The sequence below is a fragment of the Salvia splendens genome, chromosome 22 (genome assembly GCF_004379255.2).
Source record: "Salvia splendens isolate huo1 chromosome 22, SspV2, whole genome shotgun sequence".
NCBI classification, from domain to species: domain Eukaryota; kingdom Viridiplantae; phylum Streptophyta; class Magnoliopsida; order Lamiales; family Lamiaceae; genus Salvia; species Salvia splendens.
Genome location: NC_056053.1, coordinates 1,421,644 through 1,492,356, shown reverse-complemented (window position 1 = coordinate 1,492,356; position 70,713 = coordinate 1,421,644). Strand labels below are relative to the sequence as shown.

The following is a 70,713-nucleotide window of genomic DNA, read 5'->3' as shown; positions in this document are numbered from 1 at the left end:
GCCACTTGGTTTTGCAGAAGGCCCTAAAAGGCTGTAAAGGGATCAAGTAAAACCAAGATCCTTTTCTCTTAAACTGGAAGAAATTAAGGATTGCCCTCAGAAACAGATCCTTATCTAACCTACGCAGTTCGGCAGCAAAGGCCGATAAGTGCCTCCAAGAGTTCGGAGTCACCTGACCTAAAGGGAGTTGAAAAAAATCAAGCAGCTCTACAAAGGCAGGGGGAAGAGGGAAACGAAGCCCGCATTCCAAGCCGGCTTCATAAACGGTGGCGTAACCCTCCGGCGGCGAGTCAGCCCTATGAAGGTCGTCGGGAATCGCAACCTTCCCCCCAGGAAAAAAATATTTTTCGTGTAGGGATATCACAGTATCCTTACTCAAGATGCTGTGAAAATACTCTACGGTCTTCTCCCCGGATTCTTTCCGGCTAGAAGACCCCTTATCCCCTTTCCTACCGCTACCTGACTCAGAAGAAGAAGAAGACATAGTTCTTACTCTTTGAAAGTCTGAAGAAATTCTGAAGAAATTCTTGAAAGCGGAAGGAAATTTTTACGCAAAAGAGAGAGAATGCAGAAGAAGCAATAGCAAAAGTGTTCAAATGATGAAGAAATGACGTATTTATCAGATTCGGAGAAGATTTCAAAATCATCGCACCGTTTCGAATCCCACCTTTTCAGGATTCAACGTCCGGATTTTACTGTCGCATTTAATGCAGTCACGCGCAAGGCACGTCCCCTGACGTCAGCCTTCCCCGTACCTTTATCCAGAATGCCGAAGTGACTCGCTTCGCCGAAGTGATTCACTTCGCTTTTCGGGGGGGGTAGTGATGGGGTACGTACTAAACAAGCCCAATAGCAGTGACGGCCCATCAGCCCAAAGCCCAAGGAAGAGTATCAGTTCGGCATTACCAAAGAGTTCGGCCTCAGCCTACAGCTCGGTAAAAGCCGACCAATCAAGCTCTACTCTCAGATTGGCAAAAGCTGCTCGGCAATAGTTCAGCAGTTCGGTCCCCAAGGAAGAGTATCAGTTCGGCATTACCAAAGAGTTCGGCCCCAGCCTACAGCTCGGTAAAAGCCGACCAATCAAGCTCTACTCTCAGATCGGCAAAAGCTGCTCGGCAATAGTTCAGCAGTTCGGTCTCAGTTTTCAACCGAACTGGGAGATAGTGGACTCATGCAGAACCTCCACGACCTCCACTACACGATCTATTTAGTGGTGGACCCATGCAGGATCTCATGACCTCCACGACATCCACGATCTAATTAGTGATGATGTAAGCCACGACCTAATTAGTGATGATGTAAGCCACGACCTAGTTAGTGGTGATGCAAGCCACGATCTTAGTTCAATGTATAAATAGAACTTAGATCAGATAGACAAAGGAGGAGGAGAAAAGAGAGCTCTCTAGACATCAAATATCATATAGCAAGTCTGTATTTGTAAGCTGTAAACCAGATCAAGCAATACAATCTTGCCCTCCTTTCTTCCCGTGGATGTAGATTTACCTCAGTAAATCGAACCACGTAATTCCTTGTGTCGTGATCTATATTTTCTTTTACCTGCATTTACTACCATCAAAAATTCGCCCAACCATCACTTGGTAAACAATAGGCATTGAATTTTATTCTCAATTTTTTCTTTTTAAAATCATATTTCGTTTAATTCAGCCTCTGCATCGAGAAATTTCAAATCTTTTGCTCCATACTATATTCAAATTCAGAAACTAAATGGAGCGATAATTTGAGCTATAGGTTTATAGTATAGTATCTATAATACCTTTTGTATTAGGTTTTGAATCGATTGAAACCGCTGTGATCTAATTCATTATAGTATCTATAATACCTTTTGTATCCGCTCCAATCAACATATGTGGTTTCTCCTCTCAAACTGATGTAGCCACAATGCCATTATAGAGCTTTTCCTTCCAAGTGCAAAGCTGAAACACGCACATCTAACCATCGAATCCTTCTCCATCAAATTTTGGAAACTCTAATCTCGTTAATTTTCTACGATATACACACAACATAGTAGTAATACTTACTAGCAATTTCTACAATTCGATGCTGTATTCATTCATTCTTGTTTTTTTGTTTCACTCAATTAAATTTATGTTATTTACACTATATTATATAAATTTAAGTAACAATACTAAAATCAATTAAATTTATGTTATTGATAATTAATTCTCAATTAATTGAATATTGAATGTTAATTGATTCATAGTTAAAGGAATTGATGATTTATGTAATCAATTAAAATTACAAATACTATATTTAATTTTCAACATTTTGAAAATAATAGTAACCGTCAAGACAATCTGTTATTTTGATTTTTCAAACATTACCAAAAAATAATGAATAACATAATAGGATTTGATATATTATGAATAAAATAATGAGACCAACTGAAATTTAAAATGCTTGGTTGGAGAATGGGTTATGCCAGGTTTTGGGGCGGTTTTTATGCTGTCTAAACTTCACAGCTTCAGCCTCTCCAACGACGGCTAATCGCCTCCAGCCACCGTCTTTCGCCTTCAGCCACCGTCGTTCTATCTACGCAATTTGTCAGTATAAGTTGAACACAATGCGGTGGCCGATTGGGAAGAGAGACGATGATCGTTCTACTAAAAAAGGTCGAATAATTCTATATATTCTTTTGATTTCGTTTTATTTTGAAATAGAAAAACTAAATTTTGAATATTTTAATGTTTCCCCAGATTGCTCTTGGTTTGTGGCAATTGAGAAACATGCTGTTTTAACTGAAGTGAGGGGTTTTGGTGATCCCCATTTGGATAAAACAAGATGTTTGCAGGTTAGTACTTTTTTCTAAATTTAATATAATTACAACAGTTTTTAGTTAAAATTGTATAATTATTTCGGTTTGTGTCTGCTTTAGATCATCAAAAAGCTTTTGTATCTTCTCAATCAGGGTGAAACATTCACAAAGGTCTCTCTCTTTCTCAACTTTAGTTTTCAATTTTCACATATTTGTGAGAAAGTAGTATGTGATCGGATTTTGGATAGTATATGACTTTTAGTGTAATATGTTTTGTAGAGTGAAGCTGTAGCTATACTGTCTTCTGCTGTTAATCTGTATCGTTTCCAAGATGTTCATTTGAGAAGAATGTTTCATCTAATTGCAAGGGATCTTTGCCCTATTGCAGATAAGGTTCACATTTCCTCTTCTTTTTTTTTTTGACATTTACATGTTTCTCTTCTATCTAGTTAGGGGCTAATTTTTTTTTTGTTGTTGTTGCTAATAAGGTTCCTCTGGTCACTAGTTCGTTACTTAAAGAAGTTAACACCGACAATGTTGCAGATCGGGCAAATGCTATCCGTTTGCTCTGTCATATTACAAATGAAACATCTTTAAGCCAAGTTGTGAAATTCCTCGATGAGGCTCTACGTGACGACAATCCTATTCTTCAAAGTGCTTCCCTTGTGTGTGCAATCAATCTGATTAGGGTATTATTACATCATATTTGAAGAATTACAAAAGTATTATCTAGCTAGTAGTTGAAATATTTATGGTTTTATAATTGTATATTCTTATAGAGAGATCCAAGGATGGCCATCACACTCGGTCAAGTATACCCTGAATCAACTGTTTCTGATAAAGGAAAACACGTTCAGTTCCATGCCATATATCTAGAATTTGTGGTAAGAAGATGTTTCCATGGGGTATAGATGGTGACACTATTCTTGATTTGTTGCTCATTTTTCGTGTCTATATACGCAAATATGTATGTATAGTTTGTATTATATCATGCATCATTATTGGGGGTGGGTCCGTTGGATTTACATGTTACGAGCATGCAGATGGGACAAGTACGTCGTGAACGGTGCATTAATATGAAAGCGACTGATATTTACAAGCGTTATATTAAACGCCATTATGTTTCCGGGCGTTATATTTCCGAGATTGATACTTTCGGGCATTCTTGTTGGTCTTCTTCGCCGTTGGGGCCTTGCATCCTGGCTCGCGGTATTACTAAGGTATTGCATCGTTGCTAGTCTATAAATAGTGTTGATGGCAGGGGTGGTTTTCTCAGGTGCTGATATATATAGATTGAGATATGTAGGATGCACGACCTTGGTTTTTCTTGTATTTTGATGGATACCCATACACACTGTCTTGTATCCATGATAAAGATGAAATGGTGGCAATAGAAGGATTTCGGTCACTGGCAAGGGTGGCAAGCATATGTATTCCTGGTCTTAACGATGTGACACCTCTTACTCTTACTGAGCTTAAAGCTGCCATAGATGTTATGCGAATTCTTTGTGTTTCTCACAGGCCTGTGGTGAGGTTTAGTGCTTTCAGGGCATTGCAGAAGGTTATTGCTATATTCTTAATGCATACTTTGAGGTTGGAAATCTTTGTTTATTATAATAATGAATAAGTTGTGATAATTGATGTAGCAGGTGGGGGTGGTGCATAATGAGGTATGGACAACTCCAGAGGATCATATAGCAATTGGTTTGGATGTGAATGTATATAACTTATATAACCATCGAGTAAGTCATCTCAAATCTGCATATTTACTAATAAGCCTAAGCCTTAGTTCAAATGTAGTATGTTTTTGTAACTTGCAGGACAATGAGCCAGAAGCTGAACAAGAATCTCAAGTCATTAAATCTCCATCATACTTTAGTTGTGAGCATGATCTCGATCTCATCGACAATCTTCAAGGACTCCATGAAGGAGAAACTATGATATGGGAGTGACTCAAAAAGGAACGATAGCTGATGGAACAGTCATAGTATTTTTTTACAACACTCAGTTTGATCCTCTGAGGCGGGGAAACAATTGGATCTGTGGCTAAGCCACCACCATCATGTACTCTCTATGTCCCACCTTACTTGCAATCCGATCCGACCCACACCAAGAGTTGGTTTTATCAAATTACGTGAATTTTAAGTGTTGATTTATCAAATTTGTTATAAAATTAAATTTCTATCATATGAAACGATATTTGGAAATTAAAAACAAACTTATAATGTCTCACTCATGGTAGTTAGTTCATCAAAATTGGATTGGAAAATAATTGTAGATTCGAAGCATCACGATTTAAACATTTTAAATTCTTCATAAAACAAAGTTCGCAAATTTAATACGATTTAAATCTTAAAATCACTTAATGTTTCAAATTCATTTCATTTGAATTCAAATATTAATTCAATTAAGTTAGATTTATTAGTATATTAAATTATAAAACAAATAAAATTGAATTCTAATCCGGTTCCCGATCGATTCCAATTAGATCCGGAACCAGTTTTTTAAAAGAACATGGAGCCGGAACCTACCGGTTAATCCATTTCCCAGTTCCTCAATTAATCGGTCGGTTCCGATTCCGGTTAACTGAGAACCGGAGAACCGTTTAAGCACCCCTACTTAGGAATTGTATTACTTTCTCTATTTTCTTATAATTAAACCAAACATCGAAATTTAAAAGTTAAGAATTAAATTACTAGTACTATTTGTTTAATTAGAATTAATCCAAACACTTAAAATTAATAATCAAAAAATCAGATTACTTGTCCAAGAGTACAATCTGTGCCAAACAAACATACCCATACTAGTTTATCTAAAATTGAGGTCCACCCCCATCATAATAGTTACTAGCATTTAAATACTTCTGGACAACCCCATCAATATAAAAAATATTTGGGGTCCATATTTATATTTGCAACATAGTAGGAATCCAATAATGCAAATTGTAATGCATATTCCCAATAAGATCCAAATGCAAAATAATCAAAACTGAAGTTGGCGCTTTTAACTTTTATTGAGAAGGCCGATTCATGTGCATGTTCTCTTCAATTTCTTAACATGAATTAATTGATCCACTATTGACTGATTAGCTTAACGACAAATGGGTCGAGGTAATTTGGTTATTTCGTGGAAGATAATTAGCTAATAAAAAGTCAAATATTGTCAAAGTTATTCAAATAATGAGGCTAGACTAGGTGGATGGTGGGTAGGGTTTTATAATGTTTTTTCCCCAAATTTTTGTGATCAAAATTATATATAAACTGATTCCATTAATTGTGTAGATATAGATTTTGAGTGCATATATATGGCAAACATAGATGATAAAACTCACTGTTCTGTCACTGTCTACATCCGATCTCCGCGCCACGTGTTGTACAGAGTCCCGGTGCAGGTGCGACGCGGGAAGAAGCACATTTATGAGCCAGAAGTGGTCCCCCTAGGCCCATACCACCACCGCCGCCATCCACAGCGACAATTGGTGGAGCCACTCAAGGACGAGCTACGGGATATGGTTTGTGCCAACAACAAAACCCTATTCCTGAGCAAGATCCTCAGGCATATAGATGAAATCCGCCACTTCTACAACGGAGCACATCACTACACCGGCGATGAATTGGCTGAAATGATGCGTGACGCCTGCTTCCTCATATGCTACATGCAAGTATGCTCTATGCAAGTCAACGAAACCCAAACCCTAATTTGCCAGCGTCTGGGGAGGTCTGGGATGTTGTTCATGTTCCGCGATATGTATATGCTTGAAAATCAAATTCCGTTATGGCTCATCTCCTTAATACACCCTCACCAGTCATTGTTGTGCAAGTACTTAAACTACAACGCGTTCGGGGATAACAGGATGACACACCTTCCATGGGGAAACGGAAGAGGCGAAGAGCCTCTTCACCTTCTATAAGCTTCACATCGCACCCATCTCAGCCTCGTTGAGACCCGAGAAAATTCAAGTAATTGTTTACAGCTTATCAAGACACATAATCAACTAAGGGAGCGAAAGAAAAGCTCAACAACTCTGTGGCAAGAGAGGAATAGCCATTTTATATCGGTGACGGATCTAAAAGCAAAAGGTATTCATTTTCGACAAAGTTCAAATTGCTTGACCAACGTTAAGTTCTTCTCCTTTGCCTTCTACGCGCAACTCCACCTTTCTTTCTTCTACATCTCCAACAATAGGAAAGTATTCTTGTCCAATCTTATTGCATTCGAGATGTCACCAGCGGCGGCCGACACAAAATTTGGCGTAACTTCTTATGTCTATTTCATGAAAACATTGATCAACAACGCGGAAGATGTGAAGGTGTTGCGGGAGAAAGGCATATAGATGTGGTTGAAATGTTTAAAAGCATTGATACTTATGGATTCTCGAACCGGGATCTTTTTCTTACCGTGACGATGAGGATTGAGGAGCACTGCAACAACAAAGGTAGGATATGGATGGCCGACCTCATCAACACCAAACTTCGGAGCCCATGGACTGTGATAGCTCTCGCCGCTGCCACTTTTTTGCTATGCCTCACTTTTCTTCAAACTTACTTCACAATCCATCGCGTTGATTTCACTTTATGTTTTTAGACCAATATTTCTAAGGTAAGTTACTACGTTGGAAGCCAAACTTAGTTACTTTAATGGACTTGATTTGGGTAAAATTTTTAATTTTTGTACACTATTTGACCCAAATTTACAACGAGATTAAAAATTGAAAGACTCTATTCAACTAACTTATTCTATACTTTCTTTCATACTTCAAAAAAATCCGCACTGAGTTCAAAATGACACTTTAAATCATGGGCCGAGTTAGTCATTATTTTTTGCATTGTTTAAAATGTGTCGAAACTTTAAATTTATTACCAATAATATTTAACATTATATAATTGCATCAATTCTATCCAATCTTTTAAAAGTTAAAAGTTTACAAAACTAATAAAACCATCGAGGTATTACACGATACTATTAGGCTACGTCTGAATATTCGACCTCGGTGTGAACTAGTAATATGTGTTGGAAAATATTAGAGATATGTTGGAGGAGTAATTTAGTTTGGAGGAAATATTTGAGAGGAGAATGGGTGGAATATATGAGAAATGGTTTAGGAGAGGTAATGTGACGTGGGAAATCTATGGACACTTTATTTCTCAAACTTTCTCAAGTTGTTCAAGTTATTCAAAATGGTTCATCTCTCATATTTATAGGCCTCCATTTCCTATTCTAGAATTCTCTATTTCATAATATTATATTCTAATATGTAGATCTTTCTCTATAAAAATCTAGATATTTTTTAGCTAATATCTTTATTCTAGAGAATTCTATCTCTAGTTAATTCTACCAAAATACCTAGATATTTTTATCCCCAATTCTAGATAATTCTACATAATATCTAGATATTTGTATAATATCTAGATATTTACAAAATCAAGTTTATATTTTAATTTCCAACACTCCCCCATAAACTTGATTTGTCATCCCAATTCTAGATAATTCTACATAATATCTAGATATTTACAAAATCAAGTTTATATTTTAATTTCCAACACTCCCCCTTAAACTTGATTTGTCATTCCAAGCAGTGTCCTGATCTTGATAAAGTCTTCGTACTTGAGGCGCTTTGTGAAAATATCGGCAACTTGATCTTGCGACTTCACATACTCGACTTGAATCTCCTGATTTGCAACGCATTCTCTGATGTAGTGGTAGCGGGTGTCGATGTGCTTGCTTCGGTTGTGGAACACTGGATTTTTGGATAGCGCAATGGCCGACTTGTTATCCACACAAATAGTTGTTGGCTCCTTTTGTGGCCACCCGAGCTCTGACAATAAACTCCTGAGCCAAATTGCATGACAAACACTAAAGGTTGCGGCCACATATTCGGCTTCACATGTTGATAATGTGACAATGGGCTGCTTCTTAGACATCCAAGTGAAGGTTGTGTCTCCCATGTAGAACACGTATCCACTTGTACTCTTTCGATCATCGTTGTCTCCAGCCCAATCACTATCATTGTAGCCAACAAGCCTATAATCATTAGCAGCTGAATATGATAGGCCATAGCCGATCGTACCTTTAAGATATTGAAGTATTCTCTTCACTGCCTTGAAGTGGGTAGTGGTTGGATTCTCCATGTAGCGACTTACGAGTCTTGTAGCGTACAATATATCCGGCCTTGTGCAAGTTAAGTACGGTAGACTTCCAACCAAGCTCTTGTATAGTGTTGGATCCACCTTTTCCTCTTCATCGTTCTTTGATAGCTTGACCCCGCATTCCACCGGTGTATTGATTGGTTTGCAATCTTCTATTTTGAATTTCTTCAAGATCTCCTTTGTGCAGTGTTCTTGAGTGAATATTCCATCTTCTCGATGTTTTACCTCCACTCCGAGGTAGTATGTCATCAGCCCGCTTCTTATACCCCTGCCCCTAGTCACGGTTCCCCGACTATGCTATCCTTAGCTAGTGCGGTCGTGACTATATCCATCTTCCAGGAAATCATGCCTCATATAACGCTCAAACATCTCAGGAATGGAGAAAACTGCAAACTATATCAAAAATTAAATCAAATCTATACAAAACGTAAACAATTAATTTTGAATTTTGATGGACATTAATGGTATTCCGTGAGAGATCCATTGTACAAGCCATGGAATGAACATAGCTGGCATTATATTGGACTTATCCATTACTCAACTTAGTACGGATATGGTACAGATTGATATTTCCCTACTTAGCAAAAATTTCTCAAAAAACCATATTCAGCATAGAGATATCGAGTTGCAGAGAAATGACAAAGTAGGGAGGAGAAAAGAGGAGTTGTGTATGCACATGTAAATAATAGATTCTTTTAATTATGATATTTCAACATAGAGGCAACATATTCCAACTGACATGCAACAGTGCAATTAAACGGCTACCTTTTTTCATATTGAGACAATCTCATGAATTAACTTCAAATAGGATTTGAATTAAAACAATTTAATATTACTGTACTACTTCTCCATAATACTATTAATAATTTTTTTGAATTTTACTAATTAAGTACTCCTATTTATTAATAAAATTATTTTAATGAGTATTTTAATCTTACATAATGGGACATTTACATTTTTGGAAAGAAGTGAAAATATCTTGATGATTTTGGACTTCCTATATACTCCCTCCGTCCACAAAAAATAGAGCAATTTGTGTATGACACGGGTTTTAATGTAGAATTGGTAAAGTAAGAGAGAAGGAGAAAAAGTAAGTGAGAAGTAGTGTTAATGAAATGATGTGTAGGGTTATTATTTGTTGAAAACTTTCCATTAATGATTGTGCACTATTTTTTGTGGACAGCTAAAAATGGTAATTGTGTTCTATTTTTAGTGGACGGAGGGAGTATAATAGGAGTACTTGTACTTTATAAGTAGAATGTATGCATCCATATGTACACATATATAGGAGTATATGGGGTGGGCAAACGGTTTTCGATTATTTGATTAACCGATAATTGAAATTTGCAGTGTTCGAGTCGAGTCCGGTTTGGCATTTTGCTCCAAGTCGGTTATTTGTTATAACCGACCAGAATTCTTTAGTTTTCTTCATTGGTGAGTATAACATATACTCCTATAAAATTGGAAAAATTCAAAGTTTATATTAAGTTTCGATTTTCTTTTTCCGTTAAATTAGTAAATTTGATTTGGTTAGAATTGAATATTTTCTAATCCAAAATATATTTAGTAAAAAAATTCTCTTATTTAAAATATTAAAAATGAACTTAATGGTAAAATGTTACTTTAACTTTATTAATACTCATCGTATAAGATACAATCGGAGAAAGTTGACGTCAAAAGTTAGTTGAAAAAAATAGCGGAATGAGTCCTATTTTTATGCATTAGTTTTATCGTAAAATGTTACTTTGACTTTATTAATACTCATCGTATATGACACAACCGGTGAAAGATGATGTCATTGAAACTTTAAAAGTAATCTTAATTGTAAGGAGTTTCATGATGAAAAGATATCAGTATATATAGTATTTACATGTTTGTAACGGTTTTCATTTTACTAGGTCTGGAAATCTCAATCTCTGCGAAATCTTTACTAAGTTGGGTAATGGATAAATACAATATAACTCGGGCTTTATTCATACAAGCCTTGTATTTGCAACAGTTCTTCCATGGGGAGATGGTGTTGACAACATGCCTATTCACTATCTGGAAGCGCTGCATCGAGTGCATTTCACCTTCAATGAGGTGCAACAACCCGAAAATCAATGGGAGTTGTCCAATGATTCAAATCGGTCTGCGACGGAATTAATATCCAAGGGTATCCGATTCAGGACGTGTTCGCATGTGCTGAGAGATGTTAGGTTCACTCGTTCCGACAAGTTATATCTTCCTAAGATATTCATCAGTGCCAACTTCGAGGTTTTGTATTCAAAACCTTATTGCTTTTGAAATATCACCGGAAGCAACAACAACATTTGGTGTTTTATCATACATCAATTTTCTCAAGTCTCTCATACAAAATAATAGCGATGTGAAAGTTCTTAAGGACGCCAAAATTTTGTACACGATATTTTCTAGCGACGGTGAAGTCGTAGATACGTTGAAGAGTATTGATACCTTCAGACTCTCAACGAATGACCTCTTGCGTGTGATCAAGAGGGGTATCAATAAGCACTGCCGGAGCAAAACCTACACATGGATGGCAGATTTGAAGAACACCCACTTCAAAAGTCCATGGACGATGATTGCAATGTTTGCCGCAATCTTTGTGATCGGCCTCTACGTTGTCCAGACTGTATGTGTGATTATATCAGTCAAAAAATGATCAGTATGCTCTTCTAAAGGTATTCAATTGCTCATACTCTACTATCTTATTCATAAGCTTTAAATATGTTTTGCTCATATAGAATATTAATGGATTTGTTTGGGGATTAATTAAGTTATTATGAACCAAATATCTTTTCTAGGGTGATGTGATTGGAGCTAAGATTCGTTGACAACATATAGAGGAGGATTTATTCAATCACATAGTTTGGGCTTCTAGAATATGGCGCCCTTGGGGCTTTCTATTTGATTGTATCGAAAGGCCCAATGAATTGGGATTTCCCTATTGGTCCAGGTCATTTCGGGACAAGTAGATCATTTATGATGAAGAGAATGAGCTTCAACAGAATGGTTCGGAATTCTTACAGAGTGGAACCTTGCAGTACCAGATACGAGATAGATCTTCCAAAGAACAAGGCCATTTTTTAATAAGCCAATTCATTGGGAACCTGCAAATCCTAGGATAATGTGATTGGAGCTAAGATTCGTTGACTTATTAACTTAATGCATTTATATGGAAATCATATTTGTTTTATATAGTGTGAATCAATACTGTTGGGTTACAAACCCATCCCACATCGGGAAAGGGATGGAAGTTGGAAGGTGTATATAATTCTTGTCCAACCCCAATTAGTTTGAGGCCTTTTGGGAGTGACCCAAAAACAAATCCGCGCGGGCTTGACCCAAAGCGGACAATATCAAACTAATGTTGCAGTCGACGATCCTAACAAATGGTATCAGAGCCCAGGTGGCTATGGAAGTTGGAAGGTGTATATAATTCCTGTCCGATGTGGGATGGGTTTGTAACCCAACAAACCTCCCCTCAAACCGAGACCACATCGGGAACGCAGACGACACGAACATGGGTTATTCCAGCCCTGGCCCCTGGGTCATCCTGGGCCCGACTCTAACCCAGTCCTTCAGGGCCCGACCCTAACCGGGGCTCATCCAGGCACAACCCATAGCCACCTGGGCTCTGATACCACTTGTTAGGATCGTCGAATGCAACATTAGTTTGATATTGTCCGCTTTGGGTCAAGCCCGCACGGATTTGTTTTTGGGTCACTCCCAAAAGGCCTCAAACTAATTGGGGTTGGACAGGAATTATATACACCTTCCAACTTCCCTCCCTCATCCGATGTGGGATGGGTTTGTAACCCAACAAATGCGTCCCTGAATAACTTTTGGCATATATATATATTTTTTACATTGCTGCGATTTTTTGTGTAAAAGTTAAGTATTGATACTAAAAACTTATTTGTAAGTGGATGTAGACTCAATATTTTAACATTATTATGTTAGGTTCACGTAGATGAATAATTTCAAATATAATTTGATAAGACTCATAAATTTTAAAGTAAAACTAAAGAAAAGTTTTATTTTTGCATTTTAATTTGTCGCACAAATGTTTTGTGATGGAGTACGTACTAAACAAGCCCATCAGCCTAAAGCCCAAGAAAGAGTATCAGTTCGGCATGACTAAAGAGTATCAGTCCGGCATGACTAAAGAGTTCAGTTCGGCACAACCAAAGAGTTCGGCCCCAGCCTACAGCTCGGTAAAAGCCAACCAATCAAACTCTGCTCTCAGGTCGGCATCAAACTCTGCTCTCAGGTCGGCATCAAGCTCTACTCTCAGATCGGCAAAAGCTGCTCGGCAATAATTCAGCAGTTCGGTCTCAGTATTCGACCGAACTGGGAGATAGCGGACTCATGCATGACCTCCACGACATCCACGACATAATTACTGATGATGTAAGCCACTGCCTAGTTAGTGGCCACGCAGGATCTCCTGACCTCCACGACATCCACGACATAATTACTGATGATGTAAGCCACTGCCTAGTTAGTGGCCACGCAGGATCTCATGACCTCCATGACCTCCACGACTTAGGGTGGTGATGCAAGCCACAATCTCAGTTCAATATATAAATAGAACTTAGATCTGACAGAGGAGGAGGCTCACTCTTTCGTTCTCTAGAGACAGAATAGATTATATAGCAAGTGTGTATTGTAAGCTGTAATCCCAGATCAAGCAATACAACTCTGCCCTCTTTTCTTCCCGTGGACGTAGATTTACTTCAGTAAATCGAACCACGTAAATTCATTGTGTCGTGATCTTTATTCTCTACCAGCATTTACAAACATCAGAAATTCGCGGCTTCATCACTGGCGCCGTCTGTGGGAAACAGAGAACCAAATCTGTGATAAAGCGAATTTTTGACCCTTTTTCCACCACAAAAAAAAATGCATGCCAGATCACATAATTCCCGTGCCTCCGTCCGTGATGACCATGAGGAAGCTAATCCAGCAGCCCATAGGCCTGGAAAGCAGCCTCGTGAGAAGTCTGTCTCCAGTTCTCACGGTGAAGGAACAAGCCGCTCAAAAGGTCCACACACCGAGTCTTCCCAGCAGCCTGATTTGAATGAGGCTGTCAAGCTGTTCTTGGCTGAGAAGCAAGAGGAGTTCTTAGCCTTCCTGCAAAAGAGCCAACAGCCGAAGACGAAAACGGTAGATTCTCCTTCCTCATCCAGACATGAAAGTCACTACCGCAGTAGTGCCGTGTCCTCCAGGAAGAAGAATCCTCAACCCCGACATGTTCCTGTTTCTCCTCGGCACCGGAATCACAGGAGAACTCCTTCTCCTCCGTACCGAAGAGATGTCGGGTTCGCCATGTACGGAGCATTAAAGACTCCGTTCTCGGACGATATCATCCGAACTCCTTTGCCGCGGAACTACCGGACACCGTCAATGACTTATGACGGGCTAGTGGATCCTCATGACTTCTTGGGATGCTATCAATATAATATGGCGAACCAGGGTCTCAATGAGGTCCATATGTGCAAGCTGTTCCCCGAGCTGCTCATCGGGAACGCCAGAAGGTGGTTCGACAGCCTTCCTCAAGACAGCATTCGATCCTACCGAGATCTAATGGATGCTTTCCATAGGAGGTTCTTTCAGAAAGCGGAAGCCCGAATTACCTCGGCTCAGCTGCTTTCTATACGTCAAGGTCGCGACGAAAAGATCAGCGACTTCCTGACGAGATTCCATAAGGAATGCCTACAAGTAGATAATCTCAATGATCTACTTGTCATTTCGGCATTCCAAAATGGAATCCTGCCCGGAGCTCTCTACAGAAAGCTCGTGGAGTGCGGCCCGCAAACAGCTCAAGAAATGTGGGACATTGCGGACCAGTTTTCCCGTGCGGATGAGGCAGACCGTCGAAAACGGTCTTTAGACAGCTCATCCCAAGAAGAGAAAAAGAAGCCCGATCAAAGCGGCCAGGTGCTTCCTCGCCGAACTCCTTTTGAAAGAATTCAAAGGGCACCGGTACAAGGCAGATTGGGGCCACGGCTCAATCCTGAGAAGCCGCCCGCTCAGTTCGTACCATTAAACAAGTCTAGGACGGAAATTTTCGAACTACATTCCGATATGTTCGAAAAACCAAAGCGGATGACGAAATCAGCCGCGCGGCGACCTCAGGATCAATATTGCTCCTTCCATCAAGCCCACGGTCATGATACCGAGGAGTGCCGAAATTTGGCTGCAGGTATTGATGTTCTTGTGAAAACAGGAACGTTAAAAAAATACCAAAGCAAGCAGCCGAAAAAGAACAAAAAGCAGAGAGGTGCGAACTGCAATCCTCAGGATCCGAAAAGGCATGAAGATCCCGAAGACGACGACGAGCCGCAATATGATGGAGTAATCCAGACTATTGATGCTCTCCCTGCCGGGAAGACTAAGTCGTCCCTAAAAGCAGAACGCAGAGGTTCCAATCAAGAGGAGCCGACACATAAAAGGCTGAAGAAAGACGAAGTGATTACATTTTCAGATGCCGATCCCGTCCCAGCCATCTCTCCTCACCAAGACGCTATTGTCATTCAAGCCGGAGTGGCAAACAAACTGATCCACAGAGTATTTGTGGATACAGGAGCGTCAGTCAGCGTTCTTTTTAAAGAATGTTTTGATAAAATGGAAGTGGATCCAGCTCGGCTCAGTCCGGCTCCACTTCCTCTGAAAAGTTTCGCCCAGGAGGACACCCGCCCTGAAGGTATTATCAGCCTTCCGATCACGGTGGGGAAAGCGCCTACAAGCTCCAATACGATGATCGAGTTCTTTGTGGTAAAAGCTCGGTCCCCGTACAACATCATCCTGGGGAGAGACTGGCTCAACACAGTTCGGGCCGTTTGCTCTACTTATCACCTCACCATCAAGATCCCCACTAAAGGTGGGATAGCGGTCATCCGAGGTGATCAAAAGAGAGCAAAAGAATGTCTGCAGATTGCGCTTAAAAGTGCCGAGCAATCAGTTCGGCACCATCAAGCATAGCAATCACAGCAACCGGAGTCACAGGCAAGCGAGATGACCGAAGTCACTTCAGAGCCGAACTCAATGACCGTTCGGTTATGCGAAGACGATCCATCCAGAACGGTCAAGATCGGCTTCGCAGGAACGCCTCTACTCCGAGAAAAGACCATTCAGCTCCTCAAGGAGTACAAAGATGTCTTTGCATGGTCTTCGTTGGACATGACCGGAGTGCCCCCCGAGGTAATCACTCATCGGTTAAATATTGATCCTTCAATCCGGCCAGTAAAACAGAAGCAAAGACTCTTTGCGGCAGAAAGAAGCCAAGTCATTCATGACGAAGTCCGCCAATTACTAAAAGCGGATGTACTATTCGAGGTGAAATATCCTTCTTGGGTGGCCAATCCTGTGATGATCAAGAAAAAAGGAGGAGGATGGCGGATGTGCATAGATTTTACCGATCTAAACAAGCACTGTCCTAAAGATTGCTATCCCCTTCCGAATATAGATAAAAAAGTAGAAGCTTTGATCGGCTTCGAAATTTTCTGTTTTCTTGATTTATACAAAGGATATCACCAAGTGTTGATGGATGAGAGTGACGCTCCGAAAACAGCTTTCATTACCGATTTCGGCATTTTCGCTTATAAAAAGATGCCATTCGGTTTAAAGAATGCCGGAGCCACTTATCAAAGGATGGTAGACAAGCTTTTTCGGCACCTAATCGGAAAACAGGTTGAAGTGTATGTCGACGACATAGTTGTCAAAAGCAAAAGCACTTCGGAGTACGAAGACAACCTCAAATCCACCCTCGACGTGCTCCGAAAAGCCAACCTCAAACTCAACCCCCAAAAATGTACCTTTTTGGTAGATTCGGGAAAATTTCTGGGTTGTTGGGTTTCAAAGGACGGACTCAAGGCAAACCCTTCAAAAGTTCAAGTTATTCAGAACATGGCGATGCCGAAGTCCATACACGATGTGCAAAGACTAACTGGATGTCTAGCCGCATTGAATAGATTCCTTTCCCAAGCAGCCGAAAAGCAACTGCCGTTCTTCAAAGTGTTAAAAAAGGCACCAAAGTTTGAGTGGGGAGCCGAGCAGAAAAAGGCTTTTGACGAGCTCAAAAGTTATTTAGCCGAGCTTCCAATTCTCTCTGCTCCAACAGATGCCGAAGTGATTTTCTTATACTTAGCGGCATCCGATCAAACCATTAGTGCGGTGCTTGTACGAGAAGAAGGCCTAAAGCAGTTTCCCATCTACTTTACAAGCCGAGCATTAAGAGGTCCAGAAACAAGGTATCAACCTCTGGAAAAAATTGCTCTGGCATTAGTGAATGCAGCAAGGAGACTGCGGCCATACTTCTATGCTCACAAGGTATGCGTCTTAACCGATCTGCCTCTTCGGCAAGTTTTGACCAAGCCAGAAGCATCAGGCAGAATCGCCAAATGGGCCATAGAGCTGGGAGAACACTCAATCGAGTACCTACCTCGGAAAGCCATCAAGGGACAAGCCTTGGCAGATTTTCTTGCAGAGGCCAAGTTCGATCAAACAATCCCTGTCATCGCCGAACAGAAAAATTCTGCCAATGCCGAACTAGCACAGCCCTTGGAATCCGAAGAAGAGCCGCCGGACTGCTGGAGCGGATTCGTAGATGGAGCTTCGAATAAAACGGGAAGTGGAGCTGGTATTCTGCTTATCGCTCCCGATGGACACGAGGTAACCTATTCACTTCGGTTCTCATTCCCAACCACTAATAACGAAGCCGAATACGAAGCCCTCCTTGCCGGACTCCAGCTAGCGCAAAGTCTATGTATCAAGTCTCTCAAAATCCATTGTGATTCACAAATCATAGTGAATCACATGTTGGGTACAAGTGAAGCCCGTGATGAGAGGATGAGGAAATATTTAGACAAAGCGCAAAGCATTAGCCGAAGTTTCTCTTATTTTCGGATAGTCCGCATTCCCAGAGCAGGAAACAGCCGAGCAGATACTTTAAGTAAGTTAGCCGCATGTCCAAGCTCAAAGGTGGAGGAATTGATGCATCGAAGCATTGACGAAGCTGAGGTGCATTCAGTAACCAGCTCGCCGAACTGGATGACGCCGATCTTACAGTATCTAGATCAAGGACAATTGCCCGAGGATAAGAGAGAAGCTCGGAAGATCACGTGCCGAGCACTTCGGTACGAACTTCATGAAGGAGTCCTCTTTAGAAAGTCTTACCTCCAGCCGTTATTGCGGTGCGTAGGACCAGAAGAGACGGACTACATCCTCAGAGAAGTTCATGAAGGATCGTGCGGTAGCCACATCGGAGCTAGAGCTTTAGCTAAAAAAGTTCTAAGATGGGGATATTATTGGCCAACCTTGGTACAAGAAGCAGTGCAGCTCGTCAAGACCTGCCCGAAGTGCCAAATCCATGCAAATATCCCAAGGATGCCGCAGACCGATCTATCCACTATGCAGAGCCCTTGGCCTTTTATGCAATGGGGCATAGACATAGTGGGACCACTTCCTCAAGCTCCTCGGCAAATGAAATTCCTAATCGTTGCCGTGGACTACTTTACGAAGTGGGTGGAAGCTGAACCATTAGCTACGATAACGAGCTCGAAGGCATTGGATTTCGTCTGGAAGAACATAGTGTGCCGATTTGGCATACCCCACATCCTCATCTCGGATAACGGGACTCAGTTCACCGACAAGACGTTCAAGAATTGGTGCCAAGAGCTGAATATTCAACAGCGGTTCACTTCGGTCTCTCATCCACAAGCCAACGGACAAACGGAGGTAACAAATCGTATCCTGGTGAAAGGGTTAAAAGCTCGGTTAGAACAAGCCAAAGGACAATGGGTAGAAAATCTCCCTCAAGTCCTATGGTCCTACCGAACTACACCCACAACCTCCAACGGTGAAACTCCGTACAGTCTTGTGTACGGCACTGAAGCCGTGATTCCGGTGGAGATCGGCATACCCAGTCCCCGAACTCTAAATTTCTCGGCAGAAATGAACGACGATGGACTGAGAGCCGAGCTAGATCTTGCCGAAGAAAGAAGAGAATTGGCATGCATAAAAGCAGCCAAGTACAAGGAGCAAGTAGCCCGGTATTACAACCAAAGGGTGAAGAAGCTGCAATTTCAAGTGGGAGATCTCGTCTTGAGAAACAACGAAGTAAGCCGAGCAGAAAAGCTGGGCAAGCTCGAACCCACATGGGAAGGTCCTTATCGGGTGTCAGAAGTCCTCGGCAAAGGGTCTTACAAATTGGCTCACATGTCAGGAGAACAGGTACCCCGAACATGGCACATTTCCAACCTCAAAAAGTTCCATTTGTAAGAGACAGTCCGGTCAGTCAGTCTTGAGTCCTGTTCGGTCAATGTGCTTTCTTTGGTTTGCTTGGTCTTTGTTTGTCTATGTGCGTTGTGTCTGTCTATGTGCGTGTCGTCTCTTACAAATGTTACTGAAGTATCTTGTTCTTCGAAGGCTGATCCCCTTCTTAGAACATATACAAGCCAACGATTGTGAGTCAAAGCTTCTACAGAAGATACAAGACCACAATTCAGCTTAAACAAGCAGTTCGTCTGAAACGAGCTGCAACAAGCCAACGATTGTGAGTCAAAGCTTCTACAGAAGATACAAGACCACAATTCAGCTTAAACAAGCAGTTCGTCTGAAACGAGCTGCAACAAGCCAACGATTGTGAGTCAAAGCTTCTACAGAAGATACAAGACCACAATTCAGCTTAAACAAGCAGTTCGTCTGAAACGAGCTGCAACAAGCCAACGATTGTGAAGTCCAAGCTTCTAAAGAGGATACAAGACCACAATTCGGCTTAAAAATCAAGCACTTCGTCTGAAACGAACTGCAACAAAAGTCCGATTCACGCGATAAAACTTGCCTGAATTAGGACAAGGGAAAGTCCGATCCACGCGATAAAACTCGCCGAATTAGGACAAGGGAAAGTCCGATCCCCAAATTAGGACAACGGAAAGTTCGATCCGAGCGATAAAACTCGCCAAATTAGGACGCAAACCAAGTCCGGTCCAAGAAGAGTTCACTTCATCAGACCGAGGACAAACATCAACTTACCCCGTACCTTTATCCAGAATGCCGAAGTGATTCACTTCACTTTTCGGGGGGGTAGTGATGGAGTACGTACTAAACAAGCCCATCAGCCTAAAGCCCAAGAAAGAGTATCAGTTCGGCATGACTAAAGAGTATCAGTCCGGCATGACTAAAGAGTTCAGTTCGGCACAACCAAAGAGTTCGGCCCCAGCCTACAGCTCGGTAAAAGCCAACCAATCAAACTCTGCTCTCAGGTCGGCATCAAACTCTGCTCTCAGGTCGGCATCAAGCTCTACTCTCAGATCGGCAAAAGCTGCTCGGCAATAATTCAGCAGTTCGGTCTCAGTATTCGACCGAACTGGGAGATAGCGGACTCATGCATGACCTCCACGACATCCACGACATAATTACTGATGATGTAAGCCACTGCCTAGTTAGTGGCCACGCAGGATCTCCTGACCTCCACGACATCCACGACATAATTACTGATGATGTAAGCCACTGCCTAGTTAGTGGCCACGCAGGATCTCATGACCTCCATGACCTCCACGACTTAGGGTGGTGATGCAAGCCACAATCTCAGTTCAATATATAAATAGAACTTAGATCTGACAGAGGAGGAGGCTCACTCTTTCGTTCTCTAGAGACAGAATAGATTATATAGCAAGTGTGTATTGTAAGCTGTAATCCCAGATCAAGCAATACAACTCTGCCCTCTTTTCTTCCCGTGGACGTAGATTTACTTCAGTAAATCGAACCACGTAAATTCATTGTGTCGTGATCTTTATTCTCTACCAGCATTTACAAACATCAGAAATTCGCGGCTTCATCATTTTGTGATACAGTTTTTTAATGACAATAGTTAGTGCCGTTTGGTTGTCGTTTCTCTGCAATTGTTTTTACTTTATTAAAAATACAATTTTCTGGGTTATTTAATTTTGCTCTAAGCATTTAAATTTATTTTATTTGATCTACTTTACTTATATGGCACTGTTTTTTGTGTAGGCAATATTATCATTACATATTCAACAAATTAATCAATCTCTTGGAACTTGGATGCTTGAACTTGAAAGCTACTAAAGTTGAGATTTGAAGAGTATTGTCGTGGACATTGTTAATCTGTTGTTATTTTAATTTTAGAACTTGACACTAATTCAATTCATGACTCTTGTTGATTAATTTCTTATGGACTTATTGGGATATCATGAAGCTTTTTTATTGACGGTGAATGATTTGGAATTTGTGTGAATATTTTTTAAATGAGTAGAATTTTTTTTCTATATATTTTAATGCAATTTTGGTGTTCTTTGGTTATAATAGTTCAAATTTTGGGATTTAATTTTTGGAGAATACGTTTTTTTCATAAAACTTTGAATTGGAAAAAAACTGATTTGAAATATGAATACTCACTCATAATTCAGCTATGGATAAAATGGACGTTTGAGTAAAGTAAACAACAGCTGAAACAAAGATAATCCATATAAGTACATTTAAGAAGAAAATACGGAGGAGTACAAAATTAATAAACAAGTTGTGCAATTGTTAAAGAGTCTTAATGTGTAACTGTTTTACTCTATTTTATTTATTGGAAACTTATCTAGTTATATACAGTTCCTCATTTCAATAGCTAATTTTTTTATTTGGACTTTTCATTCTAAAATGCGACCAAGTGAAAATTACATAAATACTAATTATATACATTACAAACCATATAACTATATAAATATTGCAGCAACGGCATACTTACTTTCTCACTCTCCCATTTACTAATTAAATTTAATTTAATCTCTTCTATTTTCTTTTATAAATACACAATTACCAGATGCCTTCTTTTTTAAAATCGCTTTAACTCGCGAGCCTTTAATCTATCTGCTAAATAAAAGCTTGAGTTCAACACAATTACACTTTCCTTTAGTCGACTATAAACACCTCCAATCAGTGGCAGATTCAGGACCCGAAAATGTCGGGGCGGAACTTATATTTAAATATTAAATATTTAATTTAATATTATTTTTAATAATAAAATAAATAAATATTATATTAATATTTAAGTAGCACTAGCTTCATTAATAAAATATAAACATGCTTCAGCTTGCAAATATGTATTATTCATTTTAAAATAAAAAATTATATAAATATAAACATGCTTTAGCTTGCAAATATGTATTATTCATTTTAAAATATAAAATTATTGTAAATATATGTACATTTAAAATCACTGTAAATATTATATACAAAAGTGATATAAGTAGAGCACTAAATATTTATATTTCAAAACTATTTAAAATGTTTATTTTGTTACATAGAGGATAATTAAGATGCATGGATCAAATTATAAGTACTTTAGGATAAAAAAAAACTTTAACACAAGATTAAAAATGATTTTAACTAAAGAATAAATATAACAACATAATATATGCAACTAAAAGATCTGTAAACCATTGGAGGCAGTGGCAGATCCCGGGGGGGCAGGAGGGGGCGGTCGCCCCTACCCGACCATCCGGAGAGCCAAAAATTTTCATTGAATCAAGCCGAAAATAGCATATCCGCCCCCTCCGTAGAGAGTAGAAATATTGTTGTTTTAAACTTAGTAAAAGTTTAGATTACATAAAGTATTTAAAGGTATTATTTTGATAATAAGAAGAAATATGAATTGATAAAATAAAAAATGAAAAATGAAAAAAAATATGTTTTTGTTGAGGATTGAACCCTAGACATCTTAGTTAAAAATCCACAACCAAACCATTGAACTACTACATTTTATATGAGATTTTTTGAAAACAAAAATATTTCTACCCTCTACGGAGGGGGCGGATATGCTATTTTCGGCTTGATTCAATGAAAAATTTTGGCTCTCCGGACGGTCGGGTAGGGGCGACCGCCCCCTCCTGCCCCCCTTGGATCTGCCACTGCCTCCAATGGTTTACAGATCTTTAAAATATGTTTAGGAAAAATGCCTAGTAAGTCAAGTAAATAATGAGCTTAACGATTTATAGTGATCACCTAAATAAATAATTGGCCAATTTGCCTAGTAAGTCAAGTAAATAATGATCAGCGTAAATTGATGTTAAGAATAATGATCTATAGGCACTAGATTTTATTTATTTTTAAATTAATTTCATTTTTATCTTGTTTAGAAGACTGATGAGATTTGATAGATAAAATCATGGAATCCATTAATTGATGATGATAGAACCTAAATACTTGGAGACTAATTTTTTAAAAATGACCCGTTTAGCTAAAAATAAAAAGGACTAATAGCTTTAAAAATTCACCAATTTTGGGTTAATTTAGATTTTTTCCACAAACTTGAAATGTTGTGAAAAAATACAACTTTTAACTTGTAATTTCCCACAAAATTTTCAATGAATTTACTCTAGGTGGCCCCGAGATGTACTTTTGTATTGTTTTTAACACTACAATTCGTGCTATAAACTATATCGTTTAAGGGAATTGGCGGTCAGATGGCGAAGAACTCAAACATTAAAGTTTTGTACTAACATACATAGAGAAAGGGGCAAACAAACAATATATGTATAAGATGAAACTGAAAAGAAAACAGGTACTAATTCAATTGTGTGGATTGATTGTGTGCAAAAAAGTGAGGCATGTGAGAAGAGCGGCGGCGACGAGAGCTATAACAGTTCCGAAAATTGGTTTTCATGAGGTCGGCCATCCACGTCCTCGCTTTGCTGTTGCAGTGCTCCTCAATCCTTATCTTCACGTCACGAAAAAGGCCTTGTCTTCGGCTTTTAAACATTTCAACCACTTTGTCATCGCTCAACAAAGAGCCGTACAGTATGCCTCTCTCCCGCAACACCTTTACATCATTCGCATTGTAGATCAGCGCTTTCATGAAGTTCAAGTAAGTCGTCACCGCGTAGTTTGTGTGCCGACATCTCGAACGCGATAATATTGGAGAAGTAGACGACATTGGTTTTTTTTTGGTGAGGTAGAAGGAAGGAAGTTGGAGTTCGGAGAACTTGATGTCCGTCAAGCAATGAGAACTCCGCCGGAAACGGATGCCTTTTGCTTTAAGATTCGTTACCGACTGTTCACCATTTGTCACACTGTTACTGAGCTTTCCTTCATTTTTACCCAAGTTTCTTGGTTGCCAGCGAGGCTGAGGAGGGTGTAGTTTGTGAATGTGATGAGTTCGGTGTATAAGAGAAAAGGTGGAGTTGTGAGTTCAGGGAAGAAAAGCTCAACTTCAAGAAAGGAGTGACTGTTAGAAATCGGTTATCCACGTCAGCTCCGAGCTAGCCGTTGGAGGTTGATAAAGCTGAGAGTAACAGCTGGAGTTTGTTACGATCAGAGACTCTCTTTGTTTCAGTTTCATAGCATTCACATAAATAGGTATCTACACACACAGTGACTCAATCTTCAATCTCTCTTGATTCATCTTAGCTTCTTGAGGTTTTGCTTGGAGATTCACAGTGAGATTAGAGAGAGCTTGAGAGTGTGTGATCTTGTAAGTGAGGTGAATAAAGTTTCATTTTGTTGTCCGTGGATGTAGATCACATTGATCGAACCACGTAAATCCTCGGTTTGTTTTACGTTCATTACTACAAATTACACTATGATATTTTTTAACGGTGATTTTAAAAGTCCTAAATAAATATTGAAGATCAATTATACGTATTAATTTATTGACTTAATTGGTTTGACAGTGTTCTTCAATGTTATTCATAAAAACCGAAACTAAAAACTAAAATAGAAAAGAGAAAAAGGAAATGAATGGAATTTTGTGAGTTTCATGCGTTTAATGTGCAAATAGCTGCGTTTTGACCACGGTAGCTTGTGATGTGGTTTTTAACACAGCAGAGGATCTGTGCTTGCTAAAAAGCTTCAATTTCTAGCCACTTCTGATTATATAATCGATCCATTTGAATCGGTCAATTCAATCAAATGGAATACTTCAATAAAAAAAATTATATTTAATACACTGACATTAAATTCTTAAACCTAAATTGAATAGTTGTTATTATCTTTTTAATATTAAAAAATAAAAAACGAAATTACACATGACAATTTATAGAACATTAGATCTCTAAAATTCTAAGGTCCTAAATAAGTTGTAGTTAGCAATTAAAGGATAAGTTAGCAATTGATCACATCCCACGAACAATATACATATATTGCAGCAACGGCATACTTACTTTGTCACTCTCCCATTTTTTAATTAAATTTAATTTAATCTCTTATAATTTTAATATAAATACACACTTAAACCAGATGCATTCTTTTTCACCATTGTACTCAATTTTATTTTGATACATTATGCATTAGCAATTAAGCATTAAAATTCGTATATGAGACTCTATCGTCATGGAGATAGGTAGAGGAGTACTTAACATAAAATACTTTTACAAAAATGAGAGCGTTCAAATAAACACGTATAGTTGGAAAGTCACTTTAACTCGTGAACCTTTAATCTATCTGCTAAATAAATGCTTGAGTTCAACACAAACACTTAAGTCGACTAAACACCTCCAATGGTTTACAGCTCTTCAAAATATTGTTTAGGAAAAATGCTTGTACAATATTTAAAATTTGAGATACTGTACCTCATTCTTTTGACAATTGTCTACGCCTACCCTTGGTTTCTCAGCATCTATAACACGACATCCTCGGAAGGAAATCAACCCTCTGTATCGCTACAGAACGACTCCGTCTCAGTTGATCTTCGGCTTTGGTCTCCTTGGCTTTAATACAAACCAGAGTACAAGGCCAACAACACCAAAGGCAGGAATTGTAGTCATGTCAAACTCGACTTCTACTTTCCTCTGCCTGGTGCAGTGAATTGGATGGAGACTCGCAACAGTTGCATTTGTGTAATCAGCAAATCTGTGCAAAACAACATATGTAAACTAATAATGTCAAGCTTGTCATCCTTATTCGAAACCATGGACAAATAAAAAATTAGAAAACTATGCCAAGTTATACAATCAGATCAGTGCTAATTTAACCAGAAATAAATGGTAACTGAAAGTGAATTATATGCTAACCCTTTTGTTGCATCCTCTAGAGTGTGAAGCAGTCTCAGGGCATCAGCATAACGTAGTTCCCCAGTTACAGTTGAAATCTGAAGGATAAACCAAAAAGAAATTCAAAATGATGATGAAAGGTCTAATCAGGGCTATGCATTATATATGTGATTTCAGTTGTTCGCTTACTCTTCTCCACAGACTGATGACATAATTATATTTGTTCAGCAACTCACGCTCCTGGGATAGGAAGAGCTTGAAAGTGTGTTCTGCTGTTTCTCATTTAGTGTCAACAATCAAATATTCAAGGTACAATTGAAAGTGACAAACTTTCACTACTAAACCACAGATTTTATGGCATTAGTATGAAGTGCAAAACTATGGTCCTGAAGGACCTGAATTAGATATTTAATTTAAATTTAGGTTCTTTTATTATATATTTTGTCTCTAGGAATCACATAGGTACTCAGGGACAGATTCTTGAGATTGTTTGTTGTTTGATGAATGTAGCTATTACCAAGACCAAGATACCACAAAGAAAGGATACATGTACGCTCCATCAAAAGAAGATTGATTGCTGAATTCACAAGTTGTATTGACTCCTCAAGAGTTGTGAGTATATAGCTCCTAGCAATGGTATCAGACTGGAACTGGGAAATATGCGCACCTCCGGAAGTAACAGAAAATGGGTTACAACCCACTGACCATGTCCAGTCCTGTCGCACATCACGGTATGGTTCAGAACATAATTGGAAATACAGATGTCTATTCCATCTCTAATTCCCGCATTAGAAGTTATAAGAATCATGTTGATATAGAAAACAAGTGGGTGTGCACATTCAAACACTGACTCAAACACGAAGCTGAACAAAAAAAATCAAGAAAAATAGGAACATAGCAGACATAACTGGTACATGGCCCAACAAAGTAACCAATAGATTCAGCTAAAAGGGAAGGTAGAGGGAAAACTAAATCAATGTGCAGTTGTGCACGTAACTAATTGATGTGAGAATAACATAAAAGGGAATAAATGACAAGATATGCTTCAATTTTAATTGGATAGGACTATAATATATTAATATTAATGCCCTCATAGTCTAGTAAAACCTGGAGCAACTAAACTTCCAAGCAAATGCAAATGAATCCACAACTTACTGCTCTTGTTCCAAAGTTACTTCTGATACACATCCCAAATACTTATATATAACTGGAGCTTCAATTATCAAACAGGAAATTATGCAGCATAAGAAGGCATCTGAGCAATGAAGACTACATTTCACTGTTCATTACAAATCGGAGAATGATTAAGTGCGACAGGGCTTTCCACTTAACAGGCAATAGTCACAGATTAGGTTAACGAACTTGTCTAGGCCAGAGCAGATATATAGCTCCCCCGAGAACATAGGTTAATCAAATACATATGTGAACTTTTAGCTGGGATTGCACACGAAGCTCGCCATGGTTATAGGATGCCACTGACCATAGAATTCGAGTCTTAAATATATTAAAGTCAATGCACCATACATACTGATACCTATAATCTACAGCAATCCTAGGGCACTCCACAAAACAATTTAAGGCACTAGTGTGCATATGAATATATATAAGACAAATCTTTCTTGGCAACGAGGTAATTAACAGATATATGATGGGGTACAGATTGGAACTTGGTGAAAGCACAAATAAACATTGATTTAATAAAACATGTATAGGATGTTAAGGATCCAATAGGTTAATATTACTATTATCATTTCTATTTGTAGAAAAATCTTTCCATCACATTTCAAATCCATCTCTCCTTTCCTACTCATTTAAATCACAGAAGCAGAAATATTTACTAGATGCTAGGACCATAACAACTGAGCTTAACTGTTGAAGAGCAGTAAATATGTTATAACCTCAATTGCAGCATCATGGGCTTGACTGTAAACTAGATGAAGTGGAAGCACCCCAGCCAGATGTTCAGAGACAGCAGCCAGAGCAGCTTTTGTAGGCTTCCTGTGCAACAGACAACAATTTAGCTTTTTGTGCTTTACTTTGAGCATTTATCAGTAGTTAACAAAATAAGTACTATAGATTTTAATGCTATTATCTATGTCCTATGTTTTCACTATAGTAGCAATTGTTTTAACCTCAAGTCCCACAAAAGTGACTGTCCATTGCACTGCAGATGGCTTTCCCAGGATGATGGCTCCGACTGGACAACAATTACCATGTCAGAGAGTGCTCTGGCCTGATAATGCTTGTCGACTAACAAACCCTCATTGTGAATGAACCAAAAGATGGGGATTTCCAGTGTAGACCTGCTTTGTGCATGAAAACCTACATAACAAAATAATTATTGAAATGTATTTGTGCACATGAATTTGGAAAATAAAATTTAAATATGAAATCTATAAGCACCAGAAAATAAAACCTTTCAAGGAAGCATGATCATGTAGCCTCTGTAACTGATGCTGAAGAATAGAAGAATCAAGATATGAACGAACTGTCTTCCTGAAAGTTCCATTCACAAGTAACAGAGGAACAGCAGCTGCTCTCCTAGCCACTGAAAATGCCATCGCCAAAGCAGGATCTTCAGACAGTGGTAACCTATGAACAAGTCAAAAGTAGGGTTAAGAACATAAATCAAATAACAAATTCAATTAACTGTCAGTAAGGGGTTATCCAGTGATCTAGTTTAACAGCAGGCTTAACAGTCTGAAATTTGTTCACATGCTCCAAGAACATCAACCAAATGAAAAGTTAGGGAATATTGATCATAATCTATTCCTAAGAAGTAGTGCGGGCGCGACATTAGCTTCTTTCATTCTGGCTGAATCAAAGTTATTAATTATTGATAAATTCATGTTTTTAGTTTTACACGGCCAGCCTGTTTGGCATTTAGAGCTCAATTAGATTCAATATGTTTCATAAATTCTGTACCTAGAGCTGTCAGAAGCAGTACTAGAACTTCCTATCATTTTTTCCACTGCAGAATGTACAGGCTTTTGCATGTAGACACATAAGAACTGCATGCATGCAAATCTTCTAAGTGCACACTATACAGGAGAACACATTAGATATAGATGGAAATCCTAAATTACCTAAGATGATGCATATAGAAGTAATGAATAGAAAGCATACATGTGTTGGCTGAAGTGAACTTGCTGAGAAGGTAACACCAGAGAGGAAAGCCCATGTGTTAGACTATCCAGATCAACAGGTAACTGCTTAACATGTCTTACTTTCTGCATAAATAAAGGAAGAGTGAATACAAGATGGATATACTTTCTTTAGAACTTCTAAAGAACGTTTTCTTTCCCATATATCTTTACCTCTTGCGTGACAAAAAACAATTGAAAAGAGATTTTTTCATAATAGTGGAATGCACCCTCTGCAAGGGAGGGAGAAATTATGTGCCTCAACGAACCCCAGAGTGTTGCCCCTAGATATGAAAGGAAAGTGTCACGTGCAACAGTGTAGTTCTGGAATTCCTGCATGGCCAGAGTGTGGTCAGAATGATACATTAGTGTCCACTGACAAGGGAGAAATAGCATCAATTGTCAGGATCTCTATTGTGAACCAAGAACAATATATATCAGACATGTCTAATATGGAAAAATGGAAGAGCAAACCTCATTCGTATCACTGAACAAATTCCAGCTCTCCATGCGTTTCAATGCGTCTATGGCTTTTTTTCTATGACTTTCATCATATTCCTCACCCTCAAAAGACTGGAGCTCATTTTTCAAATCATCCATGCGTTCATCAAGCTCTGTATTGATGTTGCAGGCGTTCAATTAGAACGTACAAGAAGGGGAAGTGGGGAAAGAAGGTCATCAAGTGAAAGCCCATTATTACCTTCACAAAGTGAAAGTTTGACCTTTCTTCCCTTGCAATGTTTGAAAGCAAAGAGCTCATATATGTCTATCTCAGCTAGAAGGACATCAACGGCATGATGATCTTTCTGCATCATTTCATATGAAATATAGCTCATAAATCTAACTGAATAGAGGATGCTAACAAATTAAATATATGCATTGTGCATTGAATAGAAATACTGTACAAATTTGAGGACTACAGCAGACTTTCTCCCTAAAGATAGAACAAGCAAAATTGGTACATCGCATTCACAAGTTCTGGCAACAGTGTCTAACAATTGAAGATGCTCGATCATTACACCACAAAGAATAAACTTTTAAATATGCATGGAACATAAAGCCAGGCAATCAGCATCATCATGAATCTGGTGTCAAGGGTTACAACATCATAAAGTCATGACAAACAAGAAATCCAAGAACCGTACTAAACTAATAGTACATATAATGATTAAGGTTTTCCTAAAAGCCATATTCGGTAACTCAACGCCACCCTGCTGCCATTCAGTAAACTTGATGGCCTTTTTTGCCCTTTTTCGAAAAAGAAATGTATTTGATGGTCGAATTACTTTTTATAAGCAGCAGTAACTAAAGGTCTCTTTTATGGCAACTATATTTATAAGTGTCAACTTGTACTCATTCATGCAGCATATTTGACTCATCATTGGCAAACAGTTATTAAAAGAAATACTATAGATATGCCAGTATTCTACTATATAAGGGATCATCTAAGGTAGATATGCAGACTTTGAAAGCTCAATACAGCTTCACTAGTGGATGCTTTCCATGTTGGGTAAACATTTTTGTTACACAGTGTATTTGACTGTTGGACTCGCTGCTGCCTCAACTGTTGTGGGCCTGGCCCTTGTTTTTGTTTTAATTAGTTTCTTTATTTGGTTCCTTAGGGTTAGTTATGGGCTGTGGGCTTAAATTTTCTCAAGAGAACAAAAGGAGGCTTTCTCCTTACAAGATGGACTCGCCTAGGATATGACCTTGACCAGAACGACACTGTTCTGCTTGGGCTGGAGAGTTCTCTCTTCTGATTGTTCTTTTTACGGTTTGGATATTGGTCATATGATTTATTCAATAAATATTGTTCTACATTATGTTAGTTCTCCTGTTATCTAAGTTCTGCTCTTCCTACTCGTACAAAGAATCAAATTTTTTTCTACTACTACTTGAAAATGGGACTTAACTGCTATAGAATTCTTTTGCTGAAGTGATCCATTGAATTCAAATAACATGTAATAAATAGTACTCCTAAGTGCTATGTACACCCAGCCACAAAGACAAAGAGAGATGTAAAAAAATAGTGGAAAAATTAGAGATACATTTTTTAAAACAATCTTAACTGCAAATAACATAACCAATAAGGTTGCTTTTTTCAATGTATCATCATTTTGGCTAAATAGTATTTCTCATCATGTAATCGCATGCTGTAAGAAGCTTAAATAAATGCCTACTTCACCAAACACCGCAAACTTCTCCTGAATTGCCTCTTGTAAGCGATCTTCAGCTTCATCTTCTGATATCTCTGGATCATTGAAACATTGTAAGGATGAAATAGCCAGTACATTGGTTTACCATTATCAGGAGGTAAAGAATTACACACAGTGACAATTAGAAACAGACAAAAGGTGCACATAATTCAAATATATGCAAAAAAGGGACATGGCCATTGAAAATACAATCTCAGGTTGACACTGGCCAACCAATAATGCGGAAAGATATCGATGGAATTGTGAAAAGGAAACATAGTGATCTGCGGCTTATCCGAATACGATCATTGCGATTAATTATAATTCACTTCCTCTGACCGACTATTACCTGCAACTGCACCAATTGTTTTCTCCACATTTGGTAGGCTTTGTTCTGTACGCACTCCTTCTCCACCTACCGAAGGTCCCCATGAAAAAGGTCCAGCAGACAAGTCGATGAACGCCCACCTGGTATAAAATGACTACCAACTATTAAGAATCAAGATCTCGAGGGTGACAAAAGAGAGAAGAGGGTGGGGGAGGACTTCACCTTTGATTTCCTATCCACGTATCTGAGAGACATTCAGCATGAAAACCATCTAAGTTTCCAGACTCCAAATCTTTCTTAGTGATAAGCTTCAGATTTTCATTTTTCCCTTCCAAAAACTGCAATAGATTTTGAAAGATCATACTCGAAAACTTCCCAGAGAGAAGCTTGAATTACAAGGTGATAAAGCTTCCACAATCTGATCGGCACAGCCAGTCCATATTTAAAGATGAAACCGGCATATGCATTCTCTTAAACATGTATCAGTTAGCATTATACCACAAGAAGAATATACCTGCATAACTTTGCTCTGTATCATATGAGCTGTGTCTTTCCCTTGATGTAGCATCTCAACATTGTTCAATGTGTCAAGGCATCTGTTATACCACTCTATCTGATAATCATTTCGGTAATATCCAAGAGAACACATCAGAATCATGAAATCTACAATAGTTACTCATTGATCAAAGACTTGACATGTGTTTTTGTATTGTGTTACCCACCAAGTATCAGAATGAGAATCAGAAAAGAATCTCAACCAAAGAAAATAAATGTATGAATTAGATGGTTAGAAAATTAGTGGTAGTATGACTAGTTACAAGAGCTCTGCAATAATTTTCAACTTATATGTCACAATTATATATATAAGAATACAGGCGAAGTATAACGAACCGTGTCAGTCTCTTCCATTACAGTCCAGGAAAACTTTGCCATTGGATGCTTTTCATACAAAGGTCTTTTGATTTTCTCAAGAGCTATCAAGATTATTCAATGTATAAATTAGTGACTGGATAATATGTCAGTCATCTGCCAAACAAAAGAGCAAGTACTACACACCAAGAACACTCTCTGGATTTTTTCCAGACTGAAGAATCTTCGTCTGTAAGGTCTTATTCTGCAATATTAATTAAAGTAAGTGGAATAGCATACAAAAAAAGGAAACAACAGAAAGCTGATTTTATAGTTAAGATGTATGGCTCAAATATGAAAATGATCAGGTGCTGTAAACTAATAAAGAATGGCTCTTTTCTGAACAAGAACAGCAAAGTAAATCTGATCGATTAGTTAAGAAGAATCTTAAATTTTTCCTAAAATTTAAAATTTAATGTAATCAGATTGGAAATGGATGTTGAGTATGTATTGAAATAAGGAACTCAAAAGAGGCCAAAAATTTATAAAAACATACCTCCTTTAGAAAGTTTATTTCAGACTCAGACAAGCCTCTCCTGCAGTGTAAAATCTGAGTCAGTGACTCAGTGACCTCACCAGCATGGAGATATAAACACAACACCAATTTAAAAAAAAAAGATTTTTCTGTCAGACACAAATGGATGATGCAAACTATTTCAAAATTTCTCCTGCACTTTCAGCATTTCAGAATCCTTTGGTTTTTTCGTCCTCTCTTCTGGTATTTTCATAAAATTCTGAACCTTTTCTATTTTCCCAGGTCTCTTTTGCATAATAGTTCTCATAATAACACAACTATATGGAATGCACATCTTGTCATAAACATATATAATCAAAACAACCATGTATTCACAATAATCAAGTCAGACCAAAGATCAGAACTGAGTTCCGTCAATACTAAAACATATTACAAGAGTTTGTCAAACCTAGGCCAAACTCAATCTTTTTAACCTAGTTTTGAGTTAAACTATTTAGGAAAAAAACTACTCCCTCCGTCCCCCAAATAATGTCACAGTTTGACTGGGCACGGGTTTTAAGAAATGTAATGGAAAGTGGGTTGAAAAAGTTGGTAGGATGTGGGTCCTACTTTTAAAGTATTAGCTTTATAATAAAATGTGAGTGGGAATAAGTTAGTGGAATATGGGGTCCACTACTAAAAATGGTAAAAAGTGAAATGTCACAAATTTTGTGGGACGGACGAAAATGGAAAAATGTGACAGAATTTCAAGGACGGAGGGAGTATGTTCTTTATTTGTCTGAGTTGATGCTTTTTCAAATTGGGTTGCAATAGTATACAGTCAAAAGTGCATCAGAAATTGACCCCATACACTGGTTAGTTAGCATATTATGCGGGATAGAAGTTGAAAATGTTTACTTATATGATGGTGACACCACGAAAGTGACAGAATAAGACATGAGGTCTCTACCATAATCTTTTCAATGGACTCGAATTGATCAGATTAGTATAGCAGATAACTCTCTATAAGTAGATCAAGAGTGAATCAACAATTCATGGTTCAAAGTGGATGCTAGTTACACTAGTCCAAACCTGGATCATATAGGCAGCTAACTGAATATTAAGTAGATTTATAAATTGTGGCATGACAAATGCTTGTATTACAAAAATTATAGCTGGCAACAGTAATACTAGAAAATAAACTAAAGCATGAATGTAGTTCCTACTAATCCATCAGTAATCCAATACAAGTACCGTTATATGGACAGGCATTAGCACATGGCTCTAATCATAGCATCTTATAAGATCAACACATAATAAAATACCACCAATTTAGAAATAATTCATCGAGATCCTTTTAGAATAGAACTTTCAATACTTGTAAGTTATCATGGGTTGGTTAAAATGTATTACAAGGCACTGTGTCCAAACTATACTAACTCCTCAGTTTGAGAAATAATGAAACTTAACCAAACCAAATGTAGGTGTAGCCAATGTCTTCAGGTTGGTCTAGCTAGGAAAGGCATGTAAACTTATAAAAATCTTTCACAAAAGAAATGATTAATGTATTGAGATTCTGCATGCATCCTATTATTGTTGCAATGAATGGTATGTAAGCATAGTCAAAACAACTGAACAGAGGTGCATGGGTGTCCTAAGCATGGAAAGAAAGTATTCTAAACCATAGCAAAAATGCAAACGCCATTTAGAGAAGATATACAATAGCCAGGTTTATCTAAAATTTGATTGACATTCCTTATATCTAATAGAAAATGCTCGAGGAACTTACCGATAGCCATATTTAGGTCTTTTTGCATCATGATTTGGGTTCAAAATAAAGATGTTATATGCACCTTCCAGTTCTAAATATTCCACAAGGCTGTTGATGACAACACTGATCATATCAATATCAACTTGCCAAAGACCTGCAAGATCGTCCCTTTAAAGAGAAAAAAACGGGCATCACAAATATGAGCATAGGCCAACTAAACTAAACTAAACAATATATCAAGTCTTCGCCTAGTTCACATTGCATTTAAATACCTGGTATTAGATACATTATCCCTGCGCCCAAGGACATCGATTGCACGTTCAAATAAAGATGTGACTTTTTTGCCCATCTGGATGGCATGAACAGAAAAACTACAGGTGCATTTGACAAAAAGATTAATGTTAATAATCGACTACAACAATCAATTCAAAATTCTAAAAAAATTCATGAATCAGGCAAAATATAAAAAGTAATGAAGCATGGAATAATTAGTGAGAGCAGTACTTGTAATTTATGTGACTGACTAGTGGAAGATAGTGACGTTGCTCGTGATCAATGTTAATCTTGTAAAACGGTTCAAGAATTTCTCCAATTTTTGGAATTCTAGTGTGCTCAAATATATGATCAATTTTTGTGAACCATCGCTCTAATTCTTCTGGATTTAGCTTAAAATCTGCAAAACAATCGACAGGAGATAGTCATAAATAAAATCTACCTAGTACAAAAAACAGCAAGGTGATTGAATTGAAGTGATCATTCGCAAAAGTAAATAGTGCATCTCCAGATACCTTGGTTCCCATTTCCTTCAAATCCAATGAAAACAAAGTTTACAGGCACGGGAAGGTAGATTGAGTGAACTTCCAAAAGCTTCAGATAATTTGCAATATTTCCTAATATCCAGAAAAATAACAACTTCAAGTTCTGAATAAGTGCAGTAAAAGGCATAAAAACTTCATATACCCAAGGTAAAGAATAAAATTGTGCAAAGCAGTCATGTAACCAATGTAATTCTTAGCTAATAGAATTATCACAACTAAATATATTCATCAGATAATGCAAACTCAATCTCTAATGATGCCTGACACACAAAAGTTCTTAAAAACATTTCTGATTTGAGTCCCACCAGGCGATTCAAACCATAACTGTGTACCACGCCTCCTCTGAAGAATCTTCTTTATCCTCAAAGATTCTCCTTTTACTCTCCAGATGTAAACCCAACAAATGGCTGGACTTTATAACACTTTATTCAAAGATCAAGCTACTAAAACTAGACAAGAATAAGTCAATGATCGACCGTAGCAGTGACAAGCTCATTTAGCACTCTATACTAAAGTCTGAGAGAGAGGGTCCATGAGGAAACACATGGTTAAGATCTTCTGACTTTTTCCTAACACAAAATGATCCAGTTTGAGATAGAACATTATGTGGAATCACATGCTAAAGTTTCAGAGACCTGCCTAGAAGAGTCCACTTTTCTAAAAGTGAACAGCAAACTCATCCTTGGATGGTAATCTAATAACAAGAAAAGGTCATCACTTCTAGATGGGAAACCTAGTCTGTAAAGTTCATCTATGTTTTACGTAATGACATAATCTAGATACTACTTCAAAAGTTGCTTAGAGGGAGCAATAGGCAAGCTGCACGTGTCATATTAATTGTCCTACAAACAGTGTTGTTAGGGTCGCGGGGCGCACCGGGTCGATGAGGTGAAAATTCGGGTCGCGGGTCGACGAGTCGACGGGGTCGAGAGACCCACAAAGCTAGGTTAATTTTTTTGCCTTTTAATATTAAATAAAATAAATATATTGCTCTAATGTTTATAATGTATCAAATAATATAAATGTAGACTCAATTCATGTGAATAGAGATAAAATGGAAAATAGAAATGATCAAAATATCAAAATAATTCATAACTCATAACACAATAAATAAAAATCAACATATATTTAATTTAATTAGAACATCACAATATATTTAATTAGATTTGAATGTAATTTTGATTGGTAATTAAAGGTATTTTTTTTATTTAAATAGGAACTAATCATATTCAAGGAATAGAGAATATGAACCAATATTAATACTAATATTTAAAAATGAAGTCGAAGAAAATGATTATTAACTTTTATAGGTCCTAGAGCCCTAGCTATAGCTTCCACCTACTTTCCTTTTAAAATTTTTGTCTCGGTAAACCCCCTTCTTCTCTCTTCATTCCCCTTCTTCTCTCTTCATTCTCATCCCTTCGTCTCTCTTCATTCTCACAGACCCATTTCTGAGCTGCCATGGCCGACGATCTTCTTCTTCCAGCCGCTCGCCCCAGCCGATCAACCCAGCTGCTCGCCCCAGCCGCCCCAGTGGCGACCCCTGAATCTCGACCCACCCACCCACAATGGGGCGACGTCGGTCTCGACCCTTGCGACCCGCGACCCAAGCGCGCTCGGGGCGCGATTTTAACAACACTGCCTACAAACACCTCCTGCTAAACCTGATGCAAATTATTTTAACTACTCCATAATTTATACAATAATTCTCTGTTAAAGAAAAGAAAGTCTTTGAATAAGCATATTGAACAAACTCTCAGGATTCAATCAAGAACCCTATGCAGGTAAGCTGGTGTCTTTAGTCCATATGATCTTTAAAGATTATGAAGTTTCAGTAAGGTTTTTAAAGTATCCCCAGCTTGGCAAGTGGCAACCAAGCTAAAATTTAAAAGAAAAGAAAACAGCAAAAGGAGCAGTGGAAACCACACGAATGATTCATGCAAAGAAATATTAAACGAGTTACCAATATTCAGGCAAGACAGTACACATGTTTGTTCATAAGAAAACAACAAACAAATGTTATGGAAATCAACAAATGAAGCTTAATGAATCTTGGTAAAATTTAGCTACTCTCTAAGAGATATATTGCGAACAGAATAAGTACCTGCCTTGGTGAAGTTGGACGGATCAAATTTGCTCGGGTTAGATGATTCCAAATCATCAAAACCTGTACACCGTGAATGCCAGTTACAGAGAAGGCAATTAATAAGCAAATGCAACATTCCTATGACTCAAAGGAAAAGGCACCAACAACTTGCATCGAACAAACTGAAGATTGTAGAAAAACATCATACCAGTTCGCATTACAGACTCACTCCAGAAACGACTTTTCTCCTTGAGGTTAAACAAGGAAAAAACAGACGATGGTGATTTACCCCTGTTATGATTGCCGAGTGGAGCCCCATTTGACGTATTCTCTAATAGCTGATATAAAGCATAAAAAAATCAAGTCAACCAAACAATACATTTCCACCAAGGTTAACTCAGTATTCATCTAGCCTGCTGTTCTCCCTCAGTTTCAATATCAATTTCTTCAATCTAGAGGGACTTAATCAACTTATACACGTAAAGTACAAGCCAAATCAAACAATTAAGCAAAAACGAAAGCAACTCAAGCTAATTGGGGCGTTGAAGGTTCAGATACAGTTAAAAACAACCTGAAATTATCAAAAGAAAGTGACTACACTATTTATAGATATAACAACAAGGAAAAAGAATTACTCACCAGAAGAGAAAGCAAGATTAGGAAGAGAACGCGAGAAATGTGTCGACCGAACATCGGAGCTGATCTCCACATTCAATCTTAATCCACCTTGCTTTAGCTCGGGAAATCGGAAAATCCCCAAATTACAAAACAGGTTCGATGAATTTATATATATACTCCTCCTATGCTGTATTTCAGTGTGTAATAAAGTCGCATTTGCACAAATTTCCACTTGCCCAATCCATAGTACTACCACTCCATTACTCGTCTCTATTTTTTTTCTATTTTATAGAGTATGTATTTTATATTAGTAATAATTCTTTTATTTTTAAAAGAGGGAATATTTTTTTTGTCCACGAACTTTACCAAAATATCATTTTAGTTTCGTGAACTTTAAAAATATCATTTGAGGTCCACCAACTATGGGTTAATATCATTTGAAGTACTTTTTTACTATTTTCAAGTTTTTTCTGGACGAAAATACCCTCAATATTTTAGGGTATTTATATTTCCAATAAACTTATCATATACTTATATTTTTTATAAATATATTTACAATATATTTTTGACTAATTTTCTAAATATAATTTGACCTACAATATTATCATTTAATTTTGTGACATGCAAGTAAAATTGTTTCTTCAATTTTTTATTTTAAAGAATTTTAAAATTGAATAAAGAACTTTTCTTTAATAATAAAAAAATTGAATAAGGATCTATTCTTGCATATCACAAAATTAAGATTATATTTAGAAAATTCATCCAAAATATATACTAGTTAAGATATTTATAAAAAAATATGAGTATATGATAAGTTTATTAAAAATAGAGGGAACATATTTTTTGGATGAATTCGTGGTCGAAGAAAGATAATATGTTGTATATGATAAGTTCGTGAATCAAAAAAGATGTTCCTCTATTTTTAATAAACTTATCATATGCTCATATTTTTTATAAATATCTTTACTAGTATATATTTTGGATGAATTTTCTAAATATAATCTTAATTTTGTGATATGCAAGAAAAGATCCTTATTCAATTTTTTATTATTAAATAAAAGTTCTTTATTCAATTTTAAAATTCTTAAATATAAAAAATTGAAGAAACAATATTACTTGCATGTCACAAAATTAAGTGATAATATTGAAGGTCAAATTATATTTAGAAAATTCGTTAAAATATATGTATATGATATGTTTATTAAAAATATAAATACCATAAGGTATTGAGGATATTTTCGTCCAGAAAAACTTGAAAATAGTAAAAAAGTACTTCAAATGATATTAACTCATAGTTTACGGACCTAAAATGATACTTTGACAAAATTTGTGGACCAAAAAAGATGTTCCCTCTTTTTAAAAATAGTAGTACTACATTTTTTCATAATTAAGATAAAAAAAACTGTTTAGAAACACATGAGACAAAGGATAGATAGATAGATAGATATAAAATTATATAAAGAGTATATCAAAATTAGGCTTCAATATTTTGGATGAGATACGGAGTATGAAATTGTGAAGCTACAATAGTATGACATTGTAGGCACTGAAAGTGACGTCACAAAGTTTAAGGGCACCCGCAACGCGGGCCGTGGGCGTTCCGCGTTTCGTTCCTCCGGAACGAAACCGTAGCGGAACGCGTTGCGGCGCTACGTTTCGTCACGGTTCCGTGCCCATGCCGTCACGGGTGCCGTCGGCACGAGACGCGGCACGGTCTGTGCCGCCACGCGCTTCGGCGACGTGGCTCTCCCCGCGACGTGCGTGACGCCCACTCGCTGCCCCGCGAGTGGGCGTCGTCACGGTGACGCAATAATTCGATTTTTTTTTAAAAAAAATCGAATTTTAAAAAAAAATACTTTTATTTATAAAAATTGTTTTTAATTATAAAAACAATTTTTACAAATAAATGAATACAAGAAATTCGTAATATCCCATATATATTTGATGGACTTGCGAATTTATGAAACCATTCTTGGTTGTTTCTTTTTTATAGAGACAACCTTGAATGTTTTATGTTCCACTTTCGATGTGGGACAAACTCATTCTTGGCTGTTTCTCTTTTATAGATACAACCTTGAATGTTTTATGTTCCACTTTCGATGTGGGACAAACTCATTCTTGGTTGTCTCTCTTTTATAGAGACATCCTTGAATGTTTTATGTTTCACTTTCGATGTGGGATAAAATCATTCTTGGTGGTTTCTCTTTTATAGAGACATCCTTGAATGTTTTATGTTTCACTTTCGATGTGGGACAAACTCATTCTTGGTTGTTTCTCTTTTATAGATACAACCTTGAATGTTTTTATGTTTCACTTTCGATGTGGGACAACTCATTCTTGGTTGTTTCTCTTTTATAGATACAACCTTGAATGTTTTATGTTCCACTTTCGATGTGGGATAAAATCATTCTTGGTTGTTTCTCTTTTATAGAGACATCCTTGAATGTTTTATGTTTCACTTTCGATGATGTGGGACAAACTCATTCTTGGTTGTTTCTCTTTTATAGATACAACCTTGAATGTTTTATGTTCCACTTTCAATGTGGGATAAAATCATTCTTGGTGGTTTCTCTTTTATAGATACAACCTTGAATGTTTTTATGTTTCACTTTCGATGTGGGACAAACTCATTCTTGGTTGTCTCTCTTTTATAGATACAACCTTGAATGTTTTATGTTCCACTTTCGATGTGGGATAAATCATTTTTGATTGTTTCTCTTTTATAGAGACATCCTTGAATGTTTTATGTTTCTCTTTCGATGTGAGACAAACTCATTCTTGGTTATTTCTCTTTTATAGAGACAACCTTGAATGTTTTATGTTCCACTTTCGATGTGGGATAAAATCATCCTTGGTTGTTTCTCTTTTATAGAGACATCCTTGAATGATTTTGTCCCACATCGAAAGTGAAACATAAAACATTTAAGGATGTCTCTATAAAATTGTATTTTAAATTATGTCATTTTTTTTAGGATTTTAATTATGTCTTTTTTTATTTTTTTGAATTTTAAGTTGTATTTATATTTTATGTTGTAATGTTATTTTAATTTTAATGAAGTGTGTTTGTTTTAATTGAATTGGATTGGAAATAAAAATAAAAAATGAAAGTGAATGAATAGTAATTTAAGGAACGGTTAAGGAACGGATAAGAAACGGAGGGTTGCAGGTTCCGTTCCTTAGTTAAGGAATGGAGCAAAAAAGTACAGTGGGGCCCTCAAATAGTGGTTTAAGGAACGAGATAGGAACGGTATAGGAACAGCGTTGTGGATGGCCTAACAATATGAATTCAATTGAAAAAAATAAAAAGGATTTGATTTAATGATACTGTTTACGTCCAAAACCCATAAATACTTAATCTTTGAAGGTTGTCGAAACAATGTGCAATTAAACTACATGCACTTAAGCTCTAAAGAAATCACATCACAGAACGATTTCAAATAAGAAATTTTATAAGTGCCAAGTTTAATCTCTATTATATTTCCATAAATCCAGGTAACAGTATTGATTTATATAAATAATCGTACATTCAGGTGGTGTTCGGTTTTCAAGATAAAATAATATCAAGATACAATTTAGGATTGAGTTGTGAGATTATTTTAGTCATAGGGGGTTAGCTATGACTAATTATCCCATGATTATCCATCTAAGATTGAATTTTGGGGTTGAATCTCATGAACCAAATGCACTACAAATTTAATCTCGGATACAATATTGCAAACCGAACACCCCCTCAATGTATTAATCAAAAAATTGTTTGTCAAATAGTTTGTTTCATTAGTTGAAAAAATAAACATACTAGAGAGTTTGACAAATTTTGTATAGTAAAAGAAGCTAGAACATAACAATGTTTTCGCTGCCAATAGCAAAAAATAAATCGGTTAAAAGCTCAATCACGACATTTGTGCATAAAATTGTGCGTAAAGTTATTAATCGATCTCTCTATCCGATTTGCTGTCTAAAACAAACAATTGGATTTATAACTAAGTTAAACATTTTTTAACTTCTCCAGTTTACCGTGAAGATGAACTGTAAAAAAATGAAGTTAAAGATGTAGAAGAATGGTTGCTGTTGTAGGTAATGTACTAAAGCAGGATCCGATCACTGCACAAACTACTCAGCCGAATCTTCCTGCTACTTCGCCGAGATTTGTCCATGGCGGTTGGTCTCAAAGATCTCGTTTCCCTTTCTCTTTGCTCAATTATCTACTTCCAATTTTAGAATTGCCGTTTCCATTTTTTGCGCGCTTGATTTAGTGAGGGAAATCAACGCTGTTTAATTCGTCATTTCCACTTTTTACAGGAGTCATCGGGTACGACGCTCATGGATCTCATAACCTCGGACGGTTCGTCGTCGAAGCCGTCACCGGCGGCGTCGACTACGGCGCCGCCGCCCGTCGATTCCCCGGCGTCAGCTGGCGCGCCGGTGCCGCATGTGGCGGAGCGGAGGTCGAAGAAGGGGACATTGATGCAGATCCAGAGTGACACTATCTCTGCTGCCAAGGCTGCTTTCAATCCGGTTCGCGCCAACATTATGCCCCAAAGGCAAAAGAAAAAGGTCTCCGATTTCGTGTTTCTATCTTACTTGAAAGTTGAGATATGCGGTGAAATGAGCTAGGATTTGATTCGCCTGAGGTCGTTTTTTTGATGAATCATTCAGTGGTCTTTTGATCTACCTTGAATTGTTACTGCATTTCTTTTATGTATGTTTTTGTTGGTTCTTCAATCGAATGGAATCGAAGCTTAGGTTTCTTTTGCGTCAATGGTGCGCGGAACTCAATTTCTGTTCATAATGAACTTGCACACTGCTGTTATAACATGCAAATGTAGTATGTAATGCTGCAACTTTTTGAGTGCTTGATTCTTTTATCCGGTTGTAACAGCCAGTGTCTTATGCCCAACTTGCAAGGAGTATTCATGAGCTAGCAGCCTCATCTGATCAAGTATTTTTCCGTTTGCTTTATTCTCTATTTATTTATTTTATGTGTTTTATGGTGTTAAAAAGGTTATCTCCTGATTTCCACTTTCTTGGTGTATACTCGTAGAAAAACTCACAGAGGCAATTGGTGCACCATGTATTTCCAAAGCTTGCTGTCTACAACTCTGTGGACCCGTCTTTGGCACCGTCACTTTTGATGGTATGAGTTTTCCACGGAGAATTTTCTATTGCTATTTCCCCCCCAATCCATAAGACCTAGATGCCTGTCTAAAGGAAAACCTAGAGCTTTAATTTTAGCTATTTGATATTCTTTGCTATCAAGTTCAGCTACCCAATATTCTTTTCTTAAGTTTTGTTTATGGATGTAACATTTGGTTTGCTTGCTGCGTAAGAATTCGACTTCAATCTTGGTCTGTGATATCAAATCATGAGATCATTTTTTACATTGTATACATCCATATCATTAACTACTGAAGAGTACATCCACTAATAGTGAACAGATAAATCCTAATCAGACGAGAAAAAATGTAGGACGAGCAACAGTCATAAAAAACTGGAATATTGCGAATATAGCTGATTCATCCATATGATCATGTTGTGACGCACTTTTCTCAGTATCCAAGTTACTTATAACAGTCAATATTGTTTTCGAAGAATGAAAAGTGACTATCTTTTTGTTTATTCTGAAATCTAGCTGGACCAGCAATGTGAGGATAGGACTGTGCTGCGGTATGTTTACTATTACCTGGCAAGAATTCTATCAGATTCTGGTTTGCAAGGTTTAAGCCCTGGTGGTGGGATACCTACACCAAATTGGGATGCTTTAGCTGACATTGATGCAGTTGGAGGTGTGACAAGAGCTGATGTTGTTCCTCGAGTAGTTGAGCGATTAACTTCAGAAGCTTTAAATGAAGAAGTTGAATGTGAGTAATGACTCTTTCTTACATAATTTAACAAGTTATTATCCATCTCATTTACAGCTTACTTTTCTTGAATTGTTTTTTTATTAATATTGAAAATATTTAAAAAAGAACAATTTAAATTATAAATAAGATTTAGGGTTTATATTCTTTACAAGTCTGGTGTTTTGGAGCATCCTTATTAGAAAATGACATCACTTTTCTAATCCTTCATAGCATAAAAGTTTGCAGTCTTGTTACCTTTTGTGAAAAACCGTTTAATTCTTGCATACTTATTTGTTATTCAGCTGGTCTGTTGGCTGACCTTCACATCGGGTTGTTAATCTTTGAGCATCATTCATGATAAGAGAATAATAAATAAATTCAAATGTAATGTCTTTTCCAAATTTCACAAAGCAATTAGCCCCAGTAGATATGAGGTGGATACCGTATATTTTGATAGATATCCTGGTGTAAGTCTAACTAGCTTATATGCCAATATTATTTGAACCGACTTTTTAATAAATATAATTCAATGCGGATTGATTCTGGTCTATGCTGGGCTTTGGAGAGATAGACAGAAGTTTACTATTTGGCCACAAGACGCCGGTTATGATTCTGTTACTTTGGTGGTGATTATGGGACTACTTTCTAGGTGTTCTAGGGTCTGGACAATGAAAGGAGCATTGCAACTATAATTTTTGTGTGTGTGTGTTGTTGGGGGGGGGGGGGGGGGTATGGCTGAAAGCTACATTCTGTGGAGTTAATTTTTCCATTCACCCATGGTGAAAACATGGAACTGCAAATGTTGGTAAGAGTAGGAAAAAGCGGAATAGGAACTGGTGTGAATAAACTTTCAATATTCTTGTACCTCTGGCTTGCATGGGGTTTGGGATGGCTGTAAAGTTTCATATTTATAAATCAAATATTCAGATCTTCAAGTTTCACTTGAAATTACAGGTGCTGGTGTGTGTTAGTTGTAATTCATGAAAACTGCTGCCTAGACAAAGTTTTATGTAATACCTGAAACTGAAGATCTGCAATTTATTTCTTTATGTTCTCTTAAAGTTCATCCTCGGAGGCTGCAAGCACTGAAGGCTCTTACTTATGCTCCTTCAAGCAACTCAGAAATCCTATCCAAGTTGTATGAGATAGTGTTCAGCATTTTGGAAAAGGTTCGTTTCATTTTAACTTTCTACCTAGTATCTATCTCTTATCTGGGACAAAAAAACTGTATACCTACTTCTGAATACTCAAATAGAAGTTTCTGATTGCCAGGTTGGTGAACCTCAGAAGCGAAATAAGGGGATATTTGGAATAAAGGGAGGTGATAAGGAGGTAATGACTGTAGCTATTGACTTCTTGTTCTCTTGTTTTTCTCTAACTTCTTGATTTTCTTGCTTCTGGTTCCGCCTTAAACGTATCTTTAATTTTAAAACTTACATCCGAATCTGAGACATCCAATTGACTAAAATCTCAGGGCTAACTCCATCTTTTATTGTGATATCATATACTTGGTGTTCTTGGTTTGAGTTATTAACTTTATTATTTGCATCCAAACCAATCATAACTTATTGTGGAAGCTGCCAGCTGTATATACTGTTCATATATTTCTACCTTGAGAGATGGTGCAGAAGAATTGATAATTGACCTTTTTAGGATTTTTCATACCCCTACAGCCTATATAATTTCGTTCAGTTTTAGTTGAAAAGAAATTATTGTATCTTTATCATCTATCCACCTGGATGTTGCCAGCTAGTTATAAGAATTCACAATCGTAGTCCTTGAGGTTTTTAGTTCAATTGATGTATGCTTTCTTGATGATTAAGTGCTTCCATGCTTCACATTACTTTTTCCTTTTTCTTATTAAATGTATGTCTAATTCAAGGAACTTTGGGTGGTTTGTCATTGACTAACTGGCTCTTTGACTTCATCTATATAGGTGGATTGATCTTACTAAAACTGATTTATTACTTTTCTGTGTTTTTGGGACTGTTTAAAGTAAATGGTCAATCACTTTCATCTTTTTTTTGGTTGGTAATTCATCAGTCGGTCATCCGAAGCAATTTGCAATATGCAGCCATAAGTGCTTTGAGAAGACTCCCTCTGGATCCAGGAAATCCTGCATTTCTCCACCGGGCTGCACAAGGGTTAGCTTACTGTCTTTAATTGATGCTTTACTTACTAAGGATGTCTGGAGTGCAAATGTGCAATGGTCTTTCTATACTAGGCTGCTAGTTTTGGTTGTGTCGGTGCTGTATTTAATCTTAATCCCAATCCTGGTTAATAATATTCGATATTAGAGATTGGGCATTAGAAGCTTTTTTTGACCCTCTCTATGTTTTGTTACTTACAAAGACACCCTTAAAGATATCAGTTAGTTTCTGCATCCAATTAGTTTATTCTATTTATATTACCAATCTTTCTCTAATTATAACCACCATCTATCCATTAATCATCATTTTTAAATCATCTAAGACCCTCCTATTTGGAATGACATCGCAGTGTTGTGTTCTCTGATCCAGTAGCTGTGAGACATTCCCTGGAAATTCTATCTGAATTAGCTTCAAAAGATCCATATGCAGTCGCGATGGCATTAGGTAATATTCTGCTTTGAACTTTTAAGTTTCTCAGCATCTCGTTTTAGGTTTTGTTCATAACATGCATATCGATAGGTGTTTACTTGGTGATAAGATATTCTTGTGATGGACATTTTTACACATTTTCGTATCACAACTCATTGTTCTGTATATATTGGAGTATCTCAATTTGCTAACTGCATGTCTTATTCTTCTTAATTCTTAAGAAATGTATAAAAAACTGTGGAGCCCATTTTGGAAAAAATTAGCTAGCTATGGAAGCAAAACCATTTTAAACTGAACGTTGGATAAAACCCCTGTTGATGCAGCAGAGGTTCATTGTTTTTAGTTTTTCTTAAGACTTTTGGAGCCCTCCAAATGCTGCTATTTATTGTATGTGGTGATATGTTCTAAGCTGAAGAGCAAATCTCTACCCTCTTCCAGTATGTTCTGTCCCCCTTTCAGCATGTGCATGGACATATTTCTTTTTAATATCTCTTAAGAGAAAACAAAAGATTGTGATCAACATATTAGGGGAAACCCTGTGGCCTCATTTAGCAGTCACTGGATACTGCAGACTCCGTAGAGGGTCCACCAGATTGTCAAACGGTGTGCGGACGATGAATAGTGAAGTTAAAATTATGTTTGACAAATGGTTGTTTTTTCACCCAAGATTAAACTTGAGAGGGTCATTTGTGCATAGTTCGATACAAAAGGCGAGCACAAAAATGTGGATGAAACTTTTTGATATCTTAATGCTTGCTGTACTTCTACTTTTATTGCTAGGATGATATATTATACGTATATTTGAATTTGAGATGTTAAATTATATCTAATTTTCATATTTTTGGTATTTGCAGGAAATCATGTCCAACCTGGGGGTATGATCGATGTCATTTACCTTCTGTTCCCTTAGATATGTGTGAAAAACTGAAACCTATCCTTGAATTCTTTCTTTACCATTATCTTCATCAGCGTTTCTATAAATCAGGGGCCCTGCACGATGTCCTTCATTTGCATGACGTTCTTGCTAGAGTTGCACTTGCTAAGTTGTGTCATACCGTGGCCAGAGCTCGAGTTTTGGATGGTACATGTTTATGAGTTTACCTTCTCTATGCAGTCTTACTTCTGAACTGTAATCTTAGATTATATAGAGATGACATCCAAATATCTGTGAGTGCAGAACGTCCAGACATCAAGTCTCAGTTCAATTCTGTACTCTATCAACTTCTCTTGGATCCCAGTGAAAGAGTTTGTTTTGAAGCTATACTTTGTGTCCTGGGTAAATTTGATAATTCAGAAAGGTACCCATTAATACCATTGCAGTTTCCGCATTGTCGTCTTTAAATTTTTTATTTAGACCTTTGATGGGTGGCATTTGCACATAGCTGATACATACATATTTCTTAGTTTCCCAATATACTCCTAATGGGATGTATTCAGGTCAGAACGCTAAGTATAAGTAAAACTCAAAACACTTGCAGGCCATTGGATCATGTGATCTAACGGTCAGATTAATGCCACGTGTCATCTAATAATGTAGAATTTTAGACTAATAACGTAGCTCGGATAATAATGTAGCATTTTAGTCTAATAATGTACAATTTTAGTCTAATAATGTACATTTCTAGTCTAATAATGTACATTTCTAGTCTAATAATGTACATCAGCTAATAATGTACATTTTTAGTATGATAATGTAACTAATCACAACCATCCAATCTAATGATCCAAGGGCTGTGATTTGTGTTGTGTTTTACACTAAGATGCTGTAAGGACCCTAACACACCCCCTACTCCTAATAGTTCAATTATTTTTAAAAATCAATACAGGACTGATGAAAGAGCTGCGGGATGGTATCGATTAAGTAGAGAAATTCTCAAACTTCCAGATACCCCTTCGATGAGAGAGATGACTTCTGATGAAAAGGATGCAGCTCCACCAAAGACCACCAAGGATAAATCTGCAAAAACTAGGCGTCCACAACCACTGATCAAACTTGTCATGCGGAGGTCATACTCCTCTTTTTATTATACATTTGCTTGCTCTATGTGGCAAGGTGTCTACATTCTTTGTATATATCATCATTATGTATCTATATGAGATTCAAGCATTACATGGTGCTTTTGCTTTTATTTACAGATTGGAAAGTTCGTTCCGGAGTTTGTCTCGACCTGTATTGCATGCAGCAAGCAGAGTTGTTCAGGAAATGGGAAAAAGTCGTGCTGCTGCGTTTGCATTAGGTCTACAAGACATAGATGAAGGAGCTGAAGTTAATACTTTCTCTGACAACAATGACTCATATGATCCAGATATAAATCCAACTGCACCGTCAGAAGGTAGTGCATGTGTTACCTGCATTACCCTTGTTTTGATGTCCATCATTTCTTCTGAAAAGCCATGAGCTAGTTAGCATAGGATGAAACTTTTATTAGATGATCATGAATTCTGCCAATTTCTCAGGTGCAAACAATGCTTGTGTTGTATTCTTGAACTTTTAAATAACTTATAAGCTAACCAGGTGGTTGTTATAACTTTTAATCAACTTGTAAGACAATGAATTGATTGTTCATGATCGAGTGTCCCCGCAATTGCATGTCTTATGGGTTGGGGATTGTCCTTCACTACTCATGAGGCCCTATTGGATGGTGCACTTTGCTGAGGTGTTGAAGCAAATGGTATGGAAGGATCAAAGAGGAAGTGGTGGAAGTAATACTAGTAATATATGGATAATAAGTAAAGGAAATGAAGTGCACCTGTTGGAGAATTATGCCCTTCTCTCTCACTGGTCAGTCTAGAGTTCATGTTCCTCCTATGGAAAATGAAGCAGAAACCAAGTTAATTCTTGTTGAACATTGAGTTGAGCTTAATTTTTTATTTTCCATTACGGTTGTGTTCTCGGGGTGTGATTGTCGAATTCTTTCCTTCTATTGGTTTAATGGTTCTCCGTCAAATAGTCATTCTATGATGTGGACCTGGTTTAAGTAACTGTGCCACTTGCCTGATTGGAATCTGATACTCACTTCGAATGTATTGCTTATTCATTTGGTTCTAAGCATCTGCCATTTCAGATAATCTAGGCAAACTATACCTGGATGCTTGTATATTTATATAATTCAACCTTTTCAACTTTATTTATGGCCGTACTACTTTGCTTTATGACTTTCCATATTCTCTGGTAATATATTATGTTTTTCTATTCTGCTATTGTTGCCAGGTCGCAGAGTTCCCCCAGTATCCAGTGGGATTGGTTCGAAGGACACAATTGCAAGTTTGTTGGCTTCACTAATGGAGGTCGTGCGAACAACTGTTGCATGTGAATGCGTATATGTACGTGCAATGGTGATTAAAGCTCTTATATGGATGCAAAGTCCATATGAATCCTTTGATGAACTGGAATCTATAATTGCTTCTGAGCTCTCAGATCCATCTTGGCCAGCAACTTTGTTAAATGATATATTGCTCACACTGCATGCTCGTTTCAAGGTACTAAAGATGGAAGGAGACTATGGTTAATATTTCTAGACATTATCCCCTCTTTCTTTTGTGGCTCTATGAATTTTAATCTTTTCCCTCTTCTCCCCCCTTCCACCCCACTTTTCTTCTCTTAAATTCTTACTATTGTGTCTATCATGGCTGGAAAATTTTTATTTCTTTAGGCTAAAAGAGATAGTTTTATTTTCATTTTTGAAGTGGCTAGAATTTATTAAGTTTCATATATTTTCATCTCTTATTTCAGAAATTAGTGCTTCTTGTCTTTTGACTCTTGCTTCCCTGGAAATAGATTGCTCTTCTATTATGTATATATTACCTGTGTTTTGATGAAACACATCTTTAAACATTTAACACTCTCAACTTAAGCTTAATTATAATCTTTCAAGAACATGCTATGTTCTTACATGTCCACTTTCTCATTTGTATTTTTCAGGCCACACCAGATATGGCAGTCACTCTTCTTGAAATTGCTAGAATATTTGCGACTAAAGTTCCAGGGAAGATAGATGCTGATGTTCTTCAACTACTGTGGAAAGTATGCTTAGATGATCCAGTCATATTTCTTATTGCTCAACTTTTTTTTATTTTATTTTTACCTAACAGTATATGTTTCCTAGACTTGTCTTGTTGGAGCTGGACCTGATGGAAAACACACGGCCCTAGAAGCTGTCACAATAGTTCTCGACTTACCACCCCCTCAACCTGACTCAGTTTCCGGACTTACCTCAATTGATAGAGTATCTGCCTCTGATCCCAAGTCAGCACTTGCTTTGCAGAGATTAGTTCAAGCAGCAGTGAGTTATATGCTCCACTAGTAACATTTTGCATATTAAGGTTTCCCAACTGACAATTTTACCACATGCTAAGATACATTTCAATCATTTGTAGGTTTGGTTCCTTGGAGAAAATGCAAATTATGCTGCCTCTGAATATGCTTGGGAGTCGGCAACCCCACCTGGTACTGCATTGATGATGCTGGATGCAGATAAAATGGTTGCTGCTGCAAGCTCACGTAATCCGACACTAGCTGGCGCGCTAACTCGTCTTCAAAGGTGTGCTTTCAGTGGAAGCTGGGAGGTTTGTATCGTGTTCCTTGATTTCTTCCTTGCCCTGATGGAACTTGAAAAACTGGCTGATATTTGAGCATATTTCCTGCAAGATCTCGTATTTTTGGTTTACAGAATTTGGAGGTACAGATTATTAATCTAGGCCACACTTATTGTGAGATCCATAAATTATAACCCTTTCTCATGGTAATAAAATGATCTGGTTGCATTTTTCCTATGAGAACTTAAACTCATAGATGCCTTCCTTCTTTTCCACCTTCCGGCCTTAATGTGCTTGAATAAGTGCGAACGCGATGCTGTTATTGCTATCAGATCCACCTTTAGAAGCCTTTGGGTATGCATTTATATAGTGTATCCAGAGTTCAATTAGTATAGGTCCTTGTTAGGGATGGACCGATAATAATAAAGTGAGGGTTTCAGAAGACGTTTCATATTCAAATTTGTATCCTTCACTTCATCATATATCATCTTGGTTTCACAAACCTATTGTTTCTTTTGTTTCTGATCTACCTTTGCCTATTTAGGGGGTCTCATTAGCAAAAGAGTAAAGTTTTGTTAGGGTTTATTGTTTCAGAGTTACAGTGGTCTCTTTGTCTTGAAAAGAAGCAATAATTTTTTAGGTCGACTTGACTGTATAAAAAAATCATCTAAAGAAGGGAATGCTAACATGGGTTTCTGTGTGTGCATGCCAGATTCGCATTGTTGCTGCTCAGGCTCTTACAACTATGGCAATCAGATCTGGTGAGCCTTATAGGCTCCAGATCTATGAATTTTTGCATACTTTGGCTCAAGGTGGTGTACAATCTCAGTTTTCAGACATGCATACCAGTAATGGTGAAGATCAGGGAGCAAGTGGTACTGGCCTTGGATCTTTAATAAGTCCTATGCTTAAAGTCCTTGATGAAATGTATAGTGCTCAAGATGAACTGATAAAGTAAGGAATACTTTCTATTATCTCCCAGTTTTAACTTTCTTGGTGTGCTTCTCAATTTTGTTTTGCCCTTGAATTTTAGAGAGATGCGTAATCATGACAATGCAAAGAAAGAATGGACAGACGAGGAACTTAAGAAGCTGTATGAGACTCATGAGAGGCTGTTAGATCTCGTCTCGCTTTTTTGCTATGTTCCAAGAGCAAAATATCTCCCTTTAGGCCCAACAAGGTACTTTGTCCCATCTGCTTTACCTCTTAGCTGATGATATTGGATTCTAACTGTCACCTGAGTGATGATATGGAGACTTCATTTCTGGAAAAAAGAAGGTTTAGAGTAAAGCAGTAAAATTAAATAACAGGAAACCAAGAAGAGTAATTTTAATATCCAATAAACAAAGTATCAACTAATAAATCCTACTGCATATATGCAATTTTGTTGTAGATAGTAATTTCTTACAAAATGTATGGCCCCATGGACCCATTGTCCTTCAGTGTACATAACCGTTTTTCTGGTCATTGTAGATGTTGATAACAAAAACCTCAGTTCCTAAAAGAATCAATCTAACTGCTTTTCATTTTATTTTATTTGACATTTTGAAACAGTGCCAAGCTGATCGATATCTATCGCACTCGGCACAATATAAGTGCATCAACAGGCTTCAATGACCCTGCTGTTGCTACAGGGATTTCTGATCTTATTTATGAAACATCCAAGCCAAGGGTTCCTGATCTTATTTATGAAACTGTCAAAACGAGGTCAGCGGAGCCAGATGCACTTGATGATGACCTTGTTAATTTTTGGGCTGCAAATCTAGCTGATGATGGTGCACCTGCTATGAACAGGGTAAGAATCAATGAGCATGTCTAACATCTAATGGTTGGTACTTAGAATACAAATATCAGGCTAAGGAATGACAATAATTTTTCTTGTTGGCTGCAATATATTAAGTAATTGCGCACTTCCTGCTTTGGGATTGTTGCTGCACTTAGCTACTGGTAACAACTTTTATAGTAGTAGTAGTTTATGTATATTTATGTTAATAAACAGATTGAGTGAAATGATTGATGTATTTAAACTCATCTACATATAGGATTTTTAGGTTGAGGACTTAGGAATACCAGTAGTTTTTTCGGAAAGATGTTTGCGCATGTAATTATTTGCCATGATATCTGCCATTCCCATTAATGCACATTTCTATCCCATTTTGGCAGCTTTAGATGCAAAAAGGGTAAATCATTGTGTTAGATTATCGTCCCAACCCTTTGTTATTTATTGAGGCTAGATTGGAGTAGGCCAGCATTCGAGGATAATAATCCTTAGAAGGGGTATGGGATAACTGGATAGATATAGTTTAGAGTTGCTCGGTATGTTTAAAATCACTGACAGTTATAGAGTTTTCGGATAATTTTACTTAGGATGTCGATATTTTTTTTGAGTACTACACATCCTTTTAGGCGACTTACACTTTCTGATTCGTTTATTGGACTCTTTTATCTTGAAGTGTCAAACGGTGCCGGGGAACTTATCAATCAAGCTAATATTCTGATTGAATTATGCTTTCCTTGCCTCTGACAGATTGCTGTAATTTTCTTGTTATTTTTTGCTGAGATTCACTTTTCTTGGACTTGAGAGATTCACTTTTTACTTGCTGGGTTTTCAGGTCAATGAATTTCTTGCTGGTGCTGGTACAGATGCCCCTGATGTTGAGGAAGAGAACATAATTTCCAGACCTTCTATGAGCTATGATGATATGTGGGCCAAGACTCTATTGGAAACGACAGAAAGGGAGGTTAGGACCCCTCCTGGTCCTTTGAAATCTATATCTATAGTAGACAGCTTTTTAAATATCTGTGATCTGCAGGAATATGACGCAAGATCATCTGGGTCTTCATCCCCAGATTCAATAGGATCTGTGGAGACATCCATTTCCTCCCACTTTGGAGGAATGAACTATCCGTCATTATTCAGCTCAAAAGCATCTACTCGTGGGTCTTCACAGCCCAAGGTATAAATAAATTTTCATTGAACCTTCTTTTGTTTCCATCTGATAGCATATTATGGCCAAAAGAATTTCTTTTGAATGATAATTTAGTCTGTCATTGAAGTTATATCATAGCATGTGTGGTTTTTATCAGACAGAAGACCATCTCCAACATTATTAAACGCATTCTCAATACATTCCGCTCATACCATTCTTTAGATTGTCTCCACTATACATTTATGTATCAGTTATTAAATCTACAAATGGGACTTTTTTTTATATTCAAGAAATTTAATAATTATCCATATGAATATTTTTGACCTGTTTGGAAAAGACCTGTAAACTCTAGTTTGAAGGCTTGTATAGCTGTTGGTCGGAGCAAAAATTGGGGTTTGTGTATATCTTGTCTACACATCCATAAGTGATTATATACATTAATAAACACTTTTGATTGCAAGCAGGAAAAGCCAGGTGCAAGTAAATATGGTGCATATGAGAGTCCTGGTTCCCCGGTTAGATACTTATACTTCCTTTTTATGCCCGCATTATAATTGTTAAGAAGAAAGGGTAGTTTGATATAAAAACTTTTTTCAGATAAGAGAAGAACCTCCACCTTATTCATCACCTGATCATCGAAGATTCGAGTCATTTGAGAATCCATTAGCTGGCTCAGGGTCTCAAAGTTTTAGTGATGGACGGCCATCTTCTGGGAATCCACAGTTCGGGACAGCACTCTATGACTTCACTGCTGGTGGCGACGATGAGGTGAGTTACATTTACATATTCAGCTGGCTAATTGCAGAAGCTAAGTTATGCTTAAATCTACATTGCAACTGCTTTAATGTTATAGCTGTAATTTCACATGTGGATAACCTCATGCTTTCTAATATCTGCAGCTAAGCCTTACTGCTGGAGAAGATGTAGAGATTGAGGATGAAGTAGATGGGTGGTATTATGTAAGTATAATGAACGTTAATATGCTGTGTGAGATTATTTCAAGTATTATCATATAGGATGAGCATATAAATGTACACATTGTGACTCTATCATTAACATAAACAGTGCCTTCCTTCCACTGAGCTAAACTAGTTTACGAGCTGTAGTAGTAACTCTTTTACTTCATCTATCTAAGGTTAAATCAGATTACTTACTACACCAGTAAAACTTTATTGTTCAACTTCTGTTATTTTTAAACATTAACTAGGAACTTTTTCTCCATTAGAAGAACTATTTTTTTTCATCGTTGGCCTGCTCGTAAATGTGATTTGTGATTTTTAACAGCTCGTGTAGTTTGTTTACTCCGAAGCTTCTGTGCAGGTCAAGAAGAAACGACCAGGGAGGGATGGAAAACTGGCTGGGCTCGTCCCTGTGCTGTACGTCACCCCATCTTGATGCGCAAGGCTTGTATTGTAGGCTTGTAGAACTCTTAACGTAACACTTCATTGAATCGGTTATTTATTCATTGTGTATGATTTGGTTAATAGATTTCTAGCAGGAGAATCACTTGGAATTAAATTGACTTGAAAGTTTCTTTGCACTCTGAATTCAAATTTAGTAATAGGAAATATTTTGAGACACATAAATGGCACCTTAATAGAGGTGACTTTTCTTACCATTTTCATTTAGAATTAGGCAAATACATATCACGAAACATAAACATCATGCCAAACATAAACGATGGTGGGAAAGCAAAGTTGTTAGGTTAATTATTGGGGATGGAGGGAGTATTACAAACAGTAACCTAAAATACGTACATAAAGAAGATAGAATCGAGTGGCATTGTTTAATTGTGTGGATTGATTGTGTAGTAAGTTTGTAGAGAAGTGAGGCAAAGCAGAAATGTGGCAACTAGAAGAGCTATAGCAGCCCATTGGCTCCGAAAATTGGTATTGGTATTGGTATTGGTATTGGTATTGGTATTGGTATTGGTGAGGTCGGCCATCCATGTCTTGGCTTTGCTGTTGCAGTACTCATCAATCCTTGTCTCACCTCATAAAAAAGATAAAAGTGTTAATTGCGAATCCATAAGTATTGATGCTTTTAAACATTATCAATCCTTGTCTCACCACATAAAAAAGATAAAGTGTTAATTGCGAATCCATAAGTATTGATGCTTTTAAACATTCCAACCACTTCTTCATTGCTTGCCAACACGTCGTGTAATATGCCTTTCTCCCGCAGCACCTTTACATCATTAGTATTGTTGATCAACGTTTTCATGAAATTAAAGTAAGATGACACGCTAAATTTATTATACATGCCTGGCGACATCTCAAATGCAATAAGATTGGAGAAGACCACTATGTTATCCTCGCTGACGAGCAAGTTAGGAAGTTGGAGTTGAGCGTACAAGACAAAGGAGAAGAAGCTGATGTTCTTCAAACAATTTGAACTCCGCCGGAGATGAATACCCTTTGCTTTCAGATATGTCGCCAACATCGAGTATCACAAAACAATCTCCCCACTTTCTCATCAATCAATCAATCAATCACATCCTCTTACCATAGTGCGACGAAAGTGTGGCCACACTATTTGCCCACGAGACCGGCCGACTAGCAAGGATGGCTCCCGATCCCACCTGCGTACACAGCCTGATAGGGTTTGCGGCCCTACTCAGACCCGAATTCGTTTCATACATAGCCCTATAGCCTAACGGAGCAAGCTCAAACGAACTAGGCATCATACAACAATCTCAACATCAAAACAATCATGGCATGACATAACACTTTAAACCACTCTTATAGCTCCACAATTATATTTTTGAAACGTAAAAGAGTTTTAGCAAAGAAAGCCCACCTCGCTTGCTTATACAACACAATCACAACTTTAGTGCAACCCTCGTTCTTTGTGCCCACGCACGCACAACAATCTTTATCAACACCATAACAAAATCAGATTTCCCATCAATACATTTATCATGCATGCCCTATCGTTCCTTTCATCGTTCTCTCATACTGTCCATCCCAAACGTTCACCAACATAAACGAAACGAATGCCTTAGCATGCATCGACGTATAACACATAACCATATCATAGGATACGTTCCTTAATCACACATGTACCAGGTAAATAATTCAAAACTTGACAACAAGGGTTATTTCAACAAGACAGAAATCTGGCAAAACAGCGCAGCCGTTTTGTAAAAATCATTAAAATTCCATCCGATATCATTTGAAGCTGAAATTTGGTAACCACATAGTATACACATCAAAGTTCATCCAGTTAAAATTTCACACCAAAATCACATCTTTAGGTTGGTCAAATCAAAAACGAAACTCACTGGGCGAGAATACAAATTATGGCAGGACTGCGCAGTTCAATTGAAAAATTCGTTAAAAACTCATCTTTGGTCAAAAGAGGCTGAAATTTTGACACAACACAGAATACACCAAAAATTTCACTCAGTTAAAAATTCGTGCCAAAATAAGATCGTTTGGTCGGTAAAACACGAGTCTGAACCTACTGTCCGAACACCACAGTTTTCATGCCCAACATTTACAAACTAGGGTCTGTCTATCATTCATCCACACATACCTTTTCATACTTTCCACACATATTCATGCTTCAAAAACGACCTCACAACCATAATCTCATATTTACACATAGCATTCACCAATGAATCATCCACAAACTCACACACACACATACATACACGCACACACACATACTTTCTCATGCAAACATCCTTTCCAACCGATTAATTTTTAGATCTATGATTTCTACACTCACTATATGCATGAGGGGATCAAGAAACATGGATTCAATGGTAAGAATGAGAAAGATGATTAAAGCATACCTTTCTCTTGCAAAAACAATCGGTAGGGATGACGAATGATGCGATTCTTCGATGAATCTAGAATTTCCAACTCCACAATGATGCAAGAACAAGGAATTGGTGAAGGATTGGTGGAGAAGGAGAGGAAGAGAGAGAAAAACGTGTGGGAGGAGAGAAGAGGGAGGCGAAAATATGAGGGCTAGGGTTATGGTTCTTTTAATTTATAGTCTAGGATAAATCCCACAATTAAATAAAGCAATTAAAATTGTGGAAGAATAAAATAGAGGTCAATGAATAAATCCCACCATTAAATGGAAAATAGGCGTGTATAATGGGAAAAATCAAGGAAAAATACTTAAATCCTCAAATCAAATAGGAATAGGATTTAAATTTGGTAATTTCTTGTAGGAAAAGGCTCCCACAAAATAGGTAACAAATAAATTAATCCCACAAAGTAATTAATAGGCATAAGGGGCGAAAATAATGAGGTCTCAAAGAAGGAAAGAGTCAAATCCTAATTAAAATAGGATATGGAGAGATTTGGCAAGATATGGTAAGATCTAATTGGATTTTAATTCAAGGAAAGAGATAAACAAGACACCAATTAAATCTACAAAAATAATTCCTTCTCCTAATTAATAGGAGGTTTCGAAAATCTCAAGGGATGGCCAAGGGGTCGAAAATCATGTAGAATAGCATAGGGATACTTTGGTTGGATTTAATTTGGATAAATATCCCAAAGCAATTAATTAAATCCAAGAAAGAAAGTATTATTTCCAATAAATAGGAGGGCCGAAAATTTCAAATAAAATGGCTAAAATGATTATGCATTATCCCATTTAATTTAATTCACACATTGGAAAACATATCATATTATTCCACATAACTATCAACAATTAGTTTCACATCGTTAACTCAAACCCATAGAAAATCAAATTCCATAAAGGAAATTTCCATTCAACATCCACATTAATAGAAACAAAAGTCGCAAAATTTCGGGGTGCTACATATACTAACACATTATATTATTTATAATAAACCTACACTTAAAATTAAAATACATACCTAGAATAGATATTTTAAAACTTCAATAAGAATAGTTCAATTATTATTGTACAAGTACATATTTCTCCAGTAAATGCATACAATTCTATCACCTTTTTGAAAAATATAGTACTTCCCTTGTCCCATAATAGATATCACACTTTCCTTTTTAGTTTGTTCCACAAAATATGTCACATTTCATTTTCTGGAAAAAGTTCTCTCACATTAAAATAAATATACTATTTTCTCTCTCCACCTAACACACATAATATCTCCTAAAATCCCATGCCATTTTTCCAACTATGTCTCCTAAAATCACGTGCCATTTTTCTAACCATATCTCCTAAAATCTCGTGCCATTTTCCAACTATGTCTCTTAAAATCTTGTGTCATTTTTCAACTATATCTCTTAAAATCTCATGCAATTTTCCAACTATGCCATCTATTATGGGACGGAGGAAGTACTATATATAACAAATTTGTAAATAACAACAAATTGAACTAAATGAGAAAAATAGATAGAATGTGGTATTTCGCAAGTCTTTGTATTTTGCCATTTCATCTCTCTCAAATGCCGAATATGTACAGCCTTTCCCAACATATGTTTTTCGGGAGATTTTTCTAAGTTTGGGAATGCTGAGATACCATATAACCCGCGTTGTTCATACGAAGCCTTACAATGGCTTTCTCGGAGAGAATAATTCGTAATGAATCTCGATGAAAATTCATGTTCTACTTTTGTTTCCAGTTAATTTAACTTTTGATTTTTCTTGCAGTTCTCACGGTCGCGGAGAAATTCGAACAACATGTTCGTGTTGGTATCAAGAGTGATGCGCACATCCGGCGATTGGTTTTAACGAAAACTATGGAGGAGAGGTTGCAAATTCTGAGCGAGATTGCAACGGTAGGCAAGATGCTCATCCAGATTGCAGCGGACTAGCGTCATTTCTCGTCAGGGTCCTGGAGAATGTGAGGGTCATTGCCGGAGAAGGGTCGTTGGAGTTGGCTGAACTGGGCACTCAGTTGTCTGCCGCAAATGTTGAGGCAGCAAACAATGAGGCAAAACTGGAGCGAAAGGTATCCGACATCTCCTCTGAAAGGAAAAACTCCCATATTCGTTATATGAGTGTTCTTGCAGTAGCTTTTTTGTTCCTCGTTGTTATAAAGATCTGATCATCTGAGGCCACAGACAATGAGGGAAAACCGGAGAAAAAGATATCCGTCATCTCCTCTGAAAGGAAAAACTCCCATATAGGTTATATGGCTGTTCTTACAGTAGGTTTTTTGTTCCTCATTGTTAAAAAGATCTTTTCATTTGGGTTTCGGGAAGCTTTTTTGGATTTCTTAGAAAATTTTGCTCCTACTCTTTACTCCGGATCTTTGCACTATGTCGAAATGTTACCTTGACTTTATTAATACTCATCGTATAAGACACAACCGGTGAAAGTTGACGTCAAAAATGGGTTGAAAAAATTAACGTAATATGAGTCATATTTTTATGTATTAGTTTAATGGTAAAATGTTACTTTGACTTTATTAATACTCATCGTATAAAACACAATCGGTGAAAGTTGACGTCAAAAGTTAGTTGAAAAATTAACGGAATGAGTCTTATTTTTATGCATTAGTTTTATCGTAAAATGTTACTTTGACTGTATTAATACTTATAAGACACAACCGATGAAAGTTGATGTCATTGAAACTTTAAAAGTAATTTTATTTGTAAGGAGTTTCATTATGAAAAGATATTAGTAGTATTTACATGTTTGTAAGGAGTTTCATTTTACTAAGTTGAGTAATGGATGTATACATTTTACTAAGTTGAGTAATGGATGTATACAATTTAACTCGGTCTTTATTCATATCAATTTTAGGCAGCCCTTGAACGATACATTTCTCACGTAGAAGCTTTAATCCATTGGTGTTGAGATTCCCATATCGTAGATGCCATAGCTTCGACGCCTCTTGTGTGCCAGAAACAAGAGCGTATTTCTCCACATTTGACATTCACAGCGGAAACATTCTATTCTCCATCATGCAAACCTTTGCAATGATTTGCCCAGATTTCTTTTCTTTGATGACATAAACGATCATCAAACTCAACCATATATCCAGTAGATATCAATTGCCCAACACTCAATAAATTATGTGCGAAGTTTGGAATAAAATAGACATCATAAATGAGTTTGGTGTTACCATGGCCATCCTTCACTGCAAAAGTACCTTTCCCCTCAACTTGAATAGATTTGTCATCACCTAGCCTGACTTGAATCTTGCGAGATTCATCTAGCTCTTTGAACATCTCCTTGTTGGAACATATGTGATTTGAGCAACCACTATCCACGAACCACACATCATTCGGCACATCCACGACGTCTGCAACCGCCATGAATAACTTGTTATCATTCGTCTCTTTTTGGACGTAATTTGCTTGTTTTTCCTTGGACCAGCAATCTGCTTTCACGTGCTCGTATTTGCCGCAATTATAACACTGAATATGGCTCTTGTCGCCTTGCTGTCCGCCAAAAGATTGCTTTGCATCAGATCGACCGCCACGACCTCGACCTTGGCCACGCCCGTGACCTCGGAAACCTCCTCTGCCTCGTCCTCTTGCTGTAGAGAAATCCTTCTGATTGGAGGATTCACCTTTCACTTGAAAAGCTTTTTCATCAGACTTTTCAAACGATCGGTTAATCCTTGACTCATGAGCTTGCAGAGATCCCATCAGTTCTTCAAATGAAAAAATCGATAGGTCCTTTGATTCTTCAATTGCAGCTACAACATGATCAAACTTTGGAGTAAAGCTTCTGAGCACCTTCTCAACGATGGTCTGGTACGTGATCTTATCTCCGCAAGATCGCATTTGACTGACTGTTGCCATTGCCCTCGATAAAAAATCAGCCACAGATTCTCCATTCTTCATGATCAGCGTTTCAAAGTCACGTCGAAGTGATTGCAATCTCACAACGATGACTTTTGAATCTCCTTTGAATTCTTTCTGCAAGGTTGACCAGGCTTGCTTCGAGGTGGTCACCGTTGCAATTCTGGAGAAGAAGCTGTCGTGCACCGCTTGCTGGATGATCGCCAACGCCTTCGAGTGTTTCTTCTTGGTCTCCCGCAATCTGTTCGCCTCGTCGGGATCTGCATATCCCTGCTCTACGAAGTCTCATAGATCTTGAGACTTCAGTAGTGTCTGCATCCGGATACTCCAGTATTCGTAGCCTTCTCCTTTGAACACTGGTATGAGTGGTTGTGTAGCACTCATTGAACTCCCGTTGCTAGCCATCGTAACAGAACCTGGCTCTGATACCACAAATGTTGGAACTAAAGAGCAGAGAACACAAAAGAAAGAAATATTTGTATGCAAACGTATATCAGAAGATGGCTCAAGGTGACTTATTTATTCCATTGAAATGAGGTGCTATTTATAAGCTCTCTAAGAACACAACGTGCAAAATATCTTAACTGAAAATAGCTAACAATAAGGAACACTATCTAACCAAATACTAGCTAAGAAATAGGAATGCTAAAAACTAACAAAGACTAAGTCACGATAAGCTTGAGTTGTCAATTATGAGTCAGCAAACTTCATTCAACAAAAATTAGGCAATATGATCATTCGCCCAGCCAACTGAGTGAGCACATAGTCATATGCAACCCTTTTCTAGGCCAATTCAAGGTTCTCCCACATCTTATTACAACCTCTTTGTGTAGAATATCCCCTGCTCAGTTGCAGTTGGTTTCGATGAAGATTACAAAGTAGTGCAGCTATCGTTTTGCAATATGCACGACTGTCTCCACGCCTATGTGTACTCAATAAGAACAGATTCGTGGAGGGACTTGGCCTTTGAGTATGATCTAGGATTGGTTAGGCCTATAAAATCAAGGTGCCTGGATGGCCACTTTGCTCACTGGAGAGTGATGCGTTTGGTGGAAGAAAGTGAATTTGAATCGGAGATACTAAGCTTGGATATGAAGAATGAAGTGTTTAAGAAAATTATGTTGCCCGCGGATAAATTTCATTTTTCGGATAGTACGATTTGGGAAAAAGATGAGCACTTGTTTTGGCTCTTTGATTTCCGGCCTAGTTTACTTCTTGATAAATTAGTGTATATTTATGAGTTGAGATATGAGGGAAGCGAATTGAGTTGAAAGTGTATTATGATCGTAGATGTGCCCGACACTAAGATTGGGATAATTTCTCGATGGAGGACTAGTTTTGTTGTTATCGAGATTGAGTGGTACACATTTGTGTATGATTATCATGCAAATAAATTCGTCTACTATCATAAGCTAATTGGCGGCTCTTTGTTTCGCTTGAAAAAGAGAATTGATAATTAGTCTTGTTATTTTACATTATTAGGCTTTGATTTCAATTCAAGCATTATTTTTAAATTTTCAATGATATTTTCTTTTATGTTCATATGGAATGCTGTGATATAGCATAGATTTTAATTCAAGCATTTTTTAAAACTTTCAATTATATCTTCTTTTATGTTCATATGAAATGCTAAGGTATACTATAGAAAACACACTACACCGACTCTCTTGTAGAAACAAAATGCTGAGGTATTATGAGGGTTTATTATAAGTTCACAAGTCAAAAGAATACAGCGCCAAAGGATGTGAATATATAATAAATTAATCACTCTTGCAACTTGCAATCGTACCAACATTTTCCTTTTAAACTTCCTGTTTATCCAAATAACAAAACATCATTACATCAACACTCCAATACTATACCGAAATCAAAAAAATGTAGAAAGAGAACATGATAGGACCCTTACTTCGGCCCTGATTAATTCAAATAACTCATGATGTTTATAGCTATATACATGTATAATTGACATGCCATCCTCATAATGGAATACTATAGTATAAATATTATTATTATTATTATTTAGGAAAATCATATTCATTAATTTTGAGAAATGTGGGGGATGAGTCGAATAGGAAGACCCTTAGCCGGAATCGGCATTGGATCAACCACAATTTTCTCATCAGGAATCATTTTCTCCCACTTGAATCTCTTGACAAGGTGGTGCATGAACACTAGGATTTCCAATCGGGCATACTCCTTCCCGGGGCACATCCTCGGCCCACCCCCAAACGGCACGAATGTGTATGGGGCGGGGCCCGATCCTTCGAACCTCGACGGGTCGAACTTCTCAGGCTCTGGGAAGAAGTCTGAGTTTTTGTGCGTTGAGTTTGCACTCCAGTATAACTGCAATAGTTCACGTATACAAATTAAACAAATGAATTGTAATGAAATGATTAATTAATCATATTTAATGTTTCAATTTTCAATGTATTCTTACATAAAAATGTTTCCACTTAATTGAAGTGGTTATTTTTTTTAGATTAATCATATTTTGTGCTCTTTTTATAATATCACAAAACATGATTAAATGCCACTATAAGCTTTCAAATTAGGGTTTGGATCCCGATATTCTCCCAGTCTCTTGCGACAGTCCGGCACAAGTTTTTACTCCCTCCATCCCAGTCACACTTTTCCATTTCGGTTCGTCCCCAATTAAGAGTCGCACTTCATTTTTACCATAAATGGTAATTAGGTCTCACATTCGACTAACTCACTTCACTCACATTTTATCATAAAACCAATGTAAAAAAGTGGGTCTCACATTTCACTACCTTTTTCTTTACATTTCTTAAAACCTGTGTCCGGTCAAAGTATGACTCTTAATCGGGGACGGATGGAGTATTATCTAACGTCCAAAGTGTTGTGTCACGAAATTACCTTCCAGCCCTTGGGAATGGAGAAACCATTGAACGTGAAATCCGCAAGCGCCTCCCTGAACGCGCCCTGAAGAGGCGGCGCCAGTCTTAGCACCTCACACGCAACGTTCCACGAGTACTTCATCTTCTGTAAATCCTCCCAATTCAACAACTCCCCCTCCTTCTTCGTCTTCGCAATCTCCATTTGCTCTGCAAATAAAAAAAACCCCAATAATCCACCTAAAAATCCACCAACAATTTCTTTTTTTTTACACAAAAACACGATTTCCGTACCTCGGTACACGCCCTCATAAACCTCGGGAAGCTCGGCCAGGTACTTCACGACGAAAGTACAAGCCGAGCTAGCGGTGTCGTGGCCGCCAATGAGCAAGCCGAGAATCTTATTCGCAATATCGGCCTCGTGCATGAATTTCCCATCCTCATTGCTAGTAGTCAGCATATGCGACAAAATATCCTGCGTTGGCGACGCTTTTCCGTCGCTAAGGTCCGTCTTCCTCTGCTTTATAATACCAACGAGCTCCTTTCTTATATAAGCGGACGCCTTGATCCCCTTATTGAAAGGCGTCCCGGGCAGATCGATCGGGATCGAGATCAGCCCGGACGCTAATAAATTAAACGGCTCCGCGAACCTCTCCACCTGCGCGGGGTCTTCAATAGAGAGAAAAAGGCGGCAGGCGAGCCAGAACGTGTAGTTTTTGGATAAAGGGAAAACGACGACGTTTTGGCGATTCTCCCATCCGTCGGCGAAGTGGCGGCGGGCGACTTGGTCCATGATTCCGACGTAGCGGTGGAGGGCTTCCGGCTTGAAGAAGGTGGGGAGCATTCGGCGCATTTTGATGGCTTCCTCTTTCGAGGAGGTTTGGTTTGAGGTGTTGTCGTTGGGGAAGATCTTGTCGACGGAGGAGGGCCACCAGGCTTGGACGAGCTTGTTCTCATTGGAGAAGAGGAACTTGTTGCCGGAGGGGCCGCAGAGGACGGCGGCGGGGGCGCCGAGGAGGTGGGTGCGGAAGACGAGGGAGGAGTAGCGGGCCACGCGGTCGAAGATGAACTTCTCCGGGTGGCCCTTCCAGCCGGTGGAGAGGAACTCGAGGCTCTCGCCGAGGAAGGGCCAGCCGGTCTTGCCCGGGGGGAGGGAGGGAGAGGAGGGTTTGGACTTGTAGAAGAGGAGGTGGAGGGCGAGGACGACGGCGGAGACGAAGAGGCAGAGGAGGGAGGCGTAGTAGAGCTCCATGTTTTTTGTTGTGTGTTCAAATTAATGGTTTGGGGGTTTGGGGTGGTATTTATAGGGAGAGGGTGATATGTGGTTTGTGGTGATTGGGTGAGTTGTGTTCCAACTCAAAGTCAAAATAAAACTTTTAACAAATGAGCAAATCATTAAAAAAGTACTATAAACCTTTATTTTGTCTTTAAAAAATTACTCCCTCCTCTCACTAATAATAGACATAGTTAGACCGGCGTCAATTTTAAAAAATGTAATATAAAATGGATGGAAAATGGTCGATGCTACTGCTATATATTTTTAATAAAATTTGAAGGGGATAAAATTAACAGAATAAGGGATATATTACAAAAGGTAGTAAATAGTAATACGGGCTATTAGAAGTTCCGGTTTACTATTTAATTAGTCCGTTCGTAATTAGAAATCTCAGCTCACTTTTATTATAAATGGTAGGTAGACCTCATATTTCACTATCTTTTTTCATTTAAATGGGATTCCTTATGATAGGCGGATGGAGTACTTAAAATAATTGAGACGATCAATGATGGAACGAGGGAGTAATTTAAAAGGTTATAAAATTTAGCATTATTTATAAGAGTAAAAAGTCAAAATTGGTCCTGAACATATGTCTATTTTACGATTTTTGTCATATATTTTATCTTTTGAATTTTTGCATCCCGATTTTTGACCAAATTAAGTTGTTAATTACGATTTTTTATTGTTTTGAAATTGGAATCTTATATTCTAAATTATTTTATTCTAAATATATGAAATGAAGGGTTCCATCCCAAGCGCCACCTGACCTCTCGCCTTGGGCAGAGCAGCACCGGCGGCAGAGCTTCGAGGATGAGGCCGACGCGGCACCGGAGGTGTTTGATCCTTTGCGGGCTAAGCTGCGCACCCTTGAATTGATTCACCAGTTTCATGCTTGAAAAATTCTCTCTTTTTCCATTTTATTTATTCTAATCGTCTTGTGCAATTCAATTCGATTACTCCACCTCTGTAAATCGAAGTTCTCTGACCAAATGTATTGACAATTTTTTTGGAATCAGCGGCCACGACAGCTTTATTGGTGTTGCTGTTTTTGTCAATGCTGACGTCGAGAGACAACCCATTAGCTGCGGCGGCGGGGGAGTGAGAGTGGGCGCCAACTCGGTGGCGGACTCAACCGGAGACTGATTCTTCGCGGCGAAGGGCGAGTCGTCGACGTTGGAGGCCGAGTTGGCGGAGAAAGCCTGGAACCCAATAATGCTCTTCAGATCTTGCTGCTCGACTCCGTCGAAGTAGGTGGCGCCGTGGTGGTGGACGTAGATGTGGGTCAGGGAGGAATCTTGAGTTTCCGTCAAGTCGCCGGCGGCGGCGAAGGAATCCTCTCTAAATTCAATTCAATTCAATTCAATTCAATTCAATTCAATCGTCGAGTCACTAGGTGTCACTTGTGCAATTCAATCCAATTCTCTTTGTGCCGGGACTAAACGGGGGATAATCCCAAATCGCGTTTAAATTCATTTCATATATTTAGAATATAAGGTTTCAATTTTAAAATAATAAAAAATTATTATTAATAGCTTAATTTGGTCAAAATCAGAATTAAACCCGTTGACCGTTAAAAAAGTAACGGAATAGTTAGTGTAGGACCAATTGTGATCCAAATTGAAATGTTTAGGATGTAAAAATTCAAAAGATAAAATATATGACCAAAATTGTAAAATTGACATATGTTCAGGACCAATTTTGGCCTTTACTTTATTTATAATCATCTCGCTTCGGAATATTCACTACATCGTGATAGATATTGTCGATGTGGCGCATATGCTTTTTAATAAATGATGTCGCTAAAAAGTGTTTAGAGTATTATTAAATTGATAGAGCATTCTAAATATTAAGATTTAGGTTGAGATATAAACTCAAATTTCAGTTTACATTCAAGTTTCTTGGAAAAATTACAGACAATATTAAACTTTATCTTAGAACCTAAAATGTACTGTAATTAAACATCAGAAACCCACTTAATCTAAGATATTTATGGACCCCTAGCTCCACTTCAAATATGTGTCACATGCAATATATTTTTTAAAGCTTATGTATTTTCTTTGCACACTATACTTTACGCGTATGAAGGGAAGTATTATATTTTAATTTGCTTTTGGGAGTGTGAAAAACATTAAAGAAGGTTTGAATGAGTCCAAGTTTAGTGTTATTATTGTACTATATGTAAAGGCAACAATTATTGTTGCAGATTAATGGGGTGGCAATTGCAGTACTTTGGTAGACTTGGTCATCAAAGGATGGTATGAATGAAATAAAAATAGCTTAAAACAGTCTGTCTAAATAGTTATATAGAATAATTGGTTCAAATTTTTAAAAATTTGTTGTGTGCGCAACTTTGACTACACTATTCAAGGTCGGTTGGGCCCCGAAGAGTGTTTTGGCAAAATGAGTTTATAAACAACTTATAGATTATGAAAATAAATTCCAATAATTTATAATAAAGTTCTTTATTCAATTAGGTTCTTCAATTCCAATTAACTTTTTAGGGTAAAGGCATCGTTTGGGACATTTTCACTAAAATACCCATTGTTTAAATAAAATGTCATGCAAAAATGTAGCGATCAAAATATCGAATATACATGTTGATTACCCAAATTACACGTTGATTACTCAATCGGCGTGTAATTTTGGTTGTCTTATCGTTATCAATATTTTACTTTCCCAAACGTTTTTTAGGTCTAAACCTAAACCTTTTTGCGTGACGTTTTCATGAAAATTCTCTAAACGATGTGACAAAATCGATCATTCGCCCTTTCTTTTATAAATGGAGAACAATATTACGAGATCGATGCACAAACTCGAAGGAGAAAAGAAAATGGTTGGACGTGAATTGAATTACTTAGCCAAATAAAATTCGTAACTACAGGTATGCACAACACAATCAAGGTCAAATATTTAAAATTGTTAAGACAAATTAATATTTAAGTAAGGGAGGCTAAAATTAATAATTTCTATACAAATATCAAATTAAATTTGATAGTTTAAGACCCCCACTCCACTTGACCACATGGAGTAATAGACATGTTAATTTATGAGGAGGGCGATTATCTAACTAATAATTATATGCATCCCACGTCATCAAAATTATTACATGTTGATGAATCGGCGAATTTTTGATGATGATGAATGCTCGTAAAAATAAAGGAAGATCAACTCAGAGATTTACGTGGTTCGATTTACTGAGGTAAATCTACGTCCACGGGAAGAAAAGAGGGCAGAGTTGTATTGCTTGATCTGTTTTCTACAGCTAACAATACAGACTTGCTATTTGCTATTTTCTCTCTAGAGAGCTTTACAGAAGTTAACAGAAGATCCTTATCTATCTGACCTAGGTTCTATTTATACATTGAACCAAGATCGTGGCATGCAGCATTTATTAGGTAGTGGATGTCGTGGAGGTCGTGGCGACCTTGCATGGGTCCACTATCCTGCATGAGTTAATGACTGCTTGACACCACTAAATAGATCGTCGGTGTAGCGGAGGTGGAAATCCTGTATGAGTTCACTATCTCCTAGTTCGGTCGAATACTGAGACCGGACTGCTGAATTATTGCCGAGCAGCTTTTGCCGATCTGAGAGTAGAGCTTGATGCCGACCTGAGAGCAGAGTTTGATTGGTTGGCTTTTACCGAGCTGTAGGCTGGGGCCGAACTCTTTGGTTGTGCCGAACTGAACTCTTTAGTCATGCCGGACTGATACTCTTTGGTTGTGCCGGACTGATACTCTTTAGTCATGCCGAACTGATACTCTTTCTTGGGCTTTAGGCTGATGGGCTTTACTGCTGTTGGGCTTGTTTAGTACGTACTCCATCACTACCCCCCCCGGAAAGTGAAGTGAATCACTTCGGCATTCTGGATAAAGGTACGGGGTAAGTTGATGTTTGTCCTCGGTCTGATGAAGTGAACTCTTCTTTGACCGGACTTGGTTTGTGTCCTAATTTGGCGAGTTTTATCGCTCGGATCGAACTTTCCGTTGTCCTAATTTGGGGATCGGACTTTCCCTTGTCCTAATTCGGCGAGTTTTATCGCGTGGATCGGACTTTCCCTAGTCGTAATTCAGGCAAGTTTTATCGCGAGAATCAGACTTTTGTTGCAGTTCGTTTCAGACGAAGTGCTTGATTCTTAAGCCGAATTGTGGTCTTGTATCTTCTGTAGAAGCTTGGACTTCGCAATCGTTGGCTTATTGCAGCTCGTTTCAGACGAACTGCTTGTTTAAGCTGAATTGTGGTCTTGTATCTTCTGTAGAAGCTTTGACTCACAATCGTGGGCTTGTTGCAGCTCGTTTCAGACGAACTGCTTGTTTAAGCTGAATTGTGGTCTTGTATCTTCTGTAGAAGCTTTGACTCACAATCGTGTGCTTGTATATGTTCTAAGAAGGGGATCAGCCTTCGAAGAACAAGATACCTCAGTAACATTTGTAAGAGACGACACGCACAGAGACAGACAAAACACATAGACAAAACGCATAGAGGCAAATAAAAAGCACATAGAGAAACAAAGATCAAGCAAACCAAATAAAGCACATTGACCGGACAGGACTCAAGACTGACTGACCGGACTGTCTCTTACAAATGAAACTTCTTGAGGTTGGAAATGTGCCATGCTCGGGGTACCTGTTCTCCTGACATGTGAGCCAATTTGTAAGACCCTTTGCCGAGGACTTCTGACACCCGATACGGACCTTCCCATGTGGGTTCGAGCTTGCCCAGCTTTTCTGCTCGGCTTACTTCGTTGTTTCTC

General features: G+C 37.7%; 6 protein-coding genes and 1 long non-coding RNA gene across 9 annotated transcripts; 4 read left to right on the top strand and 3 right to left on the bottom strand.

The window, feature by feature from the left end:
* The first annotated feature begins 2,437 nt into the window (after nt 1-2,437).
* Nucleotides 2,438-4,960, top strand: LOC121786162 (coatomer subunit gamma-like). 2 transcript variants are annotated; one of them, XM_042184722.1, is made up of 10 exons: nt 2,438-2,630; nt 2,715-2,809; nt 2,894-2,944; nt 3,053-3,166; nt 3,262-3,462; nt 3,553-3,657; nt 3,817-3,993; nt 4,080-4,334; nt 4,423-4,515; nt 4,594-4,960. In XM_042184722.1, exons 1-10 carry the CDS (start codon nt 2,582-2,584, stop codon nt 4,723-4,725), a joined length of 1,272 nt encoding a protein of 423 aa, XP_042040656.1. In that variant the 5' UTR covers nt 2,438-2,581; the 3' UTR covers nt 4,726-4,960. The 2 variants fall into 2 exon arrangements, with proteins under 2 accessions (XP_042040656.1, XP_042040655.1); XM_042184721.1 differs by having other exon boundaries at nt 4,420-4,515.
* Nucleotides 4,961-6,077: 1,117 nt separating this feature from the next.
* Nucleotides 6,078-6,683, top strand: LOC121787832. Its single transcript, XM_042186675.1, has one exon. It carries the CDS (start codon nt 6,078-6,080, stop codon nt 6,681-6,683), a length of 606 nt encoding a protein of 201 aa, XP_042042609.1.
* An 18,599-nt stretch (nt 6,684-25,282) lies between these two features.
* Nucleotides 25,283-38,421, bottom strand: LOC121787214. The gene is made up of 25 exons (XM_042185893.1): nt 38,263-38,421; nt 37,832-37,961; nt 37,642-37,704; nt 35,508-35,609; nt 35,224-35,392; nt 34,992-35,090; nt 34,738-34,887; nt 32,991-33,030; nt 32,642-32,699; nt 32,477-32,559; nt 32,100-32,198; nt 31,808-31,923; nt 31,607-31,725; nt 31,243-31,313; nt 29,763-29,868; nt 29,537-29,676; nt 29,237-29,395; nt 29,046-29,149; nt 28,336-28,511; nt 28,052-28,241; nt 27,818-27,917; nt 26,467-26,635; nt 26,109-26,191; nt 25,941-26,017; nt 25,283-25,779 (listed from the first exon to the last, which is right to left on the bottom strand). Exons 1-25 carry the CDS (start codon nt 38,332-38,334, stop codon nt 25,608-25,610), a joined length of 2,847 nt encoding a protein of 948 aa, XP_042041827.1. The 5' UTR covers nt 38,335-38,421; the 3' UTR covers nt 25,283-25,607.
* A 3,832-nt stretch (nt 38,422-42,253) lies between these two features.
* On the top strand, nt 42,254-55,712 carry LOC121787315. Its single transcript, XM_042186011.1, has 27 exons — nt 42,254-42,399; nt 42,541-42,795; nt 43,121-43,180; nt 43,283-43,375; nt 43,871-44,099; nt 45,144-45,250; nt 45,354-45,413; nt 46,125-46,225; nt 46,581-46,675; nt 47,515-47,535; nt 47,646-47,741; nt 47,838-47,958; nt 48,487-48,666; nt 48,797-48,993; nt 49,872-50,140; nt 50,583-50,684; nt 50,767-50,943; nt 51,038-51,226; nt 51,909-52,150; nt 52,230-52,376; nt 52,751-52,991; nt 53,809-53,937; nt 54,010-54,153; nt 54,591-54,641; nt 54,724-54,894; nt 55,026-55,085; nt 55,447-55,712. The coding sequence occupies exons 1-27, from the start codon at nt 42,394-42,396 to the stop codon at nt 55,519-55,521; spliced, it is 3,618 nt and encodes a 1,205-aa protein (XP_042041945.1). The 5' UTR covers nt 42,254-42,393; the 3' UTR covers nt 55,522-55,712.
* A 95-nt stretch (nt 55,713-55,807) lies between these two features.
* Nucleotides 55,808-56,685, bottom strand: LOC121787316. Of its 2 annotated transcripts, none has more exons than XR_006047336.1 (2): nt 56,196-56,685; nt 55,808-56,113 (listed from the first exon to the last, which is right to left on the bottom strand). XR_006047336.1 is itself a non-coding variant. In XM_042186012.1 (2 exons), exons 1-2 carry the CDS (start codon nt 56,566-56,568, stop codon nt 55,913-55,915), a joined length of 579 nt encoding a protein of 192 aa, XP_042041946.1. In that variant the 5' UTR covers nt 56,569-56,685; the 3' UTR covers nt 55,808-55,912. The 2 variants fall into 2 exon arrangements, 1 of the variants encoding a protein (XP_042041946.1); XM_042186012.1 differs by having other exon boundaries at nt 55,808-56,118.
* Nucleotides 56,686-63,606: 6,921 nt separating this feature from the next.
* LOC121785950 (beta-amyrin 28-monooxygenase-like) lies at nt 63,607-65,938 on the bottom strand. Its single transcript, XM_042184443.1, has 3 exons — nt 64,979-65,938; nt 64,707-64,894; nt 63,607-64,172 (listed from the first exon to the last, which is right to left on the bottom strand). The coding sequence occupies exons 1-3, from the start codon at nt 65,934-65,936 to the stop codon at nt 63,867-63,869; spliced, it is 1,452 nt and encodes a 483-aa protein (XP_042040377.1). The 5' UTR covers nt 65,937-65,938; the 3' UTR covers nt 63,607-63,866.
* A 773-nt stretch (nt 65,939-66,711) lies between these two features.
* Nucleotides 66,712-67,385, top strand: LOC121786504. The gene is made up of 2 exons (XR_006047209.1): nt 66,712-66,793; nt 66,977-67,385. It is a non-coding gene; the product is annotated as an uncharacterized LOC121786504 (long non-coding RNA).
* The last annotated feature ends 3,328 nt before the right edge of the window (nt 67,386-70,713 follow it).

Bases quoted from the DNA above. Each gene is read 5' to 3' on its own strand.
- LOC121787316 (XM_042186012.1), bottom strand. From the start codon at position 56,568: ATGTTGGCGACATATCTGAAAGCAAAGGGTATTCATCTCCGGCGGAGT. The intron at 56,119-56,195 runs GTGAGACAAGGA...CTTTTTTATGAG, and splicing joins CACTTTATCTTTTTTATGTG to GTGAGACAAGGATTGATGAG.
- LOC121785950 (XM_042184443.1), bottom strand. From the start codon at position 65,936: ATGGAGCTCTACTACGCCTCCCTCCTCTGCCTCTTCGTCTCCGCCGTC. The intron at 64,895-64,978 runs GTACGGAAATCG...TTTTATTTGCAG, and splicing joins TTATGAGGGCGTGTACCGAG to AGCAAATGGAGATTGCGAAG. The intron at 64,173-64,706 runs GTAATTTCGTGA...GAACTATTGCAG, and splicing joins CCATTCCCAAGGGCTGGAAG to TTATACTGGAGTGCAAACTC.
- LOC121787214 (XM_042185893.1), bottom strand. From the start codon at position 38,334: ATGTGGAGATCAGCTCCGATGTTCGGTCGACACATTTCTCGCGTTCTC. The intron at 31,924-32,099 runs GTATATTCTTCT...AATCTATTGCAG, and splicing joins TACAGAGCAAAGTTATGCAG to TTTTTGGAAGGGAAAAATGA. The intron at 31,314-31,606 runs GTAATAGTCGGT...TCAATGATCCAG, and splicing joins AACAATTGGTGCAGTTGCAG to AGATATCAGAAGATGAAGCT.
- LOC121787315 (XM_042186011.1), top strand. The intron at 47,959-48,486 runs GTACCCATTAAT...AAATCAATACAG, and splicing joins AAATTTGATAATTCAGAAAG to GACTGATGAAAGAGCTGCGG. The intron at 54,642-54,723 runs GTTAGATACTTA...AACTTTTTTCAG, and splicing joins ATGAGAGTCCTGGTTCCCCG to ATAAGAGAAGAACCTCCACC.
- LOC121786162 (XM_042184721.1), top strand. From the start codon at position 2,582: ATGCGGTGGCCGATTGGGAAGAGAGACGATGATCGTTCTACTAAAAAA. The intron at 3,167-3,261 runs GTTCACATTTCC...GTTGCTAATAAG, and splicing joins TTTGCCCTATTGCAGATAAG to GTTCCTCTGGTCACTAGTTC. The intron at 3,994-4,079 runs GTATTGCATCGT...TGAGATATGTAG, and splicing joins TGGCTCGCGGTATTACTAAG to GATGCACGACCTTGGTTTTT.
- LOC121787832 (XM_042186675.1), top strand. From the start codon at position 6,078: ATGGCAAACATAGATGATAAAACTCACTGTTCTGTCACTGTCTACATC.